Here is a 72089-nt window from a genome sequence, read left to right on the forward strand (position 1 = left end):
TTCTTTCACTTGTTCCTAGTCCTACTATGGGTATTGATGCCCTTACCTTTCAGACAATGTATTTAGCCAAGTTGCAGGGAATATCATTACTCTGTGTGTGTGTGTGTGTGTGTGTGTTAGATGTCACAGTGTTGTGTGTATTAAGCTTAATGTTGAGCTGTAAGGAACCAGTCATCTTCCTCCTTGTTCTAAAGAAGAAAACCCATATTCATCAGAGAACAATCCCCAGCTTGCTGCTAAAAAGAGGCTGGGTCACCCTCCTGCTGTCTTCTTTGGACCAGGTCAACTTCAGAAGTATCAGGTTGAAATTTTAAGCTTTGTCAGTTTTTTTTTTCCCCTTCTTTTAGCAAAACAACATGACCTTGGCTTCCCAGATATGGAATCCTTCCTTCCTTCCTTTGTTACAGAATTCTGTCTTGCTGTATCTTCTATGCAATTCCTTTTCTAATGACCCCTCGTGGCTGAGGAGTGCTCTGCAGCACTCCGCTCGTCGCCTTGCTGTGCGGTGGAGGTGAGGGATACCAGCTTTGGGTGTGCCTCTTTTCTCTCCCTGGTTGCCTCACCCAATTTTCCTGCAGTCCCCTTGGTTTGTAAATTGCCTGCATTTACTCTGTCAGCCAACGTGTACAAATGTAAGAAAGAATTTTTAAACAGGTAATAAATTATATTTATAAGCAATAGAGGCTCTGTTTCTTTACAGCACAGAGATGCTTTGTGTCCAGAAGTTATTGGGGATTTTTTTCAGTAAGACAAACAAACAAAAACAAACAAATTAAAAAAAAACAAAAATAAAACAAAAAACCTTTGGGTCTTGTGTGAATGGTAATCATAACCTTCCTCCATGGTAGGGTAAAGTTCTAGAAGGCTGATTCTCTGGCAACATTACACATTGCAATCTCTGGAACAATACCTTGACCCACCTCTAGAGGCACTGGTTCCCTTTGTCTGGATGCAGCTGGTGAGTGTACAAAGGCTTACGGGGGGATACCAGTGAGCAGTTAATACAGCAACACATTCTGGCCCCCTGTGCCAACATTTTCTGGAGCCTATTATAAAACATGGCCATGTGCTACACTCAAAGATCTGATCTCAAGTGGAGTTTGTAAATAATTACAATAATAGAAAACAAAAGAAGCCCCATGAGGCAGCCCAGAGCTATCATGAGTCCCAGAAGATGTGTCACCCTTAGTGCAGGACCTCAGTTACTCGGGTGAGCAAGCAGAAAGTTTCCAGGTTTGACGTGGAAAGCAGCTGTGCCTCTGGGGAGGAAGAGCAGAGTCAGCTCAATGATGCACTGACTTGGAGAAATCCTGTAAATTGACTGCCATCTACCCTGACCTGTGTGCTTCTTGGCTAACTAACAAAGGCCACTTTGACAGTGAACAGAACGTTTCCCTCCAGTGCCTACAGGGTGAAGACAAACTCAAGTATTTATTCAAGAGATGAAGAAGTAGTGAAAATATGTAAAGGGACCTTGCATGCATAGACTCCATCGGTTGTCTGTGGATAAAAGAATGAAAATTTGATTAAGAAGCAAATAAAGCCAGTTAGTCACAAAGCAAATACAACCCATGTCCCACAATGCAGTGGGGCCTGAGACTCTTCCCTCATTGAGATTCGGTAGCTGTAAGTTTCACTGATCTTGTCACCCATGCTTTGGACAATGTACAAATATTTTTCAAGCTCAAATCAGTGAGCTCTCACCTCCAAAAGCATGTCTATGAGATCAGCAGACTTTGGGGACTGACTTTGTCCTGAATCTATTTCTCACTGTCAATTCACGGTACCAGGTAAAGAATCCTTAGTCCCAGAGAACTTTCAACTTCATAAAAATTAGAAGCTTGAGTAGGAATTACAGAGCCTAGATTGGCCCCTGAATGAGGAGACTTCCTTGCACTCTGTACTTTGCTGCTTTTTCCACTGAGAAAACTAACCCGCCACATATAAAGTGACCCACAGCAAGCCGTTTAGCTCGGGGAGATTTTGATACTTGCCTTTGAGTCCTGTGTAAAGCATGGTTTAAGGCATAATACGCAAACGTTGGACAACAGTAACTGTGGGTTCCAAAAGGAAGACTCCTCCGGCTTGAACTGCTGTTAGCTGCACACCCAGAAAAACTGTTAGAAAAGAAAATCTGGACTGATGATCAACTGTAGTTCTATCACGAGCAGCTCCAGGCTCATACATGCATCCTACTTTTTCAGAGCCTGGGGGCAGGACGGAAGAACATTTTATGTCAAGGTTCAGTTGAAAATATTGGGGGCGCACAGATTATATATTTCTAAAGAATCTTAACAGTAAAAATGAGTGAACAGAGTTAAGCTCCTCTGAACTCCAAATATTGAGGTGTACTTTCTTGGCCCAAGTGTAAGAGACTACAATGCCAAATGCCATGCCTTTCAGTTACTGGTTATGATGATACAAACCTTTCTTACTGCCCAACGTAGTCTCGGGCCTCCTCTCTCTTTCCAATCTCAAATAGAATCGCTCAGACACAGGCTTCCCAAGCTGCTCTCCAGAACCACACACAATGAGAGAATAACCTTGCTCCCACCCATTTCCTCTTTCTAGAGGGCTTTCAGGTTCCATGAAGGCTGCTTCCGAGGCAAGAGTAAGAGTCTCATTTCCATACCCTAAAGAGCCAGCACCCTTGCTGTCATCCTTATTTCTTGACCTTCACATCATGAAGTCCTTCAAGGCCATCTCTAAATCTAATCCATACTCCCCTGACTTCCTACTCATCCTCCCATGGTCCATGGAGAACTTGTCCCTGCAGTCTTCTTGAAGCTGTCGTCATACTGAGGAATCCAAAATATATAAGAACAAATCCCAAAACCTTGCCTCCAGGTTCTTCTCACCAACAATCGTGTCCACAAATCCAAGCCTACTACCTCAGATGACACCCTCTACCTCTCCATGCTCTTGCCCCACCAAATGTGGATTTCAGTCACACCCCTCTCAGTGACCACTAGCACAATACTCGAGCACTGTCACTGTCTGGAGTCTGTCCTATGACCTAGTTTCTCTGTTTATTAAGTGTGTCTTCTGCTCTACTCTGGAGGCTTATGATACATAGCACAAAGATAATAATTCTTCCCTTTTTTTGGCACACAGACTCCCATGACTGATTAAACGCTAAGATGTAGATGATGTGAGATTAAAAGAAAAATAAAGCAACACAAACAAGGGGCAGCAAGGGCTTGTTTAAGGGCTGATGGAAGAGCTGGTGCTATTCAGGTTGACTGGGTACTGACGTCGCTTCACTCTCGGAAACACCCATTGCACTTGGTGTTACTGTTGGCCTAATCTTCATGGGGAAGAAAACAGGCATAAAAAAAAGTTCAGACTGTGTCACATCACTGACATAGGAGTGACCCTTGGTCCTCAAGCAGCTCCGGGATCCAGTGCCCCACATTTAATATCATCACCCTCTACCGGTCCTGAGCATTGCCTCCAGTCAGCAGGCTGTACCTCCAAGTAGGCTGTTCTTTTCCACAGTCAAACTTGATACTCTCTTCATTTCCCTCAAACCACCCACTACTCACCCCAGGGAGAGGGCCGTGTTTCCTAAACAGAGAAAGTGAAGACACCAGTTCACTCTCACCTCAGGATGCCAGTGCACAGCCTTACCTGCTCTGCTTCCTCCAGTGGCTGCCCTTCCCACCCTCTGTCATGAGGTCATTTCAAAGAAAAAGAAAAGGCCCAACTCTGAGACACCAGTCATAGTTTTCGTATGGGGAGAATGACACTGTTTTATTGAGGGAAATAAGAAAACAAAATCATACACAATTTTTAACAAATAACAACTGTTTGTTCCCTAACCGTGAATAATTACAGTATATACAAATTCCCTAAGGCACTGGTTCCCCGAAAATACACAAACGAGTCTTGTTTTGAAACAGACAGAAAAGAACGCCCTCCCCCCACCCCACCCTGCCACCCAATATTACCAATTTTTCTGTTAATATGTTTCTATGGCATTAGTTTCTGTAACAATTAGTTCTAACTGTTCAATTGATCACTTTTGATGCAGCCCCCTTCTTTGTGTTCTTTATGGGACTGGGGTTTTCTTAGATGGAAAACATGTTCAAGCTAAAAAAAAAAAAATGTATTCTCACCACCTTTCAACCCACAAACCAAGAAGAGTGACAACAGACAGAAAACAGAAAGCCCCTGATGAATGAGGGTGGCCCGAGGAGGAACAGGAAACCTGGTCATTACTAAGTACCAATGGAAATGTGCCAATGCTCGCTGGAAGTAAAACCCCGGCATGTCCCCCCAAGAAGCTTCCCACTGGGGGAATATAAAGAACGGGCAGTAGTGACGTCATGGTGCTCTGTCTGAGTCAGACATATTGTTTACTGCTCTTCATCTGTGAGTTAACAATGTTCATGCTTCCATAAATAAATATTAGGTTTCATCTAGGACTTTATCATCCATAATATTTTACTTTCTAATCCACATACTAGGGTTGTGCCAGACTCCAGAATGAACATATTTATTTACATATACATCTCTATATTTATATAATATACACACACACATCAACCATAAACTTGGATATGCAAAGTTCATCTAACAATTAATAATTTAGGATTCCTTTCGGGGAGAGGAGTTAGAAGGAAATCTTGCTCTTGGAAAGAGTCCTGAGGGTAAGCAGCAGTCAGTTATATTATTAACTTGCAGGAAGTTGAAGCAAAGGATAAAATAAATGTCTATATTCTGAGATGCTAGAAGTTTAAATGTTATCATGGATTACCGAGAAGACAACAGGTAGTCCTTAACAACAACTTAGTTGTCTCAATTAGGCTCTCCTAAGACAGGAATTATATTCGTAAATAAATTATAAATTCTTACTGAAAATTCATAATAACTGAGTGGATCTTTTAAAGGATCTCCATAATTTCAAGATTTTCATACTGAATAAATAAGGTTGATAGTTAGCAAATAAATGGCTGATTTTTTTCCCCCAAAGCAGTAAAACGAAACATATAGATGGAATTTGGACACTTAAATTCCCCCCGTTCTTCACAGGAACCATGGAAATCTAGAACACTTTACATCATCAACAGCCTCATCACAAAACATTCTGATTTAAAGTTGCCCACATTTTTAAAAAAAAAAAAATCTACCAATAGGAAAACACAGTCTGAACTAAGAGGTTCCCCCCCCCAACCTCACTCAAACCTAAGATAACGAAAACCAAAGCATCCCCAGTTAACTGGCAAAATGCTTACATAGGTGTTGGTAGACGGACCTGTCTAGACGCGGTAATGTTTTCCTCCCAGGCTCAGATGACTGGCACGTGTTAGGTAGAAATATATGGATAATCTGTCTGTGGCAAATATAATTTAACAGAGAAAAGGCTCTCCCGTGGCTTAGCTTGCCCTGGCCTCAGTAAGAGCAAAATGTGATGACCGTTAAATTAACAACCAGTTGTTTTTATCTTTTCAAATTCAAGAACTGAGAAAAACCTATCTTAGTGGCCCTGCAGCACCGCACAGTGATTACAACGCAGAGGAGCGCTTCTCTTTACACTTCTCCTAAACTCCAGGTACAGCTCAAAGATATTGAGCTCAGGATATTTTTTTTCCAGATGAACAGCCCACCGGCTGAACATCTACTCAAGAAAAAGAGTCAAACATTTCCTCATTTCTCCTGCAGCTGTCAATTTTTCCTAAGGTCTCCATTCTTTCAAGCACCCAGCGGTGAGATGCACAGGAAAACACTGACCCCTGGAGGATTCTGGGAGGAATGCCGTTCTCTAAGGCAAAGCAAGTTTCTTTCTTAATAACCAGTAGGCAGTTTCTAATCATTATGGAAGAAACACAGTAAGGAACTACATGAATAAAGTTGAGAGGAGGGCCGTGTGTCATTACACTTTGTTGCAGTCCTGTTTCTATGGAATAGTGGCCGTATCAGTGATTTTGCACAGAGAGTCAAGGGTTAAGACCTCACAGGACTGAATCACAGGATGTTTTGTACAGAAACAGAGTAAGTTAGTAGTGAAATGCATACAAGCGTAAATGAGTCGTACCTAAGGTGTGAAACGCCAGGTAAGAGGTCCATACTGGACTCATATCTGTTCTGGAAGAAATCACAACAGCCACGATGTTGGATGTCCCCCATCCACTTTCCTCTGCTTATTTTTAAAGTAAAGGCTGGCGACATTAACCCAACAGAAACTTCCTCTCTGTCTCTGAAGTCGGAGACTTAGAAAACACAGCAACATGAAACTATACACATGTGCACAAGCCGTGGCATGCATGCTTCTCTCCTGCGGTGCTGTGATGGGTGTAGGCACAGGGAGGAAACAAGCCATCTACATCCGCTGCACCTTCCGCCTTGGCTCTGCCTCACTGGTATGTCTTTCTTATGACACAAGCTCCAATCACTTCCATTTAAGAGTCCCTTGACTGTCTGTCTCTCTCTCTCTCTCTCTCTCTTTCTACCAACTCGCGACAGTTTTATTTAATATTGATCTTCTGATTTACGAGAACAAAAGCATGCCCGTGTCGATTGATTCTCCGCTCATGAGAAGGCTTTGCTGGTGTTTAATGAAAGCAGGGGTTGGGGGGAGGGGCGCTGGAATTGCCTAAATGAGCTGCCTAACACACCCAGAAGCCGGAGTGGTTCTGAAGAAGCCACCCACACATAATCCTATCAGTGACATAAACCCTTCATTTGTTCCACTCTGGCTGAAGCTGCAAGAGGATTTCAAACTGTGGTCCCAGGCATGTGGGACTTGTATGCATGTGCATTTACACAGCACTGGCAGCTCATAGCAGGGCTGGCCCAAACAGTCTGAGGTGCTTGGAGCAGGGAAGCAAGTAAGTTGAATTCTAATTTATGTTCACAGTCTGCTCTGTTTTCTAGAGTGCAAGAGTAATTTGCCAATGGAAAAAAAAACATTTTGACTTCCAGGAACCTTTCTAGGAAGAACTTTTGTTATTATTTAAACTATAACTGTATAAACCTCAAAACATCTACAATATTTGTTTTATTTTGGTAAAAATTAAAGTATCTTTCTTCTTTAAAAAAAAAATGGTAATCCCAAAATACAGGGCTTTCTTAGAAAGCAACATGCATCATATCTTGAACAAGTTACCCAAATGGTTTCCCCTCCTCAGAAAGCCATGGTGAATCCGTGTTTCTGGGTTCCTCTGTGTCTGTCCAGCTTGGTCTCTTAGAGGAAAGTCTGAACTCACTGGGCAGTAGATCAACGTTCAAGGCTTGGGCTAAGGATGCTTCTGTGTAATTCCTTGCTCTGTCCACAAGTACCTGACGTCAGAGTTTAATGTCCTGGGACTCTGACATTTTGGCAAGTGTTTTCTTAACTCTCAGGGCCGTCAGCCTGGAGGCAGGATTATGCGCCCAGCACTCTGTCATAAGCTTCCCCATTTGCCTGAGGCACTGAAAGAGAAAGGGAGGTTGGAGAGAAGTCAGAGAAATGTGCTCTTTATACACAACTCAGAATTTGGCTTTCAGTTGGTGTTCATGAGGTCTGAAGCTATTTTTAAGGCACCAGTAAAGTATGAACACCAAATTTCACTCAAACTTTTTCATGTGAACTGATCATGACTCACCCAGACTCTCATATTTCCCTCGTGACAAGAGAAAACACGAGGCCTTGAGGAGAGAGAAGGATGACTTTAGAGAGAGGATCAAGCAAACGGGATGCTCAGTGAGTCTGAATTCTACTCCCTAGATTGTTTACAACACATAATGTATTTCAACATTTTAACTAATTCTGCACTGCTCAAAGAAACACTGGTAATTCTAAATCGTGCAAGTCTGCTCTAACAGTAGCACGATGCTACACCATTTAACAAAATTAATGACCTGCGGATATGTTTGCTAAAACTTTCTCCTGGATGTGCCTGTGGTCTATCAATCGCTCTTGCTGCAAGGCACGATTTCCCTTCATTAAAAATCATCAGTGAAGAGCTTTCAAGTGATACCAATCCCCACTGTCTACCCCCAGAAGAATAGAGCTCCAGAGCTTCTTGAAAAGCACCTACTAAACCGATTGGACAATACACCAGGCCAATGAGCCAGTTAATTGAATTTCCATGGGCATCTTACTTTATGAACGGCGTTCTATGCACCTGACTTTGGTGGGCCCAGAATGTGCTCCAAACTCTTCTTGAACTTCCCAACATGCCAGAGGCTCGGTTGTGGGCAAGTGAATGCAGGAAGGTGGATGGAGAGACACTGGAGCAGAAAACAAGTCTAAAGTCCAGGTCTGCCCCACTCACTTTATCCACCCCGGCATCAGCCTTTCCCACTTGCTTGGGGTTCACATTTAAATTCTTACAATAAATAGACTTGCAGTCTGAGCAAATATACATTCAGTACATAACACATGCTTATATTATATTTATATTCATATATGTACATACATACTTACACAATTATATATATGTAATGTATTATGTACATATAATATATAATTTGATAACCAATTGAGAAAGACTACTTCCCACTTTCATCATGGGCACACCTAAAATCATATATGTACAAGTAACTCTATTCAGCCTTAGCAGGCTTTGTGTGTGTGTGTGTGTGTGTGTGTGTGTGTGTGTGTGTGTGTGTTTGTAAAACAATAATTTGAAAAATGGAGGTTATGGATTTGAGAAAGAGCACAGTGTTCACGGAAATGGTTTGGGAAAAAAGAAAAAAAGAAAATAATATAATTATATTTAAATTTCAAACCTTAAAAATATTTTTATTTGCACTGTGCACTTTGTGTGTGCATGTGTGCCTGCACATATCTATGAGCTCAGGTACCCAGAGATGCCAGAAGAGGGCATGAGATTGCCTGCAGCTACAGTTATAGGCAATTGTGAGCTGGAAACCAAAGTCAGGTCCACTCCAAACAATCCACTTAACCAGTGAGCCTCCTCCCTCATCCTGAGGCCTAAACATTTTACTGGTGAAGAGGCCAGCACCCTGAGGTAGGTCAGTAGAGAGCATCTGCGTCATGTCGCTGTATAGAAACTCTAGCCTTCTGTTGTTTACCAAATTCCAGAAAGAATTTTGGACTTGTCATGGAGGAAAAAAAAATCACAGTGCTTTAAAGGACACACGGAGAAAGAAACAATAGCCGCTATGCAAATGTCAAAGCTGATATATGAAATAATGTTCTCAAGTGGGGGTGAGGTAGGAATGGCAATCAGGTCCACTCAAATAATGTTATGAAGGCTCAACTGTGTCCATTGATGAAGGAAAATCAGAGGAGAGGAGACTAGATTTGATGCACTACGGAGAGTTCTACACAAAGACTGCAATGAGACAGCACTGCTGTCACCAGCAGAATAAATTTCAGCGATGCATATTACAATTTCTAACAAAACAGAAGTCAGCCATACCTCCCCAAGCCTAGCCTTACCTCGTCACTGCTCCATCGATTGGGGAATGAAGGCCGTAACTTCTTCATGCACACAATTTCTCTCATGTCCTCATAAGAAGGGTCACTGGGCACCAGGTCGTGATATGGAAGCTGGTATTCTTCCACTATACCTGAAGATGTGTTTATGAATAATCTTATTTTCTATGAACTGGTAAAAATATGCCTAACATACAAATTTCCTCAATTAAAAAATAATATGTTGCTATTAAACACAGGTTCTATTTAACGACAAAGTTAAGTCTTGAAAAGCATTTACCCAAATGACAATTTACAGAAAACTAATAGGGAGCCCAGTGCTTCACATCGGTCCTCAAGCATCCCCTTCATCCCCTGGTAACTTCTAAACGCTGGTTTAAAAAAAAGCATCTCCAATTTGCATGATCTAGTTATATTTTTAAAGTCCATATTAAGTCTCAATGTAAAATTAGAAGGCACGTCTTGAATCAACGCTGAATCGCATGTAACTGCTTCTACTGCTGGCATGTGAGACAGAGAACAGCGTACTTTTGGAAGAGGACCCCACTTAAACAAATGTCACATTCATTTATTTGTGTTTTACTACAAGAAGTTTTGAACATTCAATATTGAAAAGTTGTATATCTAAAAATACTAGCCATGATTCATCTTGGGTTCGAATATTGTCCGATTTTCATTTTCTTCTTTAAATTTTTAATTTTACATATCTCATCCAGTCTAATAACTAATTTTACTAGTTTTTTTGCCCCATCCTTTAAGAAGTTAGGCTATTTTTCGTATGCTTTTTTAAACAGTATCTGATGATAGTAATTCTAAGTAACCCCTGTAACTCAAATGATGGAGAGGGTTCCTGAAGAACCTCCCAGACTCTACTCCGCACCACCTTTTGTAGGAATGCTGTCACTTTTATCAGAACAGGATGAAACCATTAAGTTATAAGATCTCCTGCCATGGATTAATAGAGTAAAAATGGCCATTTTACCAAAAGCAATCTACAGATTCAATGCAATCCCTATCAAAATTTCAACCCAATTCTTCATAGAGTTAGACAGAACAATTTACAAGTTCATCTGGAATAACAAAAAAAACCCAGGATAGCTAAAACTATCCTCAACAATAAAAGGACTTCCAGGGGAATCACTATCCCTGAACTCAAGCAGTATAACAGAACAACAGTGATAAAAGCTGCATGGTATTGGAACAGAGACAGACAGATAGACCAGTGGAACAGAATTGAAGACCCAGAAATGAACCCACACACCTATGGTCACTTGATTTTTGACAAAGGAGCCAAAACCATCCAATGGAAAAAAGATAGCATTTTCAGCAAATGGTGCTGGTTCAACTAGAGGTCAGCATGTAGAAGAATGGAGATCAATCCATGCTTATCACCCTGTACAAAGCTTAAGTCCAAGTGGATCAAGGACTCCACATCAAACCAGATACACTCAAACTAATAGAAGAAAAAGTGGGGAAGAATCTCGAACACATGGGCACTGGAGAAAATTTCCTGAACAAAACACCAATGGCTTATGCTCTAAGATCAAGAATCGACAAATGGGATCTCATAAAACTGCAAAGCTTCTGTAAGGTAAAGGACACTGTTGTTAGGACAAAACGGCAAACAACAAATTGGGAAAAGATCTTTACCAATCCTACAACAGATAGAGGGCTTATATCCAAAATATACAAAGAAATGAAGAAGTTAGACCGCAGGGAGACAAATAACCCTATTAAAAATGGGTTTCAAAGCGAAACAAAGAATTCACAGCTGAGAAACGCCGAATGGCTGAGAAACACCTAAAGAAATGTTCAACATCTTTAGTCATAAGGGAAATGCAAATCAAAACAATCCTGAGATTCCACCCCACACCAGTCAGAATGGCTAAGATCAAAAACTCAGTTAACAACAGATGCTGGCGAGGATGTGGAGAAAGAGGAACACTCCTCCATTGTTGGTGGGATTGCAGTCTGGTACAACCATTCTGGAAATCAGTCTGGAGATTCCTCAGAAAATTGGACACTGTACTACCTGAGGACCCAGTTATACCTCTCTCAGGCATATATCCAAAAGAAGCCCAAACATATAACAAAGATACATGCTCCACTATGTTCATAACAGCCTTATTTATAATAGCCAGAAGCTGGAAAGAACCCAGATGCCCTTCAACAAAGGAATGGATACAGAAATTGTGGTACATCTACACAATGGAATATTATTCAGCTATCAAAAACAATGACTTTATGAAATTCATAGGCAAATGGATGGAACTGGAAAATATCATCCTGAATGAGGTAACCCAATCATAGAAAAACTCACATGGTATGCACTCATTGATAAGTGGATATTAGCCAAAATGCTCAAATTACCCTAGATGCACAGAACACATGAAACTCAAGAAGGATGACCAAAATGTGAATGCTTCACTCCTTTAAAATGGGAACAAGAATACCCTTGGGAGTGAATAGGGAGGCAAAGTTTAGAATAGCGGCTGAAGGAACACCCATTCAGAGCCTGCCCCACATGTGGCCCATACATATACAGCCACCAAACTAGATAAGATGGATGAAGCAAAGAAGTGCAGGCTGACAGGAACCAGATGTAGATCTGTCCAGAGAGACACTGGCAGAATACAGCAAATACATAGGCGAATGCCAGCAGCAAACCACTGAACTGAGTACGGGACCCCTGTTGAAGGAATCAGAGAAAGGACTGAAAAAGCTTGAAAGGGCTTGAGACCCCATATGAACAACAATGCCAACCAACCAGAGCTTCCAGGGACTAAGCCACTACCCAAAGACTATACATGGACTGACCCTGGGCTCCAACTGCATAGGTAGCAAGGAATAGCCTAATAAGAGCACCAGTGGAAGGGGAAGCCCTTGGTCCTGCCAAGACTGAACCCCCAGTGAAAGTGATTGTTGGGGGGAGGGCAGTAAAGAGGGGAGGATGGGGAGGGGAACACCCATATAGAAGGGGAGGGGTAGGGGTTAGGGGGATGTTGGTCCAGAAACCGGGAAAGGGAATAACAATCGAAATGTAAATAAGAAATACCCAACTAATAAAGATGGAGGAGAAAAAAAAAAAGATCTCCTGCCATAGCATTAAACTCATTAGGATGACGGCATATTCCTATCAGTACTAGGAGACCTGAGTGAGAAAGATCAGAGGTCTGAGTTCAAAGCCAGGCAGAACTTCATAGATAGTGCAGTGCCAATCAGGACTCCACGGTGAAATTCTGTCTCAAAAACAAACGTCAACTCCAATACATTTTCACTGAGCATTTATTCAGGCAAAATCTGCGGTTTTTTGTTTTATATTCCCTTTTGTAAATTCAAATTCATATAAAATATAAGGGACTCAATGATTCAGATGCATTGCCTGTTTGTCATCGGTGCACAAGCTGTGACGGCATAGCGTTATTACTTGTATTGTGTCTGTTCTTCAGCTACGATTCTCTGTACTCTCAGTTCACAAGCAATGAAAGGGCCCAGCTTATAGCAGACTTCACTTCATTTGAGCGTTTTCTCTCTAACTCTAGAGACACTGACCCAGATTCATCTTGACAGTAAAGACTGTCTCCAGTTAACTCATTACACGGATGGACTGGGGGATGGTAAGGTAAGCTAGGTATACAAACTACATGAGACACAGAACCAGGGCCTAAGAGATGGATGAATGCTAGCGAGCACTTGCCGCTTTTGTAGAGGATCAGAATTTGGTTCCTAGAGCCCATGCCAAGAAGTAGGCCTTATTAGGAATTCTTATGATTATGGACAATTATCATGAACAACAACAAGGTTTGTATGTTTTAACTTCATTTATCTTTTAACCAGAAGAAAAGAAAAAGGAAGGAAGGAAGGGAGAAAGAAAGAAAGAAAGAGAGAGAGAGAGAGAGAGAGAGAGAGAGAGAGAGAGGGAGGGAGGGAGGGAGGGAGGGAGGGGAGGGAAGGAAGGAAGGAAGGAAGGAAGGAAGGAAGGAAGGAAGGAAGGAAGGAAGGAAGGAAGGAAGGAAGGAATTGAGTGTTCAGGAATGGGTGCCTCACTCTTCAGTGTCTCTAGGTTATGTCTGCAGAGGAGTACGGAGGATGCAGCAAGGGGTTGGAAGTGAGATCCAGCAGGTAGGTGAGGAGAAGCTAGAAGGGCTAGGAGAGGGTTTGGGGGAACTCCTAGGGAGCCTCTAAGAGAAGTGAAATGGTGGAACAAGAGACAGAGGGTGTCCCGTGACAAGTCAGGGGAAACTGGGAGTGAATCTGGAAAAGCACATTCACTGGCCAAAGAGAGAGAGGAGGCAGCCAGCAAAAACGCCTCTAATATGTCAAGTATTTCCTGGAAGGATTATGACTGCATCCACAGAAATGAAGGCGGGGAAGGAAAGAAAATCTGATGTTGTACATAATATGCCAACTTTAATCCTTTCTGATCAGAAAGGATTTGCAAACATCTCCCATGAGTAGCTCTTCAAAGAGGTTTCTTTCTTACCTCCAGAAACACATCTCCTTGCAATCTCCCAGAGGATGAGTCCAAAGCTGTACATGTCAGCCATGATGTAGGACTGGAAATGAGTTCTATTCAAGCTCTCGTCCAGCACTTCTGGAGGCATATAGCGCTTGGTGCCAACCCGGGTGTTGGGTGGAATGTCAACCTCATTTGTGTCACTAAGGGAAAGAAAGCAAGCCATTGTCAGCACTGGAGAGGCTGCTGTAGCTCTCTGAGCAATTCAAAGAGGAAAGCTTTCAGGGAACAAAACATTTCCTCATAAAAACATTTCTTGGCAAAAATTAAACATCCACAGATTAAACACCCAGACCATGTGTAACTAAATGAGAATGAAGCCCCAATGTACAAAATTATATTACTACAGAATTAAATTCAAACTGTCAGTTATTGCTGAATATCTAATAAAAGCTATGCATAGTAGTTTGCACATCCAATCCAAACACTTAGGATGTAGAGACAGAGGATAAAGAGTTCAAGACCAGCCTCAACTGTGTAATGAATATGAGGCCAGCCTGACTTAAATGAAATCTTTCTCAGAACATAAAATAAGCAATGTCAAGTAAATATCTACAATGTATCTTTTTTTTTCCTCTTAAGTAAATGTAATTGATTTGTTCTTATAACTGGGAAGTACATAGATCAAGTTGGCTAAAACGTGTTAAGAAGAGTTTATAACAGAGAAAACTATGCCAGGAATAGACGTAAAGGGAAGCTAGAAACTTTTCAGATGGAAAAACACCACCCAACACACTGTATGAAACTGATAAATCTCAAAGAATCAATAAAGAAAAGCTTCTCTGCTCCTACTATACCTGCTGATAAATATTATGTGTGTGCAAAGAAGGTATTCCACTGACATGTATCTGAACATGTTACAATGTGTCATTTTTAATTATTAGAAGAATGTACGAATTAGGGAATCTTAGGTTCTAGACACACAGAAATAATACATCCCATATACATCCCATACACAGACACCAAACCCAGACACTATTGCGGATGCCAAGAAGTGCTTGCTGACAGGAGCCTGATATAGCTGTCTCCTGAGAGGCTCTGCCAGAGCATGACAAATACAGAGGTGGAGGCAGCCAACCATTGGACTGAGCACGGGGCCCCCAGTGGAGGAGTTAGAGAAAGGACTGAAGGAGCTGAAGGGGTTTGCAACCTATGGGAAGAACAACAATGTCAACCAACCAGACCACTCCCCCCCCCCAGAACTTCCAGAAACTAAACCATCAACCAAAGAGTACACATGAAGGGACTCATGGCTCCACCCACATATGTAGCAGAGGGTAGCCGTGACAGACATCAATGGGAGGAAAGATCCTTGGTCCTGTGAAGGCTCCATAGCCCAGTGTAAGGGCAGGGAGGCAGGAGTGGGTGAGTGAGTGAGGCAGCACCATTAGAGAAACAGGGGCAGGGAAGCTGGGATAGGAGTTTTCCAGAGGGAAAACTGGGAACGGGGATAACATCTGAAATGTAAATAAATAAAATATCCAATAAAAAATAATAATAAAGGAAAAAGAATAATTATAGGCTCTAACCATATGTACCAAGAGTGTATACTGAGAAAGGGAAACAAGAATCATCTTAGTCTAGGACACTCAAGAAAGTGTGAGGAAAACTCGGGATACATTCTGGCCCCAGTTGATGTAGACTTTTAGATAGCTCAACTCTTAGCTCCTTTATGTCTGGAATCTGAGGGGACGGGGAGTGGTTGTGGAATGTGTGGCAAAGCTGCCTCTCTGCTGGGGAACTGAAAGGTAACTGCTACACAATGACACTAGTAAGATTTGTCTCTAGATTCCTCCCCTCATCTCCCCTCCTCTCTAAACTCTTTCCTTCTCAATGAGTCCAAAGGAAAATGACCAAGGTTTTCAAGATCAATCAACTGCAAAGAGAGCAGTCATCCTGTCAGCAGGTTTTTGCCTTCCTCCCACTTCATTTTGTTTCTCTTTGCCTACCTGGTGTCAGCTATGTGATGAGTGAGGACAAACCGAGACACTTGTCTTTAAGGTCACACCAAATAACTATGGCGGCGGGATTCAGGAACTTAAGATTTTTACATTGCCAGACATTTCTAGCAGAAGATGTTTTCTACTACTCGTAGAAGATGCTGTTCAGATACTATTGGGAAACCCCAGTGGTAAAGGGAAGGGAGAAAGAATGGCCGTCATAAGCACCGATGCAATTAAATTATAATCTTGAAAATAAAAGGGGAAGTAATTAAGGGACTTCTCTTTGACTTTCAGTAGTACCATACCTGTTCTCAGGTAACAGCAGGGATTAAAAAATGAGCTTCTCTTAATCTTCAAGACTAAAAGTGGAAATTAATATATACAGGAATGAAGGGAGGAAGTGAATTCAGAAGCTGTCAGACTTATAGGAAGAGGGCAGAGAGAGGGTCACTGAAGAAAGTCAACGAGAAAGAAGGTAGCAGACAGGGTGAGGGTCTTCAGCCTATTCCAGCCTCCTTCTCCATGCAGGAGCGCAAAGCAGTGAGAGACAAAGTTAGAAGAAAAGATGTATATTATGAAAGATGCGCAGAAGAGGAGAGAGTAAGTCCAACCCCACAGAGCCAGTGAAAGATGTGGTAAAGGCGACAAGGGTGAATGCAAATTATAAGGCTGTGTGCAGACTGTAAACAGCATGCTGGTTACTTCTAGGAGACAAAAAAAAAAAAAAAAAAAAAAAAAACCAATAAAATGGGGGAAGGGAACAGATTATATTCGATATCTTATCTCTGATGAAAAGACTAGAGAAAAGGAGGTAAGCTGTAACCATCTGTTAATATTCAACTGTCCTTGGAAATGCCTTATGAGTGTTTATAATGGATCATAACTAAGGTGTATGCAAACATGCATTACTAATGCATTTTTGCATTATACAAGTCTATTTAATATAACCCAGCAGGATCAATGACCCAACAGTATGTATTTCCAGGACTAAGGAAAGCTACAGACATAAGACCATGACATTAAAAAGTCGTTTATAAACTAGATAAAACTAGCAAAAAAAATGGATTTCTGCTAAGAACTGAAACTACTGTCATAAATGTAGGTTCTACACTAAATATCAAGGAAATATGAGCTCTTTATCTTCCCCACAGACAAAGTGGAAAGATTCTCTTTACTTTTCCTGTGAAAAACAGTCAGGGTTAATAATCAGAGCCTGGTGGCAGGGCAGAGGCTCCAGAGAATTCCAGGAACAGATTGTCTCCTTCAATTAGAATTTCACAATTAATATTCCCACGAGACCCAACCAGGCTGTCGTGCTTCTCAGTGTGTGTACCAAGGGGTTATAAACTTAGGTAGAATTAGAAAACTCATGTAATTGGAAGATAATAATGCCAATACTAAAACCACGATCTCATCTTAAAGGGAACAGAGGGTGGTTTATTCTAGAACTATTTTGAGGGAACAAAGACTTAGGCTACTCCCAAATCCAGTGTTCCAATGTACAAGTGTCTTCATAAAAGTGTTACAGTTTTTGCAGAACAAAGAAAGGTATAAATCCAGGCAAGTTTAAAATACATTGGAAAGTATGTCAAAGGAGGACTTACATGCAGCAAGATGGGGGAAGCTTTTCTATAGGTGTGTGAGAAATGTAAAAGGTATACCAGAGAGGAAACAGCCTCCTGAGAACCCTGACAGGCTTTGACAGACAAGAATGCAGAGGATAAAGACTCATTATTTAATCCGAAAAGGAGATCTATACAAGGTAGACACAAAGGTAGACAGAGACCCAGAAAAAATCAAGCCCCTCATAAAGACCCACATTGAGAGCTAGTTTAAATAGAGGGTCAAGGATATGCATATCTATGTAACTCTTTTTTATTGGATTTTTTAATTTACATTTCAAATGTTATCCTCTTTCCTGGTTTCCCATCCATAAACCACCTATCTCATTCCCCCTCCCCCTTCTTCAATAAGGGTGTTCCCCCTCCCCAACCATCCCCCATTACTGCCTCCCTGCCCTAACATTCCTCTACACTGGGGAGAGGGGTCCAGCCTTGGCAGGATCAAGGGCTTCTCCTCCCATTAATGTCTGACAAGGCAATCCTCTGCTACATATGTGGCTAGAGTCATGAGTCCCTTCATGTGTACTCTTTGGTTGATGGTTTAGTTTCTGGAAGGTCTGGGGGGTGTGGTCTGGTTGGTTGGTATTGTTGTTCTTCCTATAGGTTGCAAACCCCTTCAGTTACTTCAGTCCTTTCTTTAACTCCTCCATTGGGGGCCCTGTGCTCAGTCCAGTGGTTGGCTGCAAGCATCCAACTCTGTATTTGTCAGGCTCTGGCAGAGTCTCTCAGGAGACAGCTATATCAAGCTCCTTGTCAGCATGCACTTCAAGGTGTGGACTCACCCACTACTGACCCATCCTTGTGTGGGCTGCATGCTGACAAGGAGTTAAAATCTTTGACATCTCTGGAGGCCAAATTCTCCTCTGGTTTTGGCTTTTTTCTCTTCCCAGTATGAGATCCCAGAGAAATTCCCATTTCTTGGGGCCTATTGTTTCAATATTCTGATAGGTTTAAAGACACAAATTTCTTCAGAGCCTCCCCTTGCAATGGATCAAGAAAAATTTGTGTCTCTAAGACCCCCAAGAATCTCTTAGACACTGAGCCACCAACCAGGCAGCATACACTAGTTGGTCTGAAGCCCCCGACACACACAGCAGAGGACGGCCTGGTCTGGCCTCAATGAGAGAAGATGCACCTAACCCTTGAGAGACTTGAATCCCCTGGGAGTGGGGAGGCCTTGCAGGGTGGGTTGGGGTAGGGTGGGAAGGAATGGGGACATCCTCCTGGAGATGGGGGAGAAGGAATGGGATGAGAAACGGTTGGAACCCGGACTGGGATAATGACTGGACTGTAAAAAAAAAAAAGAAGATTAAAGGTAAGTTTAAAAAAAAGAGACGCGGAGTTGGGGATTTAGCTCAGTGGTAGAGCGCTTGCCTAGGAAGCACAAGGCCCTGGGTTCGGTCCCCAGCTCCGAAAAAAAGAAAAAAAAAAAAAAAAATAGAGACGCAAATTTCTCTTAAGAAGCACCACATTTCTGCCAGCTATTTTACAACTTCTCAATTTCTGTTTTAATACCTCACTCTCTGGTGGGATATAGAATGTCTCCTTTTATTTGAACTTCAAATGCCAAGCTTGCATTTCTGGCCTGTCACTGGCTATCAGTGTTATAACAGAAAAGCAAAATCAGAGATTCAAAGGGATGACCAAGGACTTTCTAAGTGTCTGAGATCCAGCGATTCTACTAGCTGAGACCAGGATGATGTACACAAGTATGAATTCTTCTGCTACTGCTTCTGGTAGGGATGAAGTTGAGGGGGAATAACTTGCTGTAATGTGTTGTAGTAATTATTAAATAATGAATCTGTATCCCCTGCTAGTGATGGCACTGTAGGGCCGCATGGCACTGGCCCATGTCCCGGTACCCCCAGCTATTCTCTGTCCTTGGTGGTCTCTCCGCCCCTGTTGCTAGCTGCATGCCATGGTCACACTACCAGCTGGCTCTCTGCCGGGAACTCTGCTCACACTCCCTCCCAGCAACCCAGTAAAATCAGGACTCTAGATATTTGTGATACAGCAATCAGATTTATATGCTAAATTCTCAACTCACAAAATAGTCACACAATAAACTTACAACCAATTGATCAGGATATAAACCACCCACCTAGATAAGATAAACTGACCTGTAGAAATCTATTCCTTAAGAAATATTCATAACTACCATGGCCATTTAAGGCCACAAGGATCTGGGTTGTCCTTCTCTGCCTCCGTCTTGGTTCCTATTTTTTCCCTCTTCTACCCCACTTTACAAAAACTTTGTCCCTGCCTTACTTTTTGCTGTCCAATTACAGGTCTTGCCTTAAATTATGACAGCACTCACCTGCATATAGACATCAACCTACAGTGATGTGTGCGTGACAGAGACACAGAGAAGAGAAGCAAAGGTAGATACTGAGCAGAGGCGTAAGGCTACCCTACCCCCTGAGGGTACCTGTGAGGCAGGACTATGCTAAGAGAGGATCAATAGAACCATGCACTGAAGTGGAAATTTCTGACTTCTTTGGAGGCTCAGTTGTGCCATGTGATGATTTTCTGGAAACTGTCTTATGAGAGGATGTTTTTAATGAAGCCGACCCATGGGAGGATGTTTTGTGGAAAACAGACACGTGGTGTTCTTCTGGAAGCAGCCTTGGGAAAAGGCATCTGACGCTTTGCTAGAGCAGATGCTTAAGAGAATGTGTGGTGTTTAGAAAGTGTATAAATATAACCCAACAGACAGCGGACGACACTGTGTGCTACTCTTTGCTGGTCACCATTTGTCATGACTTTAAAGGGAGAAACACACCAAAGAACCTCTGGTGGTGTTCAGGTGACTCTTGCTGCTTTTGTGGACTCAGGCCAATTTTCAGAGCCTGGTGGTTTCTTCTGGATCGAACTAATGTTGCTGCTTTATAAACCATGTTTTTTGAGTGGATCGAGCTACCACTGAACTGCTGATACCCTGACAAGGCAAATTAGAATCGCCCCAAAGAACTCTTTCTAAACTGGTCCATCCTCCTTTGTCCTATTAACCTTTCCTTTCCACTTCCTCTGGTGGGTGGTGGGCTAGAAGGGAAGTTAAAGCATTTAAATACACTTATTAAAGTAGGATTTTAAAAAAAGAAGCCTACAGTGCATACAGCTGGGAAATCTATGTTACCACCGGCTACTTTCAGAATGCTGTCACTCGGGGAAAATAAAGACTGAAATCTTACCAGGCCTCATTCTCTCAGAGAAGCCAGAGCACTCTTTTACCCATGCTGACTCAATCCCAAGTTATACCACCTGCAGGGCATCCTTGAACACCCATAGGTCTAGTCAGTAGCCTGTGCCCCATGTGCTCAGTGTACTGCTTAAGCGTAGGTAAAAGGTTTACAGTTTGAAAGTGGAGGAAAGGGGGATTTTAAATACTACCTCTGCTAGCCTTATTAAGCACTCCAATCCCATGTCTGCAACCAGGAATGCTGGCAAAAGGAGTTAGTAATGGAAAGTGCTACTTCGTAACTTGGCACATTCTCTAGGGCAACAAATGTGGGACATGTGTTTCCTTAAGGGCACGAGAAGAATCCACTGTGGAGGTGAGAGTCTATCAGGAACAGGGTAAACCAGGGGGGGTTCATACTTCCTGGCTTCTGTACCTCAGGGTGGGCCTCCTGCTGGAAACCACTGATGCCCAAGACAGAGGAAAGAAGGAGAGAAGTCAGGTGAGAGAAACCTGACAGACAGAGAAAGACAGCAAGTAAACACTGAACTCTTTGTATGAATAAGTTACAAAGCTTTTGAAAACTAAGCAGAGCTCTTTGAAAGAACAGGTTAAAGAACTGACAACGACAGTGTATAAATGGGGTGCTGGGTAGGTAAGGCATAAAACTGAAGTTTGAAATGATAAACAATATAATAGAATATACTCTTGTCTTGTGTGATGTGCACACACACCATTCATGTCTCCTGAATTATTCTCCCAGTGACTGTGGAACCAACTTACTCAGCTGACCTCTACCCATTCATAAGCTCCTGGGTGCGGAGCATTTTCTGCAGTACGGTTCACCAGAGCTCAATGTTTGTAATGGTCACTATTTATTGGCAAAATGACAGAATCCCAAACTACCCAGGAGGAAAACCTCTGGGCATGTCTGTGAGGAAGTTTCTAGAGTGGGTTGATGAAGGCTGATGTAGGTAGCACCATTCTATGGGCTGAAGTCCTGAACTGAGTAAGTAAGGAGATAGCACTCCTCTGTCTGCTTCCTGACAGTGGTGCAAGTGTGCCCAACTCTGCACCTCCCTACTGGTCTGGCTCCTCTGCCATGGTAGACTGCACCATCAACATGAGCTTTAAGTTTCGTATTGTATTGTAGCAGCAAGGAAAGGAACTAAAACAAGGTTGCAAAAACCAAATTTCTAAAAATTTCAATGTTTTCCAGAAGGTCAGTACTAAATCTCCTTCATCAAAGATGGAGACACCTGCAAAAATATTCACTGGGAATATTGACATTGTCACTAATGAGCTTAGCTCTATTAATTTAATGTTGGTACTTAAAAAGGTAATATATATATATATATATATATATATATATTTAAAGGCAGTGCAGAAACTGACATCAGAAGGATTCAGGAAATATAGTTTCTGCTACGTGGAGCCAATCCTTTCCTGCATTTGGACAATTCACAACCATCAGTTGGGAGAGCTATACAATAGTTCAGTCTTGTCACTGCAGGTCTGCTGTTTAAGATTCAACACCTGAGATGCCCTGATCCAGGGTTTACTTTCTCCTATAGAAAGTGTTTTATTTGGACACTGAAGTACTGGAAAACTGCTTGACTGAGTGAGTTGTGAAAGCTGTGTGCATTCCTTTAAGGCACCTCATACCCCTCCTCAGAGACAGTAGGGATCTCCTGACATCACCTGGATTAAATCTCATTTGAGCAGGAAATGTATCCTCGAAAGAAGCCAAAAGAGCAAAAGTATTATGTGCACAGAAAGTCCCAAAGGTACCAATGGTCCTCTCTGTGATTCTCAAGTTCCCTGGGAACCTTCCAGAAATTACCTAAGAGACAATTACCACCTATATGCAGGCAATATTAAATTCTTACAGGAAATTCACATATGGACATGGGTTAGCTATGATTCCATCTGAAATAAAGCACCCTGTATAGCCGCACATGCACAGACACACAACATAAATTATCAAGAAGGGTAAAACAGAGAAATGGGTAAAGCAAGGCTTAAAACCAGGGTTAAACAATGGAAGATGTCAAAACTCTGACACAGCGGGAAAAAAAATAAAAATGTCTGAAATTATCCAATATGACCACTATCTGGAAAAGGAAATGAGTCTGTGAAGCCAGCCCCCCTCTCCTCCTTTGTCCAATAGGACACTGTATACCAAAGATACCCCAAATTATCCTTCAAGTGTCTCCTTGTCCTAGAGCCAGGATTCACATGAAACTTCTGAGGTCATTTAGTTCGTCTCCCTTAAAACAAAAGTAAATTCTGGAAATAAAATCTCCCTTTAATTAAAAATCCCCACGGAATATGTTGGCTCATCTTTCTTGTCCCTACACTTGCTGAATTGAAACAGTAGCAGGATTTGGTATTTGTAACTTATGTCGAGTGGAAAAGGATTCACACTGTGGATCTGATGCGACTGTTGCTCTCACGGTATCAAGGAGTATCCAGAGAGCTGAGTCCTATTTGAAAACAATGATAACTACAGACAGACACTATTCATTTAATTATTACAAGCTACAGAAGGTGGTGTCTTTCTTCTCAAGTGTGGATGGATGTGGATGAGTATAATGAGAGACAATTCTAAAATTAGGGAAGTGTTCATGGAAAGGCCGGGATGTTCCAAGCTAAGGTCTTTAGAAGCAAAAGGAAGGCATCAGCCACCTTGGGTGATACAAGCTGTTCAATATTGTAAAAGAATACCAATCAGAATGTGGATACATTAGAAAGTTATGATAGAATGTGTCCATTCTCTGAAGCTAGGACAACATGTTGTTCTTCCTTGTGTAGTCCATATTTAATTTGATTACCCAGTATATGAAACAGAAAACAACCAGAGTCATGGCAAAGATAGTGAGAAGGGAAGATTGACAGCATATGGTCTGCTTACTCTCTACCAGGAGGGAGAGATAAGAAGCCAGGGATCACTGCAGCGGTGTGAGAAATGCCTTAAGACTTTGTATAGGGCCATTAGTGACTAACAACAGTTGTCCCTTTACTCTAAAGATTGTTAGTGGTTAAATAGAGAAGTGGATACAAGCTATACAGATAATAAGAAAAATACAACGAATGCTCTTGTGGGTGTAGGGAGTAGAATGTGCTCAGAATGGACAGGGAAAGGTAAGCAGCATGGTGGGACTAAATCTCAAGAACAGACCAAGGTCAGTAGAGTTTGCCGCAGCAAGGGACCCTAACTACATTTTAACCCAAGGCCATGAAAAACTATGAAATTATGATGACCTCCAAACTGCACTTCAAGAATATAAATTCTGCTGCATGAAGAAAAGTCTCGAAAGCAGAAAGACAGGAAGGAAGCAAGTGCACAAGGTTTTAACCGAGGATCTAGATGAAATTGTATCATGAGGGAAACCTATTGAGGTAAAGCATGAACTTCATGACGATAACACTCAACCAACCGCACAAATCAAAAATTAGGCACTCCATGTTTTATCCTGGATCAGCCAAACTCATAGCCAAGAAGAAAGGTGAAATAAGGCTGGAAATCTCACAAACATAAATAGTTAAGGATGAAGTGGAGAGAGAGACAAGGGAGTCTGAAGCACAGTGACACAATCAGAGACAGAGGTGTCCCAATAAGCCAAGGTTTCCAGTGCACATAGCAACTATTTCTCAATAAAGCAGACCAGGGGAGGAGACGGCAGAGGACAACTGACAAAAGCTATTACATCTATCTGGAACTGCTTTGGGGACATTTAAATAAGAGAGTAGAGTCTGGTAATTAGAGGTACACTAGATGAATTGCTTATGTTTGTTCCATTGTTGTAGACTGGACTTGAAAAGAGTTGCCTTTCACAAATAAATGAATGTATTCTGATTTAATTCTAAATAGTTTAATAACTAAATAGTTTGAGGTTTATGCCTCAAACTTATATTTATAGCACAGTTCATTTTCTTTATTTACCTTCTCATTTGTCATCTGTAATTGGTGAAGACCTCCACTTACCTAGGTTCACTGTTAAGTTACCTCTCAGATTTTTACATTCAGGAGAAAATGGAAACCCACTAGTCCCTTCTTATAATCCTCACTCCAGCTCTTCCTCCTGTCCTCTACACACTGTAGAATCTTTTTGGGAAATTAGTCACAAGTAGGGCCAGAGATGTACTAATGTTAGCCTAGATTGAGTATTCTAAAGGTAACTTGTTATGCAAGGACTTATTCACCCAAATAAAACTTCCTTTCTTTTCAGACTAGAGGAGCCATTTCCTCCAAATCGCACCCACCTGCTGGCTCCAACCTTTTCCCATTGCCACAAGATGTTCTTATCTACACACTGGAGAATTTGGCAACAGAGTTACAAAAACAAAATTGCAATTACAAACAATAGTGTTTTCAGCTTGTGATTTTGTGCTGGTTACAGGGTTGAATGCCTGTCCTAGATAAAAAGGAGATACACTGATTAAAGAGAAAGACAGAGTCCCAGCTTCTGAATATGAAACCTTCCTCTCACTGTGCAGGGGCTACCAACATACCAAGGAGCCTGCATGATCTGCACACTGCCACCAGTAAGTCCAAGTTTGTGTGTCCAGGGGCAATATTCTCTAACATCACTTAGTATCAGCTGCTTTGTTCCTGGGTATACAGTATTTCCCACAAACATTTATGAAGTAATCCTTCCTGTACCACACATAAAACATGGTTTTTGCCACCATCCAGCTGCTGGTTCTTCTTGAATCCTTCCCATGCTTACGAATGTCACACAGAATTCTGTGTAGTTTTTCTCAGGGCACTGCCTTAGTTTGAATCTCTATTCAAACATCCCTGACCCAAAGCAACTCTGGGAGGAAAGGGCTTATTCCACCTTACAACTTATAAGACCAATCAAAAAAGTCAAAGCAGGAAGTCAAGAGAGGAACCTGGAGGCAAGAACTGATGCAGAAGCCATGGAGGAGTGCTGCTTACTTGCTTGCCCACCATGACTTGCTCAAGCGACTTCCTTATAATACCTAAGAATGCCAGCCCAGGGGTGACGCCACTCACAGTGAGCTAGACCCTTCCACATCAAACATCAATCAAGAAAAGAAAAGAACTGACCAACAAGCCAGTCTTGTTGAAACGTTTTCTCAATTGAGGTTCCTTCTTCCAAAATGTTAGCTTGCATTAATTTGACACAAAACCATCCAGCATGGGCCTTAACCCCCTCTTTTCTATAGAGCTGTGTTGCTGTACAGAGTAATTGATAAGCCAGATCACTAATGAGAACAGAAACAAGAGTACTGACCTCACCACACCATCTTTACCAAGAAAATCATGACATGTTTCTCTCCAATAAAGTTGAAATCTATGATGTCCCTCCACCACTGAATTGTCACAGGACAGAGCTGTGGGAAGTAACTTGAATGTTCAAAAATAACTCAACATGGGTATCTGCTGCCTCGTGTACTAACCTGATGAACTTGACAGCCAGGCCCAGGTCTGCTATGCAGCAAGTTCCATTTTTCTTCACCAGGATGTTTTTACTTTTCAAGTCCCGATGGGCAATGGCTGGCTTGCCTTGAGTGCTGAAGATTTCCGTGTGTAGATGGCACAGGCCGCTGACAGACGAGTAGGCTAGCTTCAGCATGGACTTGGCATCTAAGGTGGTGGATTTCAGATAGTCATAAAGAGACCCGTTTTCATGATAGTCTGTGATGAGGTATAACTGAGTCCAAGACCCAGTCCCTTTGATATCCGCTGCAATGAACCCTGAAAGGCAAAAGAACGAGGAGTCATTCATAGGCTCAGATATTCACTCTCTCTTTCCCGATGTCTTTGGTCTAGCATCTTGCCTTGTTTTCTGAATATGCCCTTGATAGTGTTAATGTACTAATACCATGCTGAGGAGATAAAAATTGGAGGGAGAGGGGAAAAATAAGAGTTTCGATCTGAAGCGACTCTTTGGTCAGAGGTACTGAGATCCCTTATGGTATTACAGTTACAGCAAGGCATGTTGAATGGCAGACTGGATGACCACTGGCTGAGTCCACTCCTACTCAAATTACCCAGGCAGATCACATTGAGCCTGAGGGAAGGAAAGGGAAATCGATTCTCAACATAAACTCTTGCTACAAATAAACTCTGAAAATAAAATGCCTATATCTTTTTCACAATATTCAAATCCAAATATGTTCCTTCAAATCCCTAAGAAACCTTAAAAAAATTCTAGTATTTCCTTTGTACTTCCTGTTTCTGAAGCATATATATATAATTGGAGAGTATAACATTTCCAGCCCACGACCCATCCACAGAAGCACCTTAGTCATCTCCTGTGAGGTCCTCGTCAGAGGCTTATGAGCTCTGGGGCTCAGGCCAAAAAGAAAGTGTAAGTTTCGTAACAGGTCTAGACAGATGAATTCATACGCAGATGTGAAGAGAAAGACAGAGGAATGAGAGAAAACCCCAAATACCGCAGTGTAGACTGTGACTCACCCAGAATGTTCTCGTGCCTCATCAGGACCGTCTGATATATCTCAGTCTCTCGGAACCAGCTGGCTTCCTCCGTGGTGAAGAACACTTTCACAGCTACCTTTTCTCCACGCCACTTTCCCATCCACACTTCGCCATAGCGACCTTTTCCAATTTGCTTCACCATCTGAATTTGCTTAGCTATTGTCCTTTGGACCTGGTAAGGCCCGAAACACTTCATTAGTATATTTAAAGCACTACAGATCCATTTAAGCTTTGCTCCAGAGGTGGGGAGTGGGGAATGACTGCATGTAAAAATATGTAGCCAACGTTATTCCTCATGCACATGAGTTATTCATGTTTATTAATTTTCACTGCTCTCTTCTAAATGTATTTCAGATGGATGATTATCAATTTTAAATCGTCAGATCCTGTTTCTGAATATTAGATGCCCTATTCTGTTTTATTGCAACTTTCACAGAAAAAAACAAAAAAACAAATGGTTTCACACTAACTCCTATCTGATAGACCAAAGTGTTATTCTGATATAATGAGTTATTAACAAATCATGGACCCGTTAAACAAGGAAACAATTATTGGACACACAAGGAAATTTATAAAACCTCCCTCTGAAAGTGGCTGGGCATGGAGGCACACACCTTTACTCCCAGCACTGGGGAGGCATTGGCAGAGGGATCTCTGTGAGTTTGAGGCCAGCCTGGTCTACAACGTGAGCTCCAGAATAGCGAGGACTCTGATACAGAGATATCCTGTCTCTAAATACAAAAACCAACCCCCACCCCCCAAAACAACAAACAAACAAAAAACCAAAAACAAAACAACCCCCCCAAAAAACCCCAAAACAAACAAAAAATCCACAAAAAGCAACAAAGACAAAAGCAAAACAAAACAACAAACTCCTAAAGAGAAGAAGAGCAGAGAAAGAAAACAAAACAAAACAAAACAAAAGGATGGAGGGAAAGGAGAGCTCATTAGAAACAAAAATAAAAAGAAAATACCACTGACCTGAATCCCTTTAGAGTCTCAGTAGAATTTTTAGAACTCTATAACAGTAGATTGCCAAATAGCTACAGAGACTGTTTAAGAAACAGAAACTAAATGGAGACCAAGCAAGCATGGTGAGATAGTAGAAAGAGATACTTGCCACAGTAAAAAAAAAAAAAAAAAAAAAAAATAGGGACAGAAAACTTCAGTTCAAACAGTGGAAGTGATACAAGAGAGTTTACAAGCTGGAGAGAAAGTTCATTTAATAATTAAAAAAAAAAAACATCTGAAGCATCACAAAGAGTTCATAAAAACAAAGTGAGACCTTTTAATTAGGTAGTATAGAATGTAAATGACTGTCTGCACCGTGTATATACCATCTGTACCGAATTAATGGTTCCCTGACTGAAAGGACTAATTCCTGCAGGCTACTCATAGATTCCAGACAGGAGACAGAGAGAACTTGGTACATCCAGATCTGGGGGAGGCCCAAACCTACAGAACCCAGGAAGCCAAGTAACATAGACTGTGAGTTAAAGGCTAGCCTGGTCTGCCTCAAACACGTGAACTAGCACATGATACTAACAAAATCTTAACATAATAAATGCAAAGTCCTCTTCGTAGTTATTCGTCAAACACAGGCTTAGAGGTTTACTCCCTGTTTTCTGTAATTTTTAGGAACATTCGATTGTGAGAAAGCAGCCCACATAACCACTCGTGCCTCCTAGTCCATGGGTTAGCAGTCCAAATCCCTCCCGCTGACACCATGACAGATTCCAGAATTACGATATAGACATTATTCTGCAGATCCCCTTAATGAAGATTTTTTTGAGGGGATGAGTGATAATATCCACTAAAGAGGCTGTGTTTCTTCTTAAAACTGCAAATTCCATGGGCCACAGAAGGAAAGCAGTACCTTCCCTAAATTAAGATGCCAAAATGGAGAGACGTATTGGCGGTCCAGGAAGCATAAAGCAAGGTGGAAACAACCAAGCACGTCGATGCATAAAGCAGCTCTCCCCTCTCTGAGTCAGGCGCTCCCCACGAGGTGACCTTTGGTAGGCTGTGTCCACTACCCCAACACAAAGACAGGAGCATCCAGAGAGGACTAGGCAGCTGAGAGCCAGACAGCAAGCAGTTAAGCCTGACACTTGGAAGAAAACTACCGCCATTATTATAGAACTTACGGATGCCACAAAAGCACTGCTCTGTGGATCTCTGAATCTAGCCTAGAAAATGGCTCTGCTGCTTTCCTGAGAACAAGATGTCTTCCCTAATGACTGTCCTGACACAATGGCAGTGCTAATCTCCAGTATGTTCTGCTATTAAGTGAGACTTAGAAACGAAATTTGACTTGCCTTTGGAGATTATGTCACCAAAGAGCCCGAACACACGTTTGAAATGTACACACTGATTTTTTTCCAGCTTTTTGATGTTACCAATGTTTCTGCTCTTTCTGCATACATGTTTTGAATCTCAATTACATTTGTGACTTTTTTAAAAAGTTGAGTGTGTGAACAAAATGCACAGCAATTTGCTATAATTTCTATCTTAAGTTTTCCCCCAAAGGTCTATATCTTCAAAATTTGGCTTCCAGCTCGTTTCAAATGTGAGGATTTAACAGACAGGGAGCTCTGTAGGTCTCAGGGAATGTGTCCACTAAGGGAAGCGTAGGGCTCTCAATTTCTTGCTTCACTTTCTTTCCAGAGGAATAGTTCTGTTCTGCGGTGCGCCTCAGTGTACAACCACTAACCCCTCAAAAAGAGGAGTTGATTGTGACAATTGTGACAATTCCTGTGTCACAATGCCTGTGTCCTATGGTGTTTAAATGGTGGTCAGGAGATAACTCTCTGGAGTGAGTCCTCCCTTGCCTTACTGAATTTGGGGATAGAACGCAGAACGTCAGCCCTGAGCAGAAGTGCCTCTAGCTGCCGAGCCATCTTGCCAGTCCAGTGTTAATGCTCTTGAGTGAAGTCTAGTAAAAATCTTTCCCATATATATTTATTCACCCCAATTAGGCCAAGTGTTTGTGTGTGTTTGTGTTTGTACATGTGTGTATGCACATGAAATAATTAACCTTTCAGAGTCACAGTTACAGTGAATACATTTCACAGACATCCTTTGTTTTTGTTTTGTTTTTTCTTTTTTGGTTTGAGCTTACAAGGTTAGGGGCTTTAGTCTGTGGTTTGATTGTAAGGGCCAGAGGCAGTGAAGAATTCAAAAGAAACAGCATCTTCAAAATACAACAGGACTACTACACTTATAACTTCACAGAAATTATGGCAATACGCACAGCGCCTACATGAGTTCAAGCCAAATGAAAATCCCAGCACTATAGGAGGAAGCTGACACAGGGTCTCCCCCCTGACCAAGAAACTATTTGCAACTAATACCTACTGGCAAAGGGAAATAGATTTTGTCCAGTGAATATCACTGGGTATATGAAGCATACTTCAGGTAGAGCCTGTGCCTAGGAGTGTTGGCCAATGAGTAAACAAAGTCCATCCATTTTTGTGGGATTTTGTTTTGTTGGGGGGTACTTTGTATTATTAGTTTTTTGTATTTGTTCTTTTTTGTTTGCTTGCTCTATTTTGTGTTCTGAGAGAGAACAAGAACAAGAGAAAGAACATGAAGTAGGGTTAGTAGGAAGGTAGGGAGGATCTGAGAGGAGTTGTGGGTTAAAACAGAGATGAAGAAATTTAAATAAAATATTGAATTTGACTGTCTAGTATTTTGCTGTAGCAATAAAAAGCAGATCCGGAGGAAAGCCAAGCATTGGAGTTGGGTTTTGATCTAGAATGTAGAAACAGAAAGGATCCCTGTGGACGACGGTACAAGTCTCCAGGTAAAACTTTACACCAATGACTGAGCATGCTGTTTAAGAGAACAGAGAGACTCTCAGAAGGGTAGGAAGTGGATACAATGTAGTATATCCCACCCCTATAAGAGACATCACTGAACCTGCAAGTGGATACAATGGAGTGTATCCCGTCCTGGAAAGGGGCATCTTGGAAGCTGCAACATTAGCAATGAACAATGTTATGATGGAGGATACCCAGACTCTAGGCCCAGGTAACTGAGAGATGGTAAGAGGACCTCAGCCTGAAATCTTGCCCTACGCCCTATGGGAAGGAGACCCTGACTCATAAAGCAGAGGAACGTCCCACACAGCGATTACATTTGTGAAGACAAGGGCCATGTTTTATTTTTGAGAATAACTAACTGCTCGCACAGGATGCAAGGCTCAGGACAGAGGCAGGGACAGAGAGCAGACAGGTGGAGTTTAAACGCTGCCCATAGGAAGCACAGAAAGAAGATTTACAGACAATGGGGGGCGGGGTTAGGCTAATTATTCCCCTGCAAAGACAAAAAGCAGCAGCCAAGCTATAGAGAGGTAACTGCAGCTCAGGGATATGAGTCAGGAGAAGCTAAGGTCAAATCAGTCAGAATCCAAAGGGCAGAAACCTCTACTTCATTACTACCAAGTGGATTTTACTATTTATACTTTTCTTTACAAATAAAAGACCATCTACAGAGATATAACTGACAATAATTATAATTACTACATAGGGATTAGGTATAAAAATAGGAAACAAAAACCTATTTGATCATCAGAACCTAGGTGATTTGTTTAGTTCAGAGCACTCTCAACCTGTTTATAATGACGAAAATGGTGGCATAAGAGCAGATTGTTTTCTGTTTGATCTTAAAACTGTTAACTACAAAGGTAAATACAAGATTGTCAGATGAACCGAGAAGAAACGCAAGTCAGAACCAGACGAGCCTGAAGTCTGAGAGCCTTATTTTATGACTTTCTAAGGGGCCAGTGTTATGCCCCAAAACTGAAAGCACTTGTCACCAAGCCTGAGTTGAATCTTCCATCACCACAAAGTGAAGAACCAGTTCCTGCAAGCCATGGCGTGAGTGTGCCTCCCACTCATATATATTTTCTCTCTCCCTTCCTTGCTAAAATAATAAAGCTCGTTGAGGAAATTAGTTTTCATTTAAAATCACTTGCATCCTTAATTCCAACAACCTTATTTTATGGTCTGTAAAAGAATCAAACATGTGTCTCGGCCAAGCAAGTGTCTTGATGAGTAATGTGTTCTCATCAAAGTTGGTTGAAATACTGGCTAACAGAAATGTAACCCCTCCTGGGGGGAAAAGACGGACCTCAGCCTGCAATCTCTCCCTACAGCTGATATGCAGCCATCTTCCTGTGCAGAGGTTGCTGATAATGTGTTTGCCTTCAAAAGCCTGGTCAACGTACAGAAATGCAATCAATTCTCAACAAAAACAGAGGGCAGAGGGCCCAAGTATGTTGTTTTCTAATCCACTTTTGATCAGGATGTCTGAGGGTATTGATCGTAAACAGACATGTTAAAAAACAATAACCGCCTCGCAACATGCCAAATGTTAACAGGAAGCCCCACATCTAATATCTAACACCGGACTGGTGCTGAATCTTCTTGTCTAAAGGGAAACTGACATTCTGTCTGAGATTCCTTGGAGTCCATGCTATATTCTTCTCCTACCAGCAGAGGGAGTCCTGAGCCACTTCCCGAGCTCTGCGACTGCTCAATCAAGTCTCTCAGGGACTCTCCAGGAGGAATGTACGTTTCATCCTGCTCCAGCCCAATGCTGTACCGAGGTCTGGCTTCTTGTCTTTTATACCTAAGCATGGACAAGGAAGAGAAGCTTAAAAACTGAAATGCAACATCGGAGACAACCATTAATCATGGAATTTAGTAACAAACAAAAGGTCGGCTGATATTTGCTGCCCTTGGGATGTCTCTCACTCAGTCACTTACAAATTTCTTCTCTGTCTTTTAAATGTTATAGCAGACTATGCTCCGTTAGCATTTCCAAATAGCTCCAATATCCATTTCCTAGAAACATTTCCTTTAAATTCCGTAAGTACTTAAATATGCAGGGTTTTCTTTTTTTTTTTTTCTTTCGTTTATTAAAGTGTGGCAGGAAGCCTAGAGAGATGGCTCAGCTATTAGGAGCACTGGCTGCAGTTCCGGAGGACCCCAGTTCAATTCCCACATGACCAGGGCAGCTCACAACTGTCCGTAACTCCAATTCAAGGGTATCCAGTACTCTTACACAGACATACATACAGGTAAAACACAGATGCATAAAACTAGATAAATAAATAAATCTTTAAAAACGGTATATCAGGGAATTCTTTCACATAAAATCATGTATCAGATAACACAAACCATGACACGAAAATAAAACCTTAAAACATGGTAATGTTTAATATGTAATGCCTTTTAAAATTTATCTTAATTAACTAATTGGTATACTGTGGAGTATTACAGTTGAACATTTGGATGCTCGACATTATAGACATTTAAACCTTTATGTTTCATAAAGTAGAAAATAAGCTCTTGACTAAAATATAGTCAAGATAAAACTTAAATATAACTAAACTCAGTTTATTTTAATATTTACTCTATAAAGGTTATAGTACTAGAGAAATTTGTAGTCAGGAAATAAGAAATTACTGAAAGCACTCAGACTTCCATATTTTTTATCTAATTAGCATCAAACCTAGTCATAAGTAGTCACTAGGTTTTCCAATTATCTGTGTTTCCTTAGGGATGAAATCTTTAACTGAGTAATGTCTGAAACAGAATGAGACAGACATCTAGTTACAGCTCGGCTGTGGTGAAATCTCTACCAGTGGCAACAGATACTTCCAGAGAAACCTAAGATCTAGGGGCAAAGAAAGTTGTGATGCAAAAAGCTTCCGGGCAAGAACAGTAAAAAAAAAAATATTCATGTAGGGATCTCGCTGAGAGCGTGAAACCCCGGGTTCATATCTAATACTTACCTGAAGTAACAGAATAAAATAATGAGGACCAAGAGTAAACTACAGACAGTCACAGATATGAGTAAGGCTTTGTGGTGTATGGGTCCGTCAACAAAATCTGAAAAAGAAAGCAGTGAAACAACTTATATTTTTACTTAAAAGGGATGATCTCTTTTCCAAAGGTTTAATAAAATTGTATCAAATAGGGAAATGCAAAATAGGGGGAAACTTTAATGTGTTGTAAAAAGAAAAAAAAAAACAATCCAACACATATGTACTCAAAACAGCATGCTTGGCTGTTGATGCTACAGTCAGACGTAGATGAATCCACTCAGCTAGATGTTTATTTCAACAGCGTAAGTTTCCCCTATAGAAGGTATTGACCTGACACAGAATAAGCCCATAGAGAGAATAGCAGGGGAGTAAGTGGGTCCCCGTGCCTGACTTGAAAGCACAAGGTGCCGTGTACCCCAGAGTCAGGTCAGAGTCAGATGCTCTCCGCACCTGGCGGAGAAACAAAAGCAACTCTATGTTCGCCATATCCAAGGTTGCTTTCTGTTAGATGCAAACCATAAGGATCCCTCAAATCCTGTAAAAGATATGAATATAGAGTGTACTTCTGAATGAATTCCAGTTCTTGACAAATCAGATTTGCTTAAAGCAAGCTTTCTAAAGCTTCCTGTGGATTAGAGTGTCTTAAGAGACCATTAACAGAAATTTACATTTACTGACTTTAAAACCAGAAATACTTATTCAAACTATCTTCTTCTTTCAAAACCAATCATCCCAGATGATTTTTATTTTTGCAGGTAGCTGAGGGCTAGTTAAACCTCTCACAGTAACAGAGTTAGCCACCTTATGAAAGGTACAGCATGCTGGGGGGGTTAGGGGGGAGTGATGGCTGCTACTTAGTTGTAAAGGGAGAACTATAAGGTATGACTTCACCCTATGAGAAGATGTTTTCCCAGCTGTTCGCCTACATAGATAAGACATATCAAATTTCTGCAGGAGATTTTTCACCTACCCAAATGTGACATTTTTCAATAAAGAGTAGTATACGTTCCACAAAAGAAATTTTAAAAAGACCAGTTGACTAAAATGGATGGAATCATTACATCCTGGGCAATTTACTGACAAAACTCGCACACGTGGCATTACAGTATCACTTCCGTAAGCAAAAATGTATTTCCTAAAGGATGCTATATCATCTTGGGCGACTGTATCATCCTGTCATTAGATTCTTCTCTCTCTCTTTTTTATAGGGAAAGTATCACCATGTAACCAAGACTGTTTCAAACTTCCAGTCTTTCTGCTTTAGCCTCCCAAAAGATGACAACACGGGCCACTATGTTAGCAGATATTTTTGTTTATATATCGTGAACATTTCCCATAGCAAGTTATTTTCAAAGATGAAATGGTATTTTGCATAGAAACATCCTAATTAGAAATCAACTTTCTGTTGTAATGTATTGAAGACATTTTGCTACAATGCAGAATTTCTATATTACATACAATTACGTAATTAACACACACATCTTTGATTATAATTTTGTCTACTTGACATTCTTAGATGTAATAAAACTATTACATCACAGGAGAGAACTCACAAATCTTCTCATGCATACTACCAAATCACCCGTTAAAAGACTGAAACAATTTCTAATTCACTACTAGTGATTGTTTTAATTATTTTGACAAAAACTTTAATAAAGCATTCCAATATGCCCTTTACACACAGTTCTTGTTTGTATTTTATCATGTGTGATTTAATTCTCTTGCTCTCTGATCACCCCTTACAGAAAATAATCCTCATATGCATACACATATGTACACATGCATAAACATTTGCATTCATTTTTTTTATTTTATGTGCCTATATTAGTTTATACCATTTGAGGCTGTAGGTCAATGTTGCTATCTACCCACTTTTAAATAATTTAGAGTTCTTATTACAAAAAATATGAACAAGGATACTATATCACAAGTAGTTATATAATTGTAAGAGGTGGGACACTGTCAATGCAAACTTACTTTTCAGTGTTGCATAGAATGCTCAGATCAGTTATTGCAAACTCTAACCCATGGACCTTTACATGCTCTCTCAACAAATCTGATAACGGTCACTGATATAACATATTCGGCAGTCTAAAATATGTACTTAACACTTACTTATGATCAATCCCACCTTCAAATATGAGTGAAAGTAGGCTTGATTCTAAAAGACTAAATGAAAACTAACAGAAATTAGTGTTTTTTTTTTAATTATCCAGTTCAGAACTGTTATAAGTGGCCCAGGGAAAAGGAGCTTCAACTATTGGCATAACATCCAAAAAGCCATTACAAAAAGGAGTAATAATTAGTACATACATTATTTGGCAATCACTGGTTGATAAATGTTAAAATTATATGTTCTTAAAAGTAAAAATCTACAACTATGTACGATGTGTTTACTTTACTAAGCTTCTATTGTCTATGGCCTACACATACACATAAAAAATGGAACCTTTGCAGAAATCATAGTTTATACTATTGTTTCCAGTTTTAAGGACAACTCTATGCCTTTAGGAATCCAAAGAGAATGTTTCTCTACTAAAAGGAAATCTAACCTCAGGATCACAATGAAATTTCAGGACATGATCCCGGAATTCTTTTCCACATCTATGCTATAATTTTGCTAAAACTCTTTCTCTTCCCTTCTCATGTAGACGCAGAGCTCAGACTGTAAACTGCCAACCATGCTTTTATTACTCGTTACATTTCTGACTTACGACAGGAACAAAACCACAAGGACCTAAGGGAGTTTTCCTTTACCATCCAGTGCTGTACTTAAGGCTAGCATTATTTGGTATTTCCCTTTTTCTTTTCCCAAATAACCCTCTCTTGTAGTCAAATATGCTGCCTGCTCGTCTTGGTCTATGAAGAGATGATCCTTATCAATCAGCCTGTTTCCACTCTTCCTGTTGGTCTTGTGTTACTCTGTCATTGCCTACACTTGGGAGTATTAACATGAATATGCCAGGAAGGAAACGGTTCCAGACACCCATGAAGAGAAGAACAGCTCCTGGGGCCTTTTTGGGATAACATCTTTCTACCTATGCTGCCCCCTCGAACTTCACAGGGAGTAAGAACAATGCAGAACTCTGCAAGCAGGTGGCGATCCCTCTGAGAGACAAAGTTAAGAATCACCAGCTGTTTCATGAGAAAATTTAATTCCCTCACAGCGTTCATACTGCAACGTTTTATCTTTAAATATCTTTAAATATCCAACCCAAATGACCTCATGGAGTTGGAAGACTCAAATGGTTTAGTTAACGTTAATACCAAGTATACTACCTGACTTGCATCAGTCATTTTAATTTTTTCTTAAAAGATTTATTTATTTTATGTACAGCATTCTGCCTGCATATGTGACTGCAGGCCAGAAGAGGGCACCAGATCTCATTACAGATGGCTGTGAGCCACCATGTGGTTGCTGGGAATTGAACCCATGACCTCTGGAAGAGCAGTCAGTGCTCTTAACCACTGAGCCATCTCTCCAGCCCCAGTCATTTTAATTTTCATTTAACATTTTCTCGCCCATGTAGTAAATGCCTGCTCATCCTTGATTCCTGTTCAAGTGTCACTTCTCTGTGCCTACTGTGCTGTCCTGTCATTTGATACAGAACTAGCTCCGTGATGCCTTTATGGTCAGCCAGCCTCACTCACACTCCAGCTGTCATGCCTTCTACACCATGATGGAGTATGCACACTGCAAGCTAAAATAAACTATTCTTCCAAAGGTGGCATTTGTCAGGATAGTCTACCATAGCACAAAATAGTAACTGATACAGAAATCGTCAATGGAAAAGTAGGTTTTTGGTTCCATAGCGAACCTGATGCTTTCTGGAGGGATGTGGAAGAGTTTGTACTTCAAGGCTGGAAAGTGCTGTGGGCAGAACTTAGTGGGCCAATTTGTGTGTGCTAGGAAGACTTGAATGCGGAGAGTAACCTAAGATACTGGAGACACATCTCTTCAATATGTCTCAAATGGCAACTGGGTTAGGGGCCATTTACATGACATTTTGGCAAAGAATCTGGTTGCATTCTACATAAGGGGTGAAATTTTTTTTGATGTTGAATTTTAAAAAATAGGTTAACTTCTATGGCAAAGGACATTTCAGCCATTATGATGTAGAGTCTGTGCCATGGTTAGTCTTGATGACCCTTGTGCAAAAGAAGTTTTAAAATGCACAGTTTGGGGAGGAAAAGAGTACGAGGAAGCTTGAGATTCCAGCCAAGCCATGTGCTGAAAAGTACAATTACAAGATTACAACCATCCTGGGTCACCCTGAATACTAGGAAAGGTGCCCTGAAAACAACATACCACCACTTAAAGTTCCGATTTGTGAAAGGAGACAGCCCAAGCCATCTCCTATTGCAAGAAAGCAAATACCTATGGACACTTTTCAGTGGATTCAGCATATTAAACCTGCTTATAAACACAGTCCTAGGACACTCGGCTTCACCCTTTGCTGGTAGCAAAACTTCTTGTCCACACCATATTATTTTTGGTTGCATGAAAGATATAACATTGAGGATGCCAGGAGTCCTTTCCACCATGATTTCAGAGAGTATCTAAGGCTAAGTATCATAGCAGACTTAGAGTCCTGTTGGGGGCTCCAATGGCTATTACATAAAGATATGAGGATGAAGTCTATGTTTCAATGGAGACCCCCAAACTATTGGAGAGGCCGGAACAGTGGGATTCCTGCCTAGGAAGGGGGCATTTGGGGAACAGAGCCAGCCACGTAAGAAAGCTGTGCTGCATACTGCAAAGGTAGAGGAGTAGAGTCATCTAAGCCATTGGAAGAGAACTATGGCATGATTCCTTCATTTTCTAATAGGTATAAATACTCTATGCTATGCATATTGAAAGCATATAATTTGGGGTGATTTGTTTGTTTGTTTCAAATATAGGGTGACTGAAAAGACAGCCTTGGGGTTTAGATGAGACTTTGCACTTTTGAACAGTGCTAGGGCTGTTAAAGAATATGTAAACCATTGAAGTTGGACTTAAGTGCATTTTGTATCATGAGATGAGCCTACGGGGTTCAGGGATGTGATAGTGCTGTAATGTCCTCATAGACTCATGGATTTGAGCACTCCATCCTCAGCTGGTGGTGATGTTTGGGAAGGTTAAGTGACTTTTATGAGGTAAAGCCTTTCTGGAAGAAACACATCACCAGAGATGAACTTTGAGTTTTGATACCCCTGACTCCATTTTTCTCCCCCCCTCTCTCCTTCCTCCCCCCCCCCCTCTCTCTCTCTCTCTCTCTCTCTCTCTCTCTCTCTCTCTCTCTCTCTCTCTCTCTCTCTCTCTCTCTCTCTGTATCTCTGGAACAACAAGTCAAAATAAAACCTTTATTCCAAGTTGGTTTGTCAGGGTATTTTATTACAGCAAACAGACGAGTTACTAAACCATCCTTAATATAATTTCTAATCTCTCTCTACCTAGTGAGATACCATGACCAAATATGGATTAAGTTTTTCCATGGTAATTCTTACTTCTTAGCATACCATTTTTGCAAGCAATATTTTCCTCATCAATTTCCGTATCTCTAACACTTAGGATGCTGCTTGAAAAGAAAATAACAAAAACTGTGAACTTACATGAGCGTGTAGAATAAATCTGAAAAGCTTCAATGCTATAATGGGAATGTATTTATGAAACATTGTCAAAAATATGAAACACCACTATGTTTTGTAGTTAATACACTCTCAAGAAATGTCAATCTTGAAGTTTCATTTTAAAATATGCACATAAGGATTAGGATTCTATAGCACTTATAAATCATTTATTTGTGGTGCGCTAGCTCAAGGAAGGGAAAAGAAATCTAGAGGCTGCTGTCAAAACCTATGCCAAAATGTCTTTAAGTATGCAATAGCTATCATTTTAATACCCCTAAGTATGTAAGCATTGAAATTAAAACTTTTAAACTCATGATCCATTTTGAGTATGCTATTAATTTAATAAAAACCAGTTTGTTATGGAGATAAAATAAAATGTGGTAGACCAAACAATCTTCCATTTCGTCATTTTTTAAGGTCTTTATTTTTTGAATGCATATTATGGCACAGTAGATTTAATTAAGTCCCAATTCTGGATAACTTTAAGGAGTAAGTATGAAGCACTATTTATTTTCTCTACCTCCTAGAAGCTCACTTTAAGCTCTTCAAACTGGAACTATCTGGAGAGAGGTGAGGGTAAGCCAATAAGGATCTTAAGAATACAGCTATGTACAGCCACCAAGGCATGATCTTGGCACATACGTTGACTGTCATGATGTCAGCTTTCTACTCCAGCAGTGGGTAACGAGACCAATTAAAAGCAAACGCTGTAAAGGCACCAATGAATTTGGACAAAAGACAGTGCTTGTTCTCAGTAAGCAAAGCCCTGCTCACCCCTCTCACCTCTGTCCTTCAGGGGAGGCAGCGTGGGGTGGAGATCTTTATTACATTCGTTCCTTTCTGTGCAGCATTCAATTGACCTTCTCTGATGAGGGATGGGCGTGTCCTAAAATGAAATTCAAACAGCTATTACTGGGTGTCCTCCATATTTCAATGGCAGACCACCAAAATTTAACAAGATTAGCCCTGAAGAACACAATTAATATTCTAATAATTTTGCTCAAAAATCTCAAAAAGATTAGTTTCTACCAGAAAACTTATTTCAAATTATAATGTACCATTACAGCATGTCCATTCTGATAAAATATTATTGTACCTGTAGCAGTCAGAGTAAATTAAATAAACAAATAATGAAGTCCTAATTTAACCAATAAATAATCTGGATTTTAAAGATAGTCTTAGTGGACACTAAGCAATATGTTAACAGCCAATTTAAAAAAAAGAACATGGTTTGAAAATGAAGAATTGACTATTGAGAATTTTTTATTATTTTGCAAATTACTCAACATGGGATAGCAATGACAGAAGGATTGTTTTACCAACACAAGTTACAAAGTAAATTCAAGTTATCTTCCTTACGCGACATTGAAAATCTGACCCTTCTAGTCCTAGGCATCCGGAGGTGACAACAGGCGTTCCAGAGTCGTCTTCTTCTATCATCGTGAAGCAGTACCCATCTGTGCTGAAGACCAAACAGGGAAAGCGAGAGAGTAAGGGAAGAGAACACACGGCTCAGGAAAATAAAGTGAAATTAATCCATTGGCCTCATCACAGAAAGTCATTCATTTTCTTACAAATCGTTGAGGGACATCCCAACACCTACATTTACGAAAGTAGATGCACTCATCATTAAATTCATTTTCTCTTCACTTAGAAACTCGGGAGAGAGAGGAGTGAAATTTCCATGTGTCATGAACTGCCATTTAAAAGCATTTATATTCTTAGTAAACTTATCTTGGCCCAGACAGACAGACAACCTGAGGAACATAATACTTATCCTCATTCTTTATGTGAGGAGACTATAGGTCAGAGAGCTTTAGTAGTTTCCCAAATGTCACAAAGTCCCTGGGAAGGAGAGGAAGGCAAGGCAAAGCTGGAACCTGTGCCCGCGAATGCAGGGACCGGCTCTCATTGGAGCAGTGAAATACACCCATCTAAGGCATGGAGACAGGCAGAAGTGGGTCAACCATACATAGCAGAGGCAATGAAGGCTCTGGTTCTTAGCTGTATCTCTCTCTCTCTCTCTCTCTCTCTCTCTCTCTCTCTCTCTCTCTCTCATTTCCTCTCACTCTCGCTCTCTGGGCTGGGTGCAGCACAGCAAGAGATTAAGCATGGCAGCAAACACTATTGGGCATGGGTAAGAATAGAATATACAGAACAATCTTGATTTAAGTGAATTTTAATGTTTCCTAAATAAAAATGACTGTCAGTCATTGTATGATATTTAATCTTCTTATCACTAATTTGAAAATAATACCATTTCTGTTTTAAATAAGGCAGAATTCACTTTGTGAGAAAGTATGAAATATACATACATACATACATACATACATATATAGTTGAATAGAAACAGTTACAGTATCAGGCCTTGAATCGGAATTCCCACTCATTATCCTCTATCCTGGGACTAAACTGAAAGAATAACTTGAATATACAGGGCTGTGCACAAAGAGATATATTCTCTTCATAAATCAGGACTTATATTGTGGGTTCCCAGTAATAAGTCTCAAGCTGCCATGCCTGTCCCTAGAAATAAAGTATGGAGCCCACATCTCCCATCCTCTTCTCATCCATATGCATGCGCAGTGTGCAAGGTACGGATGACAATGGAGTTCTGAAAGGTCATGGGAACAAAGCTGTGAGAGCTGTATTAGCCATGATTTGTAGGTCTGTCTGCTTACATTAGTGGGAGCAGCGTTCTGCCCTGCATTAGCTCTTCAGTACCATCAACATCCTTACAAGTGTTTACTTAGTTTTCAGGTCTCAAGTGATCCAGCATGTCTCGGTTTATAAAACCTCAGAGGACGGAGCTGACACATACTAACGAACAGCCTGGAAGGGCCAGTGATAAATCTGTGTTCGACTACGGGCAAATGTATGGATGTTGTTGTAGCAGAAAAACTGTCTCTGGACAGCCCATGCTCAAGTTCTTTGGAGCTTTTTCCTCAACTGACTGAAACCTTAGCAGGAGTGTAAAACACAGGACCGAAGGCAATACAGAAGATGGACCTTCACCACAGACAACCTGAGTGAATACTTTCTGTGTGACTTCCTCTGTGTTCGACTATTGGCGTCAAGTATTTCTCAGCTGGAATTCCTAGGCAGTAGAGGAATCAACATAAGGGATCAAATCTGAGATGATGTAATGTATTACTCAAAATCAAAGTTATAGAAATGTGCATCAAGGAAATTCAAACACCAAACAAACACAACTAATGGGAAAGTGGGGAATAAAGTTGTTGCCAGCCTACAGTACAACCCAATGGAGAGTAAATCAAGCTATAAAACTATAAAAACCCGTTTGCAGTTCTGAGAGCTAGAAATGCAAAGAAGAAGGGGGTGGAGATATGGCTCAGAAATTAAGAGCAAGTAGTTTCTCTTCCAAAGACCCAATTCCAGGCCCTAGCTCCCATACAATGGCTAAAAACCATCTGTAACTTCAAACATCCAGCACCTTCTTCTTGCTCCTCCAGGGTTTGCTAATGGGTATGGTCCACATACACATGTACAGACAAAATGTCCATACACATAAAAACAAACCTAATATATGTAAATGTGTGTTCTCATTTATGCATGTATGTGTGCATGTATGTTTGCATATATTACAGATAGTGCAAAATAAAGAGGCATCCTAGAGAAAAAGATCAGTATACAATGTCATAAATTTAGAAAGAAATAAAATATGTGGAGACTAAGAGGGGGAGAAAGAGAGAGATTTCATTGTTAATTATCTACAACACCACAAATGTATTTTATAAACTTCGCACTGGAGTGCCTGTCCAACAAAGGGCATTACTTGGCAGAACAATTACAGAGGCAGAAGCATTACTTGGAATCCTTTAACTCTGCAGCGAGCACCAATGCCCTTGAGTCCAAGTTGGCCAACTCTGCCTACTACCAAGATGGCTATTGGGTGTCCTAAAGGACAGTTACTCCCTGATTATCAGTTTTTAAAAAATATTCTGCTACCCAAGTAGCCAAGCTTGTAGCACCATTCTCATCATGTAGTAGCTGCTGAGAGGAAGAACCTCAAGGAAGTCAAAGCAGGAATAACGCTTTGAAGTGAAATCCATGGATGAATACAGGATGAATCACTTGGTTACAGTGATGATTACGAATGAAGACAGTGACACAGAGTCAATTAATAGAGTTGTCAATTAATGTGCCGTCCCTCTGTGTCACAGGCAGGGAAGATCCAGTGACAAATGGACTGAGAATTGGGTGCAAACCAAGAAAATCAGTCATGGATTCTCAGTGTTCCCGTAGTTGCTCAATAAAAAAATGCAATGCACTTGGCAAGTTAAAGGTGGCATGAGGGCAAAGTAGTAGTAATATTTGTTATAATCCTGGGACAGGTAGTTCTTCAGGGTCAAGTCCTTTTTTAAAATTTTGTCCAGTATTTCAAAAGCAAAGGAAAATTTGAAACGTACAGAAAGAGAAAACAAGGCTGACTGCTCTAGAAGACTTTTAGTTACCCACAGGGAACCTACCCTAGCAAGAGGGGGTTTGCTCATTTCAAAGGTTTGGGGTAGTTAGTGATTCTCTGTTAGGCCGCTATGCATGCAGAAACTGCAAAGATTTTTAATTCTTCTTGCTTCTGGTCAATTGGATTTACAACAGACTCCTGGGACCCAGTGACTCTGTGAGCTATGGTTGAGGTATAGCAAGTCATAGACAATGGCCTCAGCAATAGTGTTATTTAAGGTGAGGGAAATAGGACTAGAAAGGTATCTTAGAGGGTATGAGTGAAACCCATTCTTGCAGGTCTCCAAGAACTGACCGTTCCCAATGATCAATAAGTAACCCTGCACATTTTCAAAGTTGTACCAAATTCTTGACTCCTTGAATATCTGTTGAGTTTAAGTTTTGATCAGAATCCATTTTAAAGAGCTGAGAACACTATGTCCTTGGAAATGCCTGTTTCACTTTCAAGGGAGCACGGTAAGTTTTCAAATTTTCCAGCACAAGTAATCTAATAATGCACACAATTTGTGCAGTTGCGGTTTGATTTTGTAGCTTTTTATCAGTAAGGGGCCGATACCCACACGCAGTAGCTTTGTCCAGGACAGTTCACTTTTTCATATGTGGATCACGATCAAGCATCAGGGGCCAAGAAAGGCAGCACAAGAAAGAGGCAGTTTTGATTGAGAAGCACATAGATTATACAGACTTTTATTCAAGAGGGAAGACAAACAACATCTTGAAGCAGCAGGGATAGAAATCATAAGCTATGTAGTGTTTTTATCGACTGACAAGGGAAGAGCAAGGGGCAGTTTCCAAAGATGCAGATTCCTAAGGGCTTTATTGATCATCTCCCTCTCTAGCCTGTGAGGTAAGTGGATTTCCATAGGCTGAAGGTAGAAATATTACTGTGTGCTTCTCTGTCCTTTTCTATTTTGGGTCATTATAGGGGAGAGGGCATGAAGTTAACGGCTTTGATGACGAAGTCACCACATGAAAGTTGCCTTTGACTCTGTCATTGAGAACAATGTCTCTCTCTAGTCAGTATTCTTCTCTGACATTCGGACTGGCTGATTTGGGCATGAGCTTATTTTTCTGTGAAGCAACATTTTTAAAATACTGGCCCAATTTTACATTACAAGTAAAGTAGATCTTTACTTTAGATATTTTTACTCTTACTACCTTTTTCAGAACCTTACAGTCTCTATTAGTCCCTTAAAAGGATTCCTCTCTCCTGTCTCTTGACATGGCCAGTCTGTATAGTAATAGTATTAACTGAGAGAATTGACATTTTCTATCTCTGCTCTGAAATATTTACTGGATAATCAAAAGAAGCTCAATACTGTTCAGTTTCAATTAAACCAGATAACAACTTGGTCCCATTTAGTCTCACATCTGAGAGTGAGATATATAAAAAATAGTTATTCCTTGTAACAACCTCCATCACTGACTTTGAAGTATCAAAGTAAAGACCAAAACACAGGTTCTAGTGAAAGAGTCAATGTTCTTTTAATTAAATTTATTTGAAATTCAGACCTCCAACTAGAAAAGATAAACTCACAATCATCAGTGTTTAGTTGGACTGGCCATCACTAGAAGAATCGGGTGGCTCTAGTGACATCTAGCATGCTCATTAGTTTTTGCTTGTATACTGTGCTTCAAGACATACAGTTAGCTAGCATTTGGGACGCTGAGGTAGGTGGGGTCTGTGAGTTCAAGGCCAGCCTGACCTACAAAGAGAGTTCTATGCCTGGAAGAGTTCCATAATGAGACCTTGTATTAAAGGAGGAGGAGAAGGGGAGAGGGGAGGAGGGAGGGAGATGGGGGAGGAAGGGGGAGGGGAGGGGGAGGAGGAGGAGAGTGATGAAGAAGAGATGTAGGAGAAGGAGAATGAGAAGATATGAAGAAAGACAACTAGCTGGAAGCCTATCTAATTCATCATTTAAACAGCTAGTATCATTAATTCATCATTTAAACAGCTAGTATCATTAATTCATCATTTAAACAGCTAGTATCATTAATTCATCATTTAAACAGCTAGTATCATTAATTCATCATTTAAACAGCTAGTATCATTTGCACATTCTTTATACAGACAAGCATGTCAACTTATTATACTTGATAACTACTCATGCAGGGGAATTTCCAATCAAAAGCTAATAATTTAAACGAAGAAGTATTAAAATTATCCCTGAAAGATGAACAAAGGACAGCTATTGGTCATGAGATAAGCATACACGCAAAAATGACTATCAAAGACTCTAAGAAGATAAGGGATTTATGAAGTCAGATGAAAGTGCATAAATAGGAAAAAAAGTAAATAAGCAAGCCTGAGCCAACAGTTGCTAAAATGAGAAAGTGAAACAGAGCAGGGCACAGGGAAAACCACCTAAGAAGGGCTGTGTTAGGCTTCGCAGCTCAGAAGGCTGCAGTGATGATCTGCAGTCTCCCGACAAAGTCAGGAAATAGAAGGACCACGATGCAGCATGGCACCTTGAAGCATATTTAGAAGACAGACATCTCCTTAGGGGAAAAGTCTCAAAGGCTTTACCACTCACTTGTGATTATAAATGCAAACATTGTACTTACATTAACATAATCAGTGATTTTTTTTCCTTTCCTTTCTAAACAGGGCAGGCTAGTCTTGAACTCACAACCAACCCTCTGCATTTACTTCTCTAGTTCTTGGATTAAAGGTGTTCCCCACACATCTGGCTCAATAACTATAACTTATGGTCGGCTAGTCAAAGAACCAAGAGTATCGAAGAATTTACAACCCCTAAACTTCACCTATGTTTTCTGACTTAGCCAGTGAGATTTCAAAAGGACTTTAAGTATGAAACAATCTTGGTTGTTGTCCCACTGCTGTCCTGCTTTCTCAAGGGTGGTGGATGTGATGCTGAATGGGAAGCCTACTAGGGTCATTTAGCTTGAGGTTTGTTTTTTTTTTTTTTTTTTTTTTTTTTTTTTCGGCCTGGTACAGAGTCACAAGGCAAACAATGTATACCAGATATTATCTAATCCATAAAAACATGTACTCTTGACCTTAAAACTCCTTTGCCTGTGAGTACAAGGGTCAGAACAGCGAACTGCGAACTGCTGGTCTGTAAAGATATTAAAGCAGAAACTGGAACTTGTACAGCAATTTGCTATAATAAATTCACGTCTGCTAAAACTTACTGGACATTTAAAAAAGACAAATAATTTCCAAGCTTTTAAATGAATGGTTTTAATAATTAATCTTGTGGAGTGTACTTTAGGAAAGTAGTCATGCACAGCTTTGTGTGTGTGGAGGGGGTATCTTTTAACAGAAAGAGCTTGAGAAGTATCGTGTCTGAGGGAAAAAAAATAATGAACGGCCTTGTAGAAACGAAACAGTGTCATGTGCTTCGTCTAAGTCTTAGCAGGAGCTCTCAACCTTCCCAATTTTGCAACCCTTTAACATATTTCCTCATGTTGTGATAATTCTAATAACATTTTTTGTTGCTTCTCCACAACTGTAATTTTGCTACTTTTATGAACTGTAATGTAATTATCGGTGTTTTCTGATGATTTTGGGGGATCATGGTCCAAAGGTTGAGAACCACTGTCTTAGGACAAAGAACAAAGGCGGTTGATCCATACATGAGAAGACTCAACTAAAATCAGCTCCTCACTCACAAAGTGAGCATCATACACAAAAGAGAATGTCCTCAGAGAACCCGACAGGGCTGGCTGCTGGTCAAGAATTCATAACTTGGAGTTCTAGCCAACTTGTTTAATCATATCATCATGGGGACTAAGGATAACATAACCTTTCAGAACCTCACATTCTTACCTGGGTATAAACAGGAAATACTGCGCTTGTCACAAGAATGTTGTATTGATTAGATAGGTGAGCGTAGTCATGTGACCATCTCAGCATACACTATTTTCCTGTTGACTTCCACAAGTCAACATGTCAATACCGAATGGCATATTCACTTTTGTTTTTGAGGGATTCCATTGCTGTTATTCTGTGTTTTATCTCTGTTTCCCTTGCTACAGCAAATTAAAGGTTAAGCACTATATAATTAAAATCTCAGCCTACTCCGGTTGCCATCTCTACTACCTTAAATGTCTCTAAATTACTATAATTAATGTTATTGGTTCTGATTTCTGCTTTCAGTTCTTGTTCCATCTGACCTCTAGTCACATCAAATGCAGCTCACCTAACTACCGTCCTCACTAAGATTAGTTTCCATGACACTTATTTCTGTTTATCCACTTGGATTCTCTCCTTGACCTAAGTATGCAGTGTTTCAAGGTTCTACCCTACTCTAGCAGACAGTGTTCCACAGCTGACCCCAGCCCTGCTTTCCCGTAGGTGTGGCTTCCCTTCAGCTTTGGGCTTCACTCTACCACTTCATCTGGTCAGTGAAGCATGAGAGTCGGGGAGGCCAGCAGAGGCTGTAGGATGTCGCTCTTATACTCCGAACAGAAAATAGGTCCTGCGAAGCTGCTGTCGTCCAAGAAAGAAGGGAGGAATGGCAAGCCCAAGTCCAGAAATCACCCTCAAGCCATAGTCAATCAAGCCAGCGGAGCTCAGCAGGTCTACGTGAAAAGCAAGCACTTAATTTGTAACCCTCCAAATTTTTAAGACATGGGTTCCCTAGCTAAAGCTGGCCACTGCTCTACTTTGTTGTTCTTTTTACATTTTTAAAATATTTGTAATCTCTTAATGTGATATCTTGGGGATGGAACTTATGCCCAACCATGAAGTTTATTTATGTCTTATGTGTCTTATGCAAACATAGCAGGAACATAATTTTACATATTATTTTTAGTGTGCCTACACTCTACCTGTGACCCATCACATGAAGTCAGGTGAGGAAATTTCCAGTGGTGAAGTCATAGCTCCCTTTGGGAGCATCTGTCATCTTTGGCCTAGGGATACTAGTGCAAAAACCTGTATGAGACTCCCCATCGTGATAAGCATTGTAAAACCTCTCAGCAGCAACAAAAACATTCGGATCAGTTTGTCATGACCTCCTGGCCAATGGCGGTGTAAATACTTACCCAGATATTCTTCCTGGATGTAGATATCTTCAAAGAAAACTGCTCTAGATTATTTGAAACTGAACTCTTTGTCTTTGTAAAACATTATTTCCAACTCCATAGTTTTGCTACTGTGACAGTCTCCACTAACATGTGTGTGATTCGGCTAAACTCCATCAGAGAACTGCTTTCCAGAAACAACTTATCAATCTCTCACCAGTACAAAATACTAACCATCTCAGTGTAGTGAATGGTTAAAACAAGATTAGCATATACACATGGAATCTGTTATGTGAATATGAAAAGAACATAATAGTTTCTGATCATTGACAAGGAGCCTGAGATCCATGTTCTGTTTATGTGTCTATGGAAAAAGAGGACTCAAACACCAGTTCAGGGTAAAACATGATTAGATAGTTCCCTATATACAGTACCATCTCCAGGTCACTTTCTTAGAAGCAATGTATGTTTAAAATGGTACGTAACCACTTGTGAAAGTGACATTTGAAACATTTCTATCACCAACCTGCAGATATTGTTGACGGAGTCTTCAGGACAGTGGTGGTGGCATTTACAACGCAGGACCTTGGGCCGAGCAGTGGGGGCCGTACTCTCACCATCCTCCTTCTTGGTACCCACATTTAATTTTCCAGAGCTTCGTAAGAGCATGTTATCAATGAACTTCTCTGTAAAGAATAATGGATGAGGGTTAGGACAGCCTTCTGGACTTCTGTGGAAGAGACAGTAGGTCACTGAGTTAAAATAACTTGCGACAAATATTCAAAAAGAAGACATGTATTTTGATGATTTCATTAGAATAAATGTTATCATTCTCACTTTCAGATAATAAATTCAAGTCTTGAATTTTAACTAATTACTCTATACACAGTCAGATGATGTAGCAGCATTTTGAAACCAGATTGTCTGAAACCTGACACTATCTTTTTTTTTTTTTAACCACATCAGCTACTCTTCTTGTACAACCCAGACCCATGTGCATAGGGACAGAACCACCCACAGTGGTCCAGGAACTTGTACATACATTAGCAATTAAAACACGTCCTACAGATATGCCCATAAGACAATCTAATGAAGACAATTCCACACTTTAGTTCACTCTTCCCAGTTGAGTCTAGTTTGTGTCGAGCTGACAAAAACCAACCAGTACAGTAGTGCATGTTTAATCTGCAAAAAAAACGCTTGGAAAAATAAAAGATTTATAACCACATACTTCAAAAGATATATCTTTCCCACAAGCTTTTACAGATAAAGTGTTTATCTGTAATACTTCTACTATCTTTGATGGAAGATACTATGTAGGAATGATCCCCTAAAGGCAGATGGCCTGGGTTTAGTAACAGGCATTTCTGTCTTCCAAATAGACATCCACATTGCCTTGTATAACTTTACGACACTGTAACGCATTTCATTATTCTTAAAATAATGATTGCAAATATATAGTCTAAAATTTCTCTCATACCACATCTAACTAGACTATAATTATAACAAATTGCAATAAAAACTGATCATAGATTAATTGGTTAAAAAAAACTAAAGTTATATATCAAAAGGAATTTATTCAATATGACAAGATCTATAGAGAGTACATTTATCATATTTTTATATACATGATTATAGTCACAGGTTGAAACAGAACATGAGAAAATTAGGAAAAAATATCTATTGCAACCTTTTTTGGACCTTCTATGCATTATACGAGTTAGTCTAATTTTCGTGATTAGTTCAAGCAAAAATCATTGTTATGTCTAGCGAGGGTTGATGGCTGAGTCTGTAAAATGCTTGCTAGACAAGCTTGGACACCTAAATTTTATCCTAAACACCTATATTAAAATGGTGATTATAGATGTGGCCATAATCTCAGTGCCCAGGAAGCAGAGATGCAGAGATTCCCCGGGCTTGCTGGCCAACCTTTATTTAATCTATTAAATATATTTAACTAAAATATACTCTAGATTCCATTATGTCCAATCTCATCTATAAGGTAGATAAGTTAAACTCCAGGATACATTGAAATTAAACATCTTGTCCTATTCCCTTGTGTTGCAAGCCATTTGTTACAAGTCTGTTCACAGAGGAGGAGTGTGTACACCTGTTTAAAACAGTGCATGTAGGTATATTCATATATCACTCTGCCATAACAAATGCCTTCTTTGTAAATCTGGATTGAATCATACCAAACTTGATGACCTCAGTTACCTCTAGGGACAGTATGATGAGAAAGCTATTCCTTCCTGCTTCTTCCTTGAAGTTATTTAAAATAAACAACTAATACTCATTTATTATGCAGATGTCTTGCAGGCTAATGACCCAGCTCTCCAGCTGGTGAAGGAGACTAGAAGGGTAAATCCCATGCTTACAATACTAGACACTTTATTTTCCTTTTTTTGCCCCTTAGGTCAGGACTTGGAAAAACACAGCACAAAGGAGGCAGGAGTGCTACTGCCAAATCACAATGGATACGGATTTCCTTCCTGTCCTCTTTCCCACAAGGCTTTGCCTTTTCCCTGGGAAATCTAAGGAGGTTGAAACCAAGCCAAAGGCTAAAGAAAGGGATAGCAAAACAGTGCGATTCTGCCATTATCCTATAAAGGAGGCCCACTAGTGAAGAGTTCTGTCTGGAAGCTTCCCATCAGCTCTTTCAGTATCCCATACTCCCACACATGAGTCACTAGTTCAGGGATAGGAGATATCTGAAGAAAAACCTCTCCAACATTAGAGACTGAAGACAAAACACCCATACAGAGAAAACAACTAGGAAGAAACTGAGCAAATGATGAAAGCAGATAGCAGATAACACAACTGTTATCAACACTCTTAGCTTATTAAAAGGCACACCAGAAAAACAAAAGTGCATTGCTGTGAAAAGCAAGGAATGCCAAACATATGACTCTAACCGATGAAAATCTCAGTAGATGGAATGACAGATAAGCTGGAGAAGAGACAAACACACAGAGGAAGAGGCTCGGGAACCTCATGGACGTCAGTAGGAGAAAACCAGACAAACTTGCGAAAACAGTAGATGATCAAGTCGGTAAACCACGCACTGAATTATCATGAGCTTCTAGTTTAAAAAGGCCAAGTGTAAGAATCAGAACAATGGGGCGAGAGGGAGGGGTCGGAGGTTAAGAATATTTGCTGTTTTACACAGGACTCTGGTTCAATTCCCAGTACCCACTGGTAGTAAACAACCAACTGTGGAGACACGATTGGGAAGTGGGGGGTTGAGTTTATTTCACCTTAGCTTATAACTCTATCCAGGGAAGTCAGGGTAGAAATGTGGAAGCAGAAACAGATGAAGAGGCCATGGAGGGGTGCTGCTTACTGGCTTGCTCCTCATGGCTTGCTCAGCCTGCTTTTCTATAGTATCCAGGACCATCAGCCCAGAGCTGGCACCATCTACCATGGGCTATGCTCTCCCAAATTGATCACAAATTCAGAAAATGCCGTATAGGTTTCCTACAGCCTGATGTTACTAAGGCATTTTCTCCATCTAGGTTCCATCCTCTAAAATGACTCAAGCTTTCGTTAAGTTGACAGAAAACTACTCAGGAGAGACCTACATTCCAGTTTGTAAAATTAAAAAGACCTTAAATCTGTAAAGAATCAGAGGCCAGAGTGAAAGAAATAAAGAATAAGATTAAAATAATAATTGCTGAAATGTTGGCAATGATTGCTGTTAGAAACTAAATGGAACTAGGAGGTATTTATAGAACATATCGACTGAACATAAAGATTTTAACCTTTTCTCTGAACCTCATGAAACTTTATCCAAAACTGACTACATATACTCAGACACAAAACAAGTCTCACTAGATAACAAGTACACTGAAATGGAACCAGCATCTAAGCCGACCGCCACAAAATTAAGCTTGACATCGACAACAAAAAATATCAGAAAGCTTACAGACTCATGGAAACTAAACCACTCACTAGCGAATGAAAAATGTGTCAATGCAGAAATTAAGGAAGACATTAAAATTTTTCTAGAATTGAATGAAAATGAGTTTAGAGCATACTCAGACTCATGTGACACAGGGAAGTCTACCCTAAGAGGAAAGTTTATAGCAGTAAGTGCCTACATAAAACAAACAAAATAACTCAAAGCAATTCCACTAAAATTAAGAACAAGACAAGATTGTTTACTCTCCCCATATCCATTCAATATAGTACTCGAAGTCCTAGCTAGAGCAATAAGGTAACTGAAGTAGACCAAGGGGATACAAATTGTAAAGGGATATGTCAAAGTACCTTTATTTGCAGATGATAAGATAACACATGAATGGCCCTAAAAATCCACCAAGAAATACATACAGCTGATAAACAGTTTCAACAAATTAGCTGGATACAAAGTTACCTCAGAAAAAACAGTAACCTTCCTATATACAAATGACATCAACCTATGGGAAAAAAATCAAGGAAACCTTTTACAATAGCCTCAAATAATATAAAATATTTTGAGGTAACTCTATGCAAGTAAGCGAAAGACTTATATGATAGATAAAAATAACTTCAAGTCATTAAAGAAAGAAATAGAAGATATCAGAAGATAAAAAAGATCTCCTATGCTAATCTTACCGAAAAACGATCTACAAAGTCAACGCGATTTCCAGCAAATTACAATAGAATTTCTCACAGACTCTGAAAGGACAATTCTTAATATCGTATGGAAACACAAAAATCCCAAGATAGCCAAAACTATGATGAATAATAAAGCTATGCCATCTGCAATGGTGTCCCATCTGCAAGCTACGCTAGTACAATCATGGCGCAAAGCTGTGGGAGTGACCAACCAACATTTGATTTCCCTGCAGGCCCACTCCATGAGATGGAACCCATATTCAACACTGCTTGAGTGACCAACAACCTGAGTCTAGACAGCCCAGGGACCTAGGGTAAACCAAAAATAACTGGTACTTTTTCTTTGTTTTCTGTTTTTAAAGTGGGAATGAAATGGTTCTGTTATACTCCTAGACCAGTGCCTTGCTCAGCCATCAGGAGAGAAGCTCCCTCCAGAAGCAGATGAGAACAAATAAAGAGACCAAATTGAGACACTGTGTAAAAAGTGAGAGCTCTTGGAACACTCACTATTGAAAGAGATGTGACTATCAAATCCTTCCCTCCAGGGTCAGAGAACCCTGCAGAACAGAGGGCTGGAAAGGCATCCCTTATATGTTTATTATGGCTTTCCTTTTAGTGGGTTTTTTTAACGGGATTCTTGTGCATCCAAATGAATGGGTCCCTGTTCCTTGTGACTTCTTTTGTGTACTTTTCCTTCTATTTATTTGTATTGTCCAATTCTGGTGCAGTAGTTTTTCTTATAGCATAGCATAGCATAGCATAGCATAGCATAGCATAGCATAGCATAGCATAGCATAGCATAGCATAGCATAGCACAGCACAGCACAGCACAGCACAGCACAGCACAGCACAGCACAGCACAGCACTATCCCTTAAAATCTTGTTTGTTTTCTAATAAGACAGAAGGAGGATGGATCCAGATATGTGGAGAGGAACTGAGAGTAGAGGGTAAAGGGAGGGTAATCTATAATCAGGATGTGTGTGCGAGAATGTATAATATATATGTTTAAAAGTTATTTTCAATTAAAGAAAAAATAAAACTAAAAATGGCATTGTATTTCTCACATAATTAAAACTAAAACCGCACACATGAATAAAAGAGAGTGGTGTAAAATCTGGGTAAAAATTATACAAAATGTGAAGATCAATATGTGGGAAAAATATAAAGCAAATGTTAAGGTATAGTTTAATAGTCAAGGTATCAAAGTACATTTTATGCACCTTTTTCAAAAATCTATTGGAAGAATCAATCTAGATGAGGATCTAGATAAAGGAATGAGCCTTTGATAAGAAGAGACCCAAATTTCAAGGAAGGTGAACAATCCCCATATTGTACGTCAGTAAGATGAGATCTAATGCCTCCTTAAACTCAGGTCATGAGACCAGAAGTGGAGATAGTCATGATGTATTATTAACAGAATGGTGCATGCATTTTGTATTTTGCTGATTGGAAGTTTGAAAATGAATATGTGATAGAAACATAATAATATGTGAGAACTGATATTTCTATTCATGTACCGTATATGAACAGACAGGAATAGGTGTGTAGACAGTGGGAATGAAGGTGTAGAGAAAGAATCCAATCATCTTTTCCATTGTGGGAGGCCTAAAGGCAACAGGTATTGATGAGATTGTTAATCTAGAGATATTGAGGGGACTTTAATAGGAAAATGAAAAGAGGTATGCATGCCATTGCTACTAGAAAGAACTTGAAAAGGCTATTTGCACTGTTAAGTGTCTCTACATTGTATTAAAACAAGTGCACGAGAGACATGATTGGCCTCATGTCATAATGCAGATATCTGACTTGTGGGAGAAAAATTATCTGTGAGGGAAGAATTTTACATCATAAAATTTTCTCTTTGCACCCAAATGGAGCATAACTCTTGTTTCTACACCTGAATTTATCTGTGGGCTAGAAAATCAGAATTGAACATGGTTAACAGGTACTTCAGTGAATTTACAAACTGCTCTTCTGTTCAAAATGAGGAAATGATTGTTTTCACATCCTGATACAGAACGAAAAACATCAGTGTAAAACAAACCAGAAAAATCAAAGATTTCACATTAAAGAAGACCACGTTCCTTGGCTCATCATCACACACAGGAGTCACTGCTGTGCCATGCCAATCGATTCTTGGCAGCAGTGACATTAAGTACAGTAATTGTTTAACCCCAAACTTTGCTTTGGTTTGGTTTTCTCTTGTCTTTCAAGGTGATGTCTCATTAGATAGCCCAGGCTGTCCATGAATTCACTGTAACCGAAAATGTCTTCAGCTTATAATACTCCTGTCTCACCCTCCTGAGTGCTGGGACTACAGGTACAAGTCAACTATGCCCAGTTAGTTGACCATGCTTTTGTGTGTTTATGTGCATGTTTGTGAAAAGTTTTTGGAAAATAAGCAAACTTCATTCTACATTGTTGATTATCAACAAGCAATTTATTCCAAGTTAAACATTTCTGACAACCCCAAGAAATATCCTCAAACCCCAAATCTTTTCTTTTAAAGATTTATTTATTTGATGTATGTAAGTACACTGACACTGTCTTCAAACACACCAGAAGAGAGCATAGGCTCCCATTACAGATGGTTGTGAACTACCATGTGGTTGCTTGGATTTGAACTCAAGACCTCTGGAAGAGCAGTCAGTGCTCTTAACCTCTGAGTCATCTCTCCAGCCTTCCCCAAATCTTTTAACTGTTTAAATGCTACATCACATAGTTCAATACTTTCATATAAAGTTGTTTAAAAATATTTCATAAACTTAGTGTCAGTCAACTTACAGTGTCGGTAGATAATGTCAAGTATCATGGATAAGGAATAGTCAGCCTGTAATATTTTACAGACAATCTTAGGTCAGGCGCTTCAGTAACAAAAGCAAATATCCAAGTCTAGTAACTCCAACGATCTTTCTTTTTTAATCAAAAGCCAGCTTAGAAACACTGAAAAAAAAATCAAGTAAAAGGTACTCCTCATAGAAGACGATGAAGGTGAATTATTGCATTATCTTTATGCAGACAGAATGCAAGCTGTTTTAAGCCAGAAAGACATTAACAGCACCAAAAGACAGGTAAACTATAGCTAAGTCAGAATCGAGACAATACTTCAATAATTACTTAAACTTAGGTAGCCTTCAACCACTCTGAGTGAGCATGCGAGGTGCTCATTGTGCAACGTGACCTAAGTAAACGAAGACAGCAAGATGACAAAGTGACTGCTTCCAACTAGATTTACCATTAATTAAATGCCAAGCTGTCAATCTAGCAGAAATGGGAGGAGTGTCTTGTTTCTGTCAGAATAATCAGATCAAGGCAATAATTTATAGACACGTATGCGGTTGCTGTTTACTATTCCATAGTTAATTTATTACGAATGTAGTAAACAAATGAATAAAAACCAGAAGGGAATGCTGAAGAGAGCAGATATGAGAGTTTAGATCATCAATGAGGTAGACAGACCCATTTAATCCATTGCAGGCTAAGCATAAAGAAAGGCTATGCAGCCCCTGAATAGCCCATCCACTGTGCAGCAGAACAGCCAATGAGAAGCTGCATGGCTTTAAAGTTATAATTGGGAAGGGGGTTATAAAAGGGTTAGTTTCATGTATCCCATGAACTCAAATACAATCCTCACAGACAGAAGTCAGGCATTCAGGGCTATAAGCAAAACAGTACATAGCAGCTCTTGCCTGAGGATAGCAACTGCTTAGATGCACATGCAAAGACTAATCATTTTGTTTAAAATGTAATAAATTTTATCAATAGTAATACTGCTGAAACAGGAAGCAGAAGACTAAATATGGGAAATATTTAAGAACAAATATATTTATTCAAGATAAACACATCAGGAATAATGAAAACAACCCAAGTATCAGATGTCTCATTAAAAGAACATTTCAGCGCTCATTAGTTGCCTGTAGTTTTTCCACTTGGGGTTGAACCCTGTGGGTTTTTTTCCCCTTCCACATTAGGATGTTGATGCTGTTATCCTTTTTAAGGTCTTGAAATAGTGACTATCTTTTCTATTCTACAATGTTTCCATTAGAGGGCAGGCAGGAGCAAGAAGTGGGAATCAAAGGTTTGCACGTTGTTGTGGGTAAAGAAGTGGGGAAAGGTGGAATAGCAGCCCCATCCCATGCTTGATGCCCTGTCTTTCTGCTGGAGATGGACTCAACAAGTTCCCTCTCCCCACTGTAGGGCATTTCATCTAGGGTCCCACCCTTTGAGTGCTGAGAGTCTATGAAAATGGAGAAGAGCCTGAGGGGGGAAGAAAAGGTCCAGAGACAGGCACAAAGTAGAATCCAGCAAAAGGGGAGGCCCTAAAGCCTGACACTATTACTGAGGCTATGGAACACTCACAAAAGGGACCTATCATGACTGCCCTCTGAAAGACCCAAAAAGCAAGTGAAAAGAGTCAGATGCAGGTATTTACACCCAACCAATGAACAGAAGCTGCTGACACCTGTGGTTGAATTAGGGAAAAGCTGGAAGAAGCTGAGGAGGAGGGTGACCCATAGGAGGACCAGCAGTGTCAAGTAACCTGGAACCCTGAGATCTCTCAGACACTGGACCACCAACCAGGTAGCATACACCAGCTGAGATGAGGCCTCCAACACTTATGCAGTAGAGGACTCCCAGGTCTGGGTTCAGTCAGAGAAGATGCACCTAACCCTCAAGAGACTGTGGAGGCCCCAGGGAGTTTAGAAGTCTGGTGGGGGGTGGGTGGGGATGGGGACAATCTCTTGGAGCCTGGGGGTGGAGGGATGTGGTAGGGTGAGGTGGGGTGGGAGTGAAGAGGTATGGGGTGTAGAACAGTCGGAGGGTGGACTGGGAGGGGAATAAAATCTGGAATGTAAATTTTTTTTAATTTTTAATTTTTTTTTAATTTTTAAAAATTTTTAAAAAGTGGGGAAATAAGATAAAGCACCGAATTGTGGAAATTTGCTAACAATCCTTGTTCTCATTCAAATATTTAATGTCAAAAATTCCCTTTTTCTTTCCAGTCAGTGGTTTAAATACCTATTCATTGCTTTGAACAGTTAGTTATGTGTCTAAGATTTTAGAAAGCTGACCAGTGGAATTTTGACTGTAAAATGCCCGAGGAAAACTGAATGTTGGGTGGAAAAGGAGACGTTTACTTTTCAAGATTCAGAGTCGAATGGGAAGGCACTGGTTCCTGGCAGTGCTACAGCTTGGAGAATGTCAAGGGACAGATATGGTCGCTGACCAATGGAGCCTGACAAATGGGTTCACCGGCCCAGCTCAGCCACCTCCTTACTAATTGGCCTTAGTGACTGACTAAGCCTCCATAAAGAATGTGGCGAATGGCTGTATTCATTGGCTAGTGCCTGAAGGATGTGCGGGCACTGGCAAATAGGGCCTTCCTCATTAAACACCTACACACGTCCCTATTCCAAGACCATTGTGTCTCTTTCCCTACACAGGCACACTCATGTTACAACACCACTCTGGTTGTGTTGAGTGATTGAAATGCCCAAGTTCTACCAACGTGAAACCTTCTAGAGATCACAAAGCAACAGATTGAAAACAAATGCTCTTATCATTTCTTGGTGATGTTCAATTAATGTTGGCCTACATTTGCACATATTTCATTTCGTGTGTAAATGATGCAGAATTGTGAACTTCTGAGTCAACGAAGAAAGTACAAGAGGAGCGTACAGGCCTTGTACCATCACTCCTATATTTTAAACAACAGCTAGGCTTTTGCTCAGACTTTATAATGCTTTTGAATTTCCAGAGATTCAGTAAGAATGTTTACTTCGATATAACATCATGCAAAATATTTTAGAACATAAATTAGTTAGAAGCATTTTGAAACAGTCTTCTACTTAAGAAAGCTAGCAAGTCACTGTGATGTTTTCGGACATGAAGCATCACGCTGACTCCATATGTTTATGCCTGCACAGTCACTGAGGAGGAGAAAGCTTTTACTTGTAGCTGTATTGAAAACATTTAATGCCAGCTAAGTCAACAGTGTTGGAAAAGAAACTGAGCCATGGCTTCTATGAAGATAATGCCATAAAATCGACTGGATCAGGGCGATTTCCAAGCCAGGAGCTGTGATTTTGTGAGGTAGTGTTACCTTCAGTTCCCTGCTTCACAGAGTTCTGAGGCTAATCAAGGAGGGTGTCCAACTTAACCCTGTGTACCAAACAAGTCCAGGACATCTTGAACTATAACACCAGTTTGAACTGAACAGGTTATATATACAATATATGCAATAATAAAAGTGTAACCATGGAGACAGAAAGATAAAAAGTTTGCCTGCCTTATACACACACACACACACATATATATATACATATATATACACACATACATACACACACACATATATATATATATATATGTATGTATATATATATATATATATATATATATATATATATATTTCCTCTCTATAAAACTACAAATGAACCTGGAGGACATGAGATCTTTACGTTTCTAATCCTTAATTGCATAATTACTAAAGGACACTAGTTATAGTGAATAATGACCAAAGTGCAGAAATATATTGATAATCCACATATCTAAAACTACATAGTATAAACTTGGTGTGTATAGAGATATGCATGAACTAATCTTAGAGTTCAACTGTTAACTACAATCATTCCCCTTGCACTTAACAGTTTATTTATTTATGATGACAAAATTTACTGAAATAAAATTAAAATATTCAAAGCCCATCATAGAATCTCAGGAAAACTCTGTAAATAAACTTTTTAGAATCTGCAGGGCTGTGCATAAGAATCTTAACTTTGCTCTTGGTGGGGGTGCTTATTTATTTGTTTTTTTTCTTACATGTTTATAGAATTTTTTTCTGGACACCAAACCAAAAAATGGCATACATACTAAAATACATTTCTTTTGTTATTCCAAGGGTGTACATTTTCTTTTTAAAATCAATTATAACCATTGAGATAAAATGGTCTAGTTACAATTTTTCTCAAAACCTTTCCTTCATTTGGAATCATATTTATGTATTATATTCATACTTTTTAACTTTGTATTTTAAAGTAGTGTTTGAAGGCTGGCGATATAGCTCAGTCCAGGACTTGTCTAGGATTCATGATGTTCTAGCATCAGATATGAAAGGGCATTGTGTCTTATGCCCATGATCCCAGACACGAGGAAGAGGCAGTCAAGGTCAGCCTGGCCATATAGTGGAAGGAAGGAAGGAAGGAAGGAAGGAAGGAAGGATGGATGGATGGATGGATGGATGGATGGATGGATGGATAGAATTGCTAGAGCAGAGACTGAAGGAACAGCCATTCAGAGCCTGCCCCACATGTGGCCCATATATATACAGCCACCCAAACTAGATAAGATTGATGAAGCTAAGAAGCGCAGGCTGACAGGAACCAGATATAGATCTCTCCTGAGAGACACAGCCAGAACATGTCAAATACAGAGGTGAATGCCAGCAGCAAACCACTGAACTGAGAACAGGACCCCCATTGGAAGAATTAGAGAAAGTACTGAAAGAGCTGAAGGGGCTTGCAACCCCATAAGAACAACAATGCCAACCAACCAAAGCTTCCAGGAACTAAACCACTACCCAAAGACTATACATGGACTGACCCTGGGCTCCAACTGCATAGGAAGCAGTGAATAGCCTTGTAGGGGCACCAGTGGAAGGGAAGCCCTTGGTCCTGCTAAGGTTGGATCCCCCAGTGTAGGGGATTGTTGGGGAGCAGTAATGGGGGATGGATGAGGAGGGGAACACCCATATAGAAGGGGAAGGGGGCTGATGGACAGGAAACCGGGAAGAGGGAATAATATTTGAAATGTAAATAAGAAATACCCAATTTAATAAAAATGGAAGGAAAAAAAGCCTCTCAACAACAACAACAGCAGCAACAAAAAAGAATGTAATTTTGATGTTTATAATCTATAAATTGAGAATTGCATGCCATACAAGTGAAGCAACTTACAATGTCAAAAGCCATAAATAAATGCTGCCGCAATGTTATACAATCCTAACACTTGATGTTAAATATTTTGGGGTAATGCTGGGGTGATGATGGCCTCAGTTCAATACATTCGATATAAAAGCTGAAATAATGTATGTAACACTTCAACTGTCATAAAACAGAATAAACTACACACTGTCAGGACAGAGCAGCTAAACCGCACTTTCTTGTCATTTGGGTTTTGTGTGTCAGATATTTTAATCCTTAGAGTTTGCTCCATTCCACTTTCTGAGCCAAGAATGAGAAAAGTCAAAATTGTGTATAGAAGCTTGTGTCTGTGTGTGCACATGGGTGTGTACATGCTCATGCACACATGGGCATGTGCAAAGGCGGGCTTTGTAGCTCTTTCGCACATTTCTCGGAGAAGGCTGCAAGAAGCCGTGAGATAGAAAGCTCTCTCGCTACCCACTTTTGATATCTGCATGCCTGATGTCTGGTTGCCAAGTTTCCGGGGATGAGAGACATAAAAGGAGGCACAGAATCACTAGGGTTCCCACTGAAAAGCCCAGCACTGTGGGCAGTGCTAATCCTGCACCTGTGCTGTTATTCAGCAGTTAAGAAATGTGGCCCGGCCTGTGGCTGCCTGATGCAGCTCAGCTGTTAGCCCCGGTCCTCCCTTTGATTCTGAGCTGGCCAGGGAGATCACTTACTACAAGTCAGACACCGAGCTCTGCTCAGGATCCACAGCATCTGGCAATGGGAAGGTAAAAGAGAAAAGAAAGCCCAGGAAGATAGATAGATAGATAGATAGATAGATAGATAGATAGATAGATAGATAGATAGATAGATAGATAGATAGATAGATAGATGATACATACATACATACATACATACATACATACATACATACATAGATGACCACAGGCCATTATTATGCCTCATTTGAAGATTTCCAAATGGCTGAAAGCTTTCTCTGACTTCATGCAAGTCAGAAAATAGTTTGAAGTTTGTCACTAAAACACCTACAGAGCCGCGTTAATGACGCCCACTCTCCAGGAGACGATTGCGGCAGACAGTGTCTCCAGTGTAGCTTCAGTGTTGCTTCACATCCAGATCCTTCTACATGGCTCCTTTACCGATGTGCCTTTTAACTGCAAACCTTCCGTGCTGTTGGAAGAACAGACCAAATGACTGCAGTTGTTTGCATCTTTTTTTTTTTTTTAAAGAATCAAGTCTGCGGTGTATCCTGTGGGTTGACCTGTTGACGATTTTGGGTATGAAAACAATGATATTTGAGACTCAACCATACTACTAATGTGATTAAGACCTGATTAAAGCCAGAAGAAAATACCATGAGCGCCATGGGAATGCTACAAAAGCCAAGTCTATTCAGAAGTATAGACTTGCATTCATGTATAACCCATCAAAGAACTGCAGACTGGACAGGATAGAGAAGAAATGGCCGCTTACTATGCTCCCAAAGCCTTAAAAGCCAGTCACAGCGTCGCATACCCATCACCAAGCTGTTAGTCTTCCTGTCCCCCGGTTACGGTCACTCACGCCAAAGCTTGCATGGTATTCTTTTATCAGTGGCAGAAAAGCCACACGATGTGCTTAGGCTACCTTCCATGCCTCATTTAGCAGTTTTTGACTTAGTCTAGGAGCCATCTTTTCCTAATAGAACAGAATTAAAAAAAATTTGTGGGGGCTGGAGAGATGGCTCAGTGGTTAGGAGCACTGACTGTTCTTTCAGTCAGCCTGGGTTCAATTCCCAGCCCCGGTATGGCTGCTCACAACTGGTTGTTATCCAAGATCTGATACCCTCACACCAATGCACATGAAGGCAAAACACCAATGCACAGAAAGTAAAAATAAAAAGAAATAAAATAAAACAAATAAATACTGAAATAAAAAATAAAATGAAAATATTTGTAGGCACAATAAAAACCTGAAATAAGATAAAAAAATAAATTGTATCTCATATATATATATATATGTATATATATATATATATATATAAATGTATGTATGTATGTATATATAATTTAAAAGAACACTTTTGTTGCTTTGGATTTTTAGGTGTTATATTTGTTGTCAGATACAAGCTACCATTTTTTAAATGAGGAAAAATATCTATGTATACATATGATATCTTCATAGGAGAAAATTAAGGTGGAAATTATCCCTCTGTCCATAAGCACACTCTGTCATCTGCATTAGACAAGTCTCAGTGGCTTTCTCTTACGTGCAGGTAACACAGTTAGAACACTCACCTAATTGCACATCATCTTTCCCAAGCAACCCTGAAGGAAGACACGTGATGCAAACGTTAGTTTTCCCCTAACTTCTCCATCCATGTATCCATGCTGCACATGCAGAGTGAAGTTAGAAAGCTGGACAATGTCATGGAGGAGGAGGACTGAGTTTGATGACGTCAGAGGGAAACAAAGCACCATTTGTCCATGTCAATTATACCGAATTAGCTATTAAAAGTGGTTCAAAAGCTGTGAAGCACCCACCTACACACACACACACACACACACACACACACACACACACACACATGCATACAGTTACGCCCCTTCACCACCACTACGGCCACCATCACTTTGATTTGTAGGAAGAAGTCTGCCAACAATAATTGTACTGCGTTCTGGGCAGAAAGCATTTGAAGCAATCCTAAGTGACGTTGTGTTATGATAAACATTGCACTATCTTGAGTCTGTGTAAGGCACACACTAGAACATTCTGGCCTCAAGCAGCTCAAGCTGTCCTTCTTTTGATAAAAAATGATTTTGGTTTTCAAAACATTTTCCAAAGTACTTTTCTTTTTTCTTTTTGATTGCATAACATTCAGTGCCTCAGTGGTGCCGCCTTTGAAGGCCTCCCTGACTTCTCTAGCCATTTCCTCTCTTCCCGTATTGTTTTATTTTTAGAGGCAGGGTTTCATGTTGCAGACTAGGCTGTCTTGAAGTGGACTGTGTAGCCAATACTAACCTCAAATCCAAGGCAATCCTCCTGCCTTGGGGTTTTAAATACAAGAATAACAGGACTGAGTTACCACACTGCCTTATAACTATTACTATATTACTATATTATTATTATTATATTATTATTATCAGCATCATTATTATATTCCTATACCTCCATTTATAGCAGTAATATCTTCACATATTTTACTCTAAATTCTTCATCATCATCATCATCATCATCATTATAGTCCAATACTTTCACTTATGACAATAATTTTACTCTAGATTCAAGATGCTTCCTTCCCCCTTTGCAGAATTATCATCAATATGTGGGTTATTATAATAAGTAAGCCATCAAAAGCCCAAAATTGACTGTAAGACGATGTATGAAAAATAATTGCCCATCAGAAACTGGTATTTCCCACCTATTTGTGTATTTTGACTGACACCTCCCTAAAGCAGATGATACATGTGTTGTATTATTTCACCCTGAATATATCGACAAATTGAGCATAGCATGTTAAATTCCAAATGAAGGAGAAAGAGAGGAAATGTACAGTAGGCACGCCTTATAGGAATGATGGAAGTAGGCGGTTAGAAACCATCAGGATTCTGAGACAGAGACGAAAGACAGTGGCTGTCAACCACTACTTCAGTCCAGTGTTCTTCCACAGGCGTGAAGCCATGTGATTGAGCAAAATTTTTGCCAAAGTGTATGAACACGTGTTCTGGCTATCAAGCAACAGCCCTTCTATTTGGCTACAACTGCACTCCATGTGAAAACAATGCAAACTTGGGCTAGAGGTATGGTTCCCTAAGGAAAACATGCATGTTGCATGAACTTGGACCTGAGCTCAGTCTTCCAGAATCCTCATCAAAAAAGGGCGTTGGGGAAGAAGCCAAGTACGATAGCACATGTTTGAACCTGTGTGCTCTGGGAGGGAGATCTTGGACCTGACGCTAACTACCCAGTTATCCTAGACTACTCTCAGAGCTCGATGACCATTGTGTCACTGCCAAGGCACCTGAGCAATGGCAGGCAGGGATACCCTCCAGGTTTCACACATGGTGGCCATGCCTACTCTGTGTACTCTCCTGTGTACATGCACATGCACATTCGCAAATGAGCAAAATAGAGTCTGGTAAAGTCTGTCAGCTTTAACGACTATCCAAGTCAACCTCGTTGAGCCCCATTAAATTGGAAGTAGTTTGTTTAGGACAGTTGCTTCTCTACAGGAAGACCACGATGACCTTCGGAATGAATAGACACCTTTGTAAGAGACTGGCTGGATCTATTTATTTTCTTTCTGCCTTTTCTCAGAGGGAAAATCATTTACTTCTGTCATTATAACCACAGTAGCTCTTTGGCAGTAACATGAAGTGTCTACCTTTCTATCTTCATGTTAATTGACCTAGAAAGTACTAAAATGACATTAGCTACTAAATAGGCAATCTAGAATAGGGAGAGTATCGCTACAGTTATTTCCTACTGCTCCTTTACCCTAGCTTTCAGAACACGGTAGCTTTGTGTGTGTGGAAAACATAGGCAGGGTTTGCCCCTCCGTTTCTTAAGAGTAAAGAATAAAGAAATCCTTGCAGTAGGCTTCCTACCCACCAGTCCACCCACCTCCTGGTGCTGGGCTCTTTCTTGTCAATGCGAAGTGTGGTCTTCCCTCTAGCACGGAGGTATAAGCAGAGAGCTCATTAGTTATTTCATGAAGACGCTGCCTGATAAGGCTGATTGTCCTTCGGGAGCTACCCCACTGTAAACAGTGCACTGAAAGCCATTTATCTGCGTTCTAGGATAAACAGCAGAAATCACTCATTTAAACAGATTGCAAGACATCAACTGCCGAGTTGGAGGCAGCTTGGTTGTGAAAAGGAGAAATCGGTAAATTTAGTAAAACCCAATGCAGAACGTCGAAATACAAAAAAAGCCACAACATCTTCTAATGTAAAAATACATGTAAAATACCTGCTGTATTTCCAAGGGGGCATTAATTCAGCTGTGAAAATTAGTTCAGAGTGGCTTCATACCCAGTGGTCATTTACTGAGATCTGATGTTGTCTGTTCTGGGACAACTTTAAGGGTAATACAGATGTCGGTTCAATGTATGACATCAAGCAAAGCTTTCCCTATCTGTGTACAAAACATAAAATTTAACTGGGTCTGTATTCTTTAATCACGGTTTCTATAGCATGTAAGAAAGGACATTGAAAAAGGCTCCTTGAAAAATAAAACTCTAAACCACTAGGGCACTTTTATATCTTACTATAAATATATTTGATGCACTTATCTATCAGTAATATGTTCATTCGAAGCTTCAAGAAAACACTACCCAGTTAAACAGAGCCTACCCCAGAACACTTAGTGTTTGATTCTTCACATGTCTTAGCATAACGTTAACTACAAAGGACCTTATCAGAAGTACCACATACAAGGACAGTGTGAACTTTTCTTGTCAGAAGACTGTTGTTTCCACACATCAGGTGTCAGAACCTTTTCAAACAATTCTGAGGTCAGAGCGGAGAACACACAGGTGCGTGTTAGGTCAAAAGAACCTGAAGGGGAGCGTGGAATTTGATCCCTGCCCTGACACATTCATGTGGGCACTACAAACTCTCTCTGAAAGAATAGTACACTAAATGCTAATTTTAGAAAAAAACAATGCATATAACAAGAGCTCTACTCCCTACCAGTATTGTTCAAAGCACTTCTGTCCCCAACATCAAACTTGCAGCCAGCCTCAAACAAACCTATAATGTTTTTTCCAACGTCACCATTTCTGTTTCATTTCTCTGACCATACCAAAAGCTGAACAATGAAATATATTATCAGCGGATACGTTTTTGTTTTATCAAGAAACAAACCCTACAGAATCGAGCCCCAAATGCTTGAGAACTGATTCACACCAATGGTCGCTGGTCCTGGAGAAGGTGTGGTGCTCAATGGCTGGCATCCAAAGCCTGGTGCAGAAAGATGGCAGTCAGTGCTTCCTGAACTTCTGTCTCCATACTGAAAACAGTGTCCCACCTTTTGCCACCTTTCCCTTGGCAGCACCATACTTAAAGTCTCCGCTACTTGGTCTAAGAGGCAAGGGAACACCACGTACAAAATATTCTCACAATGCTCTCTCGCTCCATCCACCTCACAGCAACTCCCCCTTGGGAGCCACGCTTCCTTGCCACACGCTGTCTCCAGAGCTGCCCTGCCTGCCATTTCTGTGCTGGATCTCTTCTCACTCCCAGATTCCAGCTACTACCCCCCTTCTGGGTTACATCAAAAGGGAAATTGGCCCAGCCTCTCTCAGCCCAGCTGAAGAAAGGCCTTAGGACAAAGCAAACGTGAGTTGACTGGGAAGAAAAGGCAAGGGAACTCTGAAAGGAAAGCCCGAGAGGTTCTGCTTACAGCTTTATATCAAAATGTAGAAACCTACACACAAAACCTGTAACCGGGCACCACCTCTCACAATGGACCAAGTCACACGTGTAACAGGGTAACTGGACTCCACGCAGGTGTAGGTAGGAATCATGATTGCTGGCTGGGTTATGTCACTGATCTGGGAATCTATGATGCATCTGTTTGGGGAACCCAGTACAATGACGCTGACTAAATAAGGCATATGCAGCAAACAACCATATCCCAGGAAACATAAGAGAAGGTATTTGTTTATGGAGGACTTACTGACTTCATTACCTGACCTGAGAAGACTTGGCTAAACACACCTGTCTAGGTTAGCACTTTTCGTGCAAGAAGTGAGGCTGACTTAATTGGTGGCCCAATTCCTTAAATGGGCAAACAAAGGGTGCTAATGGTTGTCCCTAAAGGACGCCATTGACATAGATACCCCTGCTTCCAGCTCAACCTTTACCAAGAAAGCACTTGGGGGAAGAACACTTAGGTTTTCCTAACACCTAAAATCGCAACTACTCATAAGCAGGAAGAAGGAAAACAGATAGAAACCACCTGGCCCACAGAACAGGAAAACATTCTATTACATATATGAGGTCTTATGAATATATAGAGTTCTTAGTATGCATTAGATACAGATGTATGTGTGTGTCCCTTGCTTGACCCACTGAAATTCAAGCAGATTTTAAGGTTGTAATCTACATTTATGCATTTACAGGCTATTATGCCCATTTCAAATTATTGATGTTTGTGAGTTTGTGTTACTAAACTTACTGAGATAGGGATTTCATGAAAGCTTTTTATTAAAAAATGTAGGGTTGGGGGGGCACAGTGCACACACCCATATTAGAGTGCTCTAGAAATAATGTGTTGGAGATTATTTATACGAAATGTATTTAAATAAAAATCATATGTTATCCTGATACAGATATAGATGGAGATGGAGCCTTGGATGTATATATGTAGATTGGCTCAGTTGATAATGTTTTTAATTCTGCTTGGTAACTGGGAACAGATTATGACATAACACAACAGAGGGAAATACTATAGTGTGGTAAACCAAAACTTTAACTGCATTCACTGTAAGGATATTTGGATTGATAAGTCTCAACATGGAGAAATAGTACTATGCCCCCCCCCAGTCTCTTTAGACCCCTGAGGAATGTGTTTTGTTCTGAACTGCACTGAAGAAAAAGCTTGTCTGATCCTAATTACTAAATGTACTTTTCTATTGTAAACATCACCAGTTTGTTTTGCTTCCTAATTGCAGTATTGAAACTTACCATCCACTCCCATTTTAGCTCCTATTAAGTTTCTAAGAGTTATAGAGTTTCTAAGGGTTGAACAGAAAAGAAGCAAGACAAGTCAGCCAGTGGTTTCAGAAGGTCACGAAGACCTACGTGTGACAATTTCCTGAAACTTTCTGCTCTCGTTGTAATTTAGCTTGCGTGTAATTTTCGTTCGCATCTCTGTGTGATGGGCAAGAAGAATTCTTGCCAATGATTTCTGAGTGATTTTGGTCACACTACTGGGAGAAAAAAAAAAAAAACAAGATAAGAAACGATTATGTTAAGCATGTTGTGGGTTAGGGCTGGAGAAACAGCTCAGTAGTCGAATCTTTCCCTTACATAGGTCAGGCCCTAAGCACAATCCCAGGTTGCAGGAGAGAATGGGGCAGTAGAAGGACAGCGTTTGTCTAGATTTTGATAATGTCTGATTCATCGTGTGATGCAGATAAGTTATGTGAAAATGAGCTCTCAGAATCCTAAGTTTTTGAGGGGGGAGTACACATGCATCTGGAAGGCTGCTCAGCAAACCCCAGGGGTCCTTCGACTTCCATGTTTTCCATGCTGGGATCACTGGTGCATCTGCAACGCCTGGCTTTCTACATTCTGGGGATCAGATTCAGAGTCTCCCATGCTTGTGCAGGGAGCGCTTTACTGACGGAGCCATCACCACAATCCTCCAAATCCCGTTTTGTCCCTTGACGCTTTCCATTCTGCCCTGGTAAGCAAGCCAGCTGTTTCCCCTGAAGTGACAGGTTCACTTTATTCTCTTCGGGGATACGTCCATAACCACTGACCAGCACAGGCCACTGGTTATCAGTCCTTCTCCACTGGAAACAGTTCTTTCCATGAAATTCATCTCAAGAAACCCCACCCTCGACCCCCGATCATCAATACACTGAAGGGTTTGATCATACACATTCTGCATCTCTGCTGACGGAAACTGATGTGCACTCAGGTGGAAATGTAATAAAATTAATACTTGCTGCTTCACTTAGGGCACCCTTAAATAATGCTTTTCTGTTTTTGTTTGGACTAGCCATCATTATTAAGCATTTTCTCCGACAAGGATGATGATTTGGTGTTCTGCCTTGCTATGTGCCCACAATCTATATCCATCATTGGTCGTGGACCAGCACTGAAAGTGTTAACACATCTCGAAACAACGAAATGTGTGAACATGCCTTGAGAACCAGAAGGAGCTCCTACTAGTCTTTTTTATTACAAATATGAATGTTTACATAGTTTATGGTGAATTGAGGAATGTTAATTTTGGAAGACTCAGAAGCAGAATAAAACTGGAGCATGTGTACCACTACACTAACATATATGAATGCACAGGCTAGGGGTTGATGATAAATGTTTTCTTCTCTATCTTTTGAGTTGTTTTTTGTTTTGTTTTGTTTTATTTTGTTTTGTTTTCATTTGGTTCTGTATTTTTAGAAACAAGGTCTTGGAATCAACCAACCGCTCACCATTTGCAATGACTTTGCCCAGCCAAGAAGCCTGGACTTGTCTCTCTGCCAACTTCCTCCCCACCCCAGCACTGGAGTTATGGTTTGAACTCATCTATGTCCTGCTTGTATGTGGATGCTAAAGATACCTATACTCAATTTCTCATACTTACTGAGTTAACCACAATGTCAATATTTATTCAGTGAGGAAAATACAAATTTGGGGGCTGGAGAGATAGCTCAGTGGTTAGGAGCCCTGCTGCTCTCCCAAGGAAGCCAGCTTGGGTTGCTAAAACCTACATGGTGAATCACAAGTGTCCTTAAATCCAGCTCTATCTAGGAGATCTACCGCCCTCTTCTGGCTGTCACGTGAACTGCATGCATATGGTGCACATACACATGAAAATACATAAATACTACAAAAATAACCTTCTCTGAGAAAATAAAAATGTTGATCCTTCTTAAAATATAATTATATCTTTCCATTGAGAAATAGCAGATCGCTGATAAAACTTCTAAGTGTAGTAAATGCACTAGGAAGAAGTCATGACTAGAAAGCTACACTTTCAGGCTTTTAGTCAGTCTTTAAATATTAAAAAACGAAGCTACCGCTCCAGAATCAATCCATCACAACTTAGTTTCTTCAAGTTATGAAAGGCTGACAAATATTTAAAACAAGGATCCAATAATATGAGAATAAATGAAGCATACAAAACATTCCAATTCTTAACAGTAATTTTTTTTTAAAAAAGGAAAGGCTCCTCAAATGTGGCGGTCGGTAATGGCCCGGGGGGAGAGGCGCTTGTTTATCTGATGGGTTTTAAGCTGCCACAGCCAGCACCTTCTGTTTCTTATGCATGCTGCTTCCATATCCGAACACTAAAAGACTGAGATGCTGAGATAGATTTTCTTCTAAATTTATGTTTATGTCTTGACTTGCACTTAGTTTAAACCTTTATTTCTAAGCACAATTTAGTCTTTCCACTGTGCCTCAGGAAATGGCTAATTCTGACCGAAGAAAAATCACATGCTACCTCACATAACAGCCTAGGGAGGGAGACACTAAGCAGACTTCTTTTTCCTACATTTTGTTTTCTTTTTTTCATGTTATATGGAGGTCTGAGGAATACAGACGTACCTTTCTCACAGAAGGTTTGAAGCACGGTATTTCATCTCACCCTCCAGATGCAGGTACCAAAGCGTGCAGTACCTTTCTATGGATGGGTTTGCTGTGTGAACGACTTCCTAGAATGACGGGCTCACAGATCATCTAGTGAGACAGAACTCACAACCTCCCCTCTTTACGCCCGCCTCTGATGGCTTGCAGAGACAGTATTCTGTAGCTGCGACTCTGTGAGGTCTCCAGTTCATGAAACTGAAAACGAAA

The 72089-nt window shown here is 40.4% G+C and overlaps 2 protein-coding genes across 3 annotated transcripts in view; one reads left to right on the forward strand and one right to left on the reverse strand.

Moving 5' to 3' along the window:
* The window catches only part of Unc5c (unc-5 netrin receptor C), a 352164-nt gene extending 351486 nt beyond the window's left edge, over positions 1-678 (forward strand). The window contains exon 16 of the mRNA XM_032897248.1: positions 1-678. This exon is cut by the window's left edge and continues 5879 nt beyond it. The gene's annotated coding sequence lies outside the window, so the exon portion shown is untranslated.
* Positions 679-6987: 6309 nt separating this feature from the next.
* Positions 6988-49728, reverse strand: Bmpr1b (bone morphogenetic protein receptor type 1B). Of its 2 annotated transcripts, none has more exons than XM_032897250.1 (10): positions 49571-49728; positions 40927-41029; positions 40351-40453; positions 33922-34018; positions 32615-32753; positions 27099-27291; positions 26078-26375; positions 13872-14047; positions 9392-9522; positions 6988-7413 (listed from the first exon to the last, which is right to left on the reverse strand). In XM_032897250.1, the coding sequence occupies exons 1-10, from the start codon at positions 49711-49713 to the stop codon at positions 7288-7290; spliced, it is 1509 nt and encodes a 502-aa protein (XP_032753141.1). In that variant the 5' UTR covers positions 49714-49728; the 3' UTR covers positions 6988-7287. The 2 variants fall into 2 exon arrangements, with proteins under 2 accessions (XP_032753141.1, XP_032753142.1); XM_032897251.1 differs by having other exon boundaries at positions 40927-41024; positions 49571-49685.
* Positions 49729-72089: the final 22361 nt, after the last annotated feature.

The sequence above is a fragment of the Rattus rattus genome, chromosome 3 (assembly GCF_011064425.1).
Source record: "Rattus rattus isolate New Zealand chromosome 3, Rrattus_CSIRO_v1, whole genome shotgun sequence".
In the NCBI taxonomy this organism is placed as follows: domain Eukaryota; kingdom Metazoa; phylum Chordata; class Mammalia; order Rodentia; family Muridae; genus Rattus; species Rattus rattus.

Coding starts and splice junctions, on each gene's coding strand:
- Bmpr1b (XM_032897250.1), bottom strand. CDS start 49,713: ATGCTCTTACGAAGCTCTGGAAAATTAAATGTGGGTACCAAGAAGGAG. Junction 14,048..26,077: donor CTGGCTGTCAAGTTCATCAG/GTTAGTACACGA, acceptor TCTTTCCCTTAG/TGACACAAATGAGGTTGACA. Junction 9,523..13,871: donor AAGGAGATGTGTTTCTGGAG/GTAAGAAAGAAA, acceptor ACACATCTTCAG/GTATAGTGGAAGAATACCAG.